Source organism: Spea bombifrons, chromosome 2 (assembly GCF_027358695.1).
Source record: "Spea bombifrons isolate aSpeBom1 chromosome 2, aSpeBom1.2.pri, whole genome shotgun sequence".
NCBI lineage: Eukaryota > Metazoa > Chordata > Amphibia > Anura > Pelobatidae > Spea > Spea bombifrons.
In genome coordinates, this window is record NC_071088.1 from 39,545,083 (window position 1) to 39,602,500 (window position 57,418).

Genomic DNA, 57,418 nt, shown 5'->3' on the forward strand with positions numbered 1-57,418 from the left:
GACGCAAAAAGGGTTAAGTGACAGTTAGGTGATAGCACACCAACATAAAAAGTAGACATTGTTGATTAGTATATTTCCCCAGTTTTTATGTATAACACAATACATGTACATCCATGTGAATCTGTAAAACAAAAGTTACTTACAAAAAGTAGAATCAAATACAGACGGTTAAATACCAGAGCAATAGAGACCCAGAAGTATCTGTTCCTATACATATTATAGAGGATTGTGGGATACAGAAGCACCCATATAAGGTATGAATGTTTCTGATTATAGGGGTATATTACACAGCTATATGTACCTACTGATTACGTTTAACAAGCAAATAAATGAGAATATTAAACTTACAAAAATTACAAAATAAATTCACTTCTTCGTGGTACACAAAGAAACATTCACTACAATCACTCTTTGCAGATCATTATTTTAATAATGAATTTAATGAGCTATTATTTTTAGGTTTTTTTAAAGAAAATGTAACAGTATTATTTTAAATAACAGCTGTGTTTTATTGCTCAAACATTATCCAATGCTTCATTCAACTATGTGACACAATCACTGAAAACTCATGTAAAATATGGCTGCCGAACCCCTTTGTTTGTATATTTGATTTTGGATCTGCCGTGCCATATCTCATTTAGTTTAAGTGCGGCTAGTGAAGGGCAATAGTTAAAAATAATTAATTATCTCCTAATAATTGCACTCTAATTGACTGTTCTGTGTGTCATTTACCCTAGAGCTTAATTAGATAATTTTTAAGGAGCGCTAGGGGAATTCTGTTGACCGGTTTGTCATACAGATGCAGTCTTTTCTTCAACATGCCAGTACTTGCAAGTCTACAAAATTAATTGAGTGTTTTGACTAACATTTTTCTGAAATTGTTAATGATGTGCACCGTGAATTATAGAGAAATAAATTGGTATGGAAAGATGTGTCTTCCATCACTCATTTTATGCTTGAGTGTATAATTTTTTAAATACCTTTTTTTAATTAAATATTTTTATAGTTATATATTTTTATTTAATATTTTAAAATGTAATAATGTAGTTTAAGCCTCTAAATTGAAATTAATATTTTGTATTTCTCTATTTATGTTAAGTTTTATATTTTGTTCAACTTTAATTCCTGATTTGTAGGAGGATTTTGAAAACTCAATAAGAAAATAAGGAAAATATTCTTGAAAAAAACATGAAAATCTATGTAATCCTGATATTTAAATATTATATTATTAATACCAGTTACTAAACTCCCTGAAACAGGGATCTATGTGTTTATTAATGACAATGTACCTTGATAAACACAAACATTCCTCTAACATCATACACTAACACACACACATTTACAGTATTACATACCCCCCCCCCCGGGGGACTCTTATAATCGAGCAAATACGGTAATTAATCTTTCCTTATAACTAAAGTGTTCCATTCCTTTTATTAATTTTGTAGCCCGCCTCTGCACTTTTTCCAGTGCTATGATATCCTTCTTTAGAATAGGTGCCCAAAATTGCACAGCATATTCAAGGTGTGGTCTTACCAATGATTTATAAAGGGGCAAAATCATATTTTTATAGCAACTGCTGACTGACATTGCACATTGTTTCCTAGTTTCTTGTCTATAACAATTCCCAAATCCTTCTCATTTGTTGTTATCCCTAATTCACTACCATTTAGGGTGTAAGTTGCTTGTGCATTCCTTACCCGAAGTGCATAACTTTGCATTTATCTACATTAAATTCCATCTGCCATTTGTCAGCCCAGTCCCCCAGTCTATCTAAATCCCTCAGCAGCAAAGTAAGATCCTGCTCACATTGTATTACTTTATAGAGTTTAGAGCCATCTGCAAACACGGAAACATGACTTTCAATGCCTATTGCAAAGTAATTTATAAATATATTGAATAAAATTGGTCCCAGGACAGAACCCTGAGGAACACCACTTACCACTTTTGTCCAGCTTGAATATTTACCATTTATAACAGCTCTCTGTGCTCTCTCACTAAGCCAATGTTCAACCCAAGAACACGAATTTGCATCTAGGCCAATTTCTTTCAGTTTGAATACTAACCTATTGTGTGGAACCGTGCCAAACGCCTTGGCAAAATCCAAGTAGATTACATCCACTGCAACGCCCTGATCTACACTTCTACTTACTTCTTCGTAGAATGCAATTAAATTAGTTTAACATGACCATAACTGGGAACTCTTCGAGTTTGACCTGGAGATTGCCGGGTGAAGCACCGCTTCTCCGGTTCTCCGAGTCAAGACCCGAATCCTCTGGGTCGCGGGGTTTTGACACGTTCCGCTCCCCTCCCATTTTCCCTTTAAATGGGGGTGTTTCCCGCTACGTCAGCGGGAACGCCCCTGACGTCAGCGGGAACACCCCCAACGTCAGTGGGAACTCCCACTGATGTCAGCTGGACCTCCCACTGACGTCAGGGGTTAGTCCTGGACGCGTCCCGCAAAGGAAATACTCCGAGTAGCCGGAACTCAGAAGTTCGCAGGTATGGACATGACCTATGTTTCATATAACCATGCTGATTTTTGCTAATAAGAAGTTAAGCTTACAGGTCTATAATTTCCAGGCAAAGAGTTTGAACCCTTTTTTAAATAAAGGAACCACATCTGCCTTCCTCCAATCCTATGGTACAATTCCTGAAAGAAAAGAATCCCAGAAGATTAGAAACAGAGGTTCACTTATTTCCGCACTTAGCTCCTTAAGCTCTCGGTTGAATACCGTCAGGCCCCGGAGCTTTGTTGACATTAACTTTCTTTAGTTGCTGCAGCACCTTGTCCTGAGTCATCCAATCAATTTGTCTACACTTTTTTGGCATTTCCATTGCCATAGGTTCCTCCTTATTATCTACTGAGGAAAAATAGTTATTTAAAGTTTCTGCTTTTTCCTGGTTCTCGTTAACTAACACTCCCATCTCCATTTTTAGTGTACCAACACTTATTTTTTTTAATTTATGTACTTAAAGAATTTTTGGGGGTCGGTTTTGCTCTCTCATTTTCTAGTTTAGCCCATCTAATCACCTTTTTGCACGCCTTATTGGTTTCCTTATATCTTATATAAGATGCCTCTGATTTGTCTGATTTGAATGCTTTAAAAGCCCTTTTCTTATTTTTAATTTCTTGGTTTACTTCCCCACTAAGCCACATTGGTTTCAATCTGATTCTTTTATATTTATTACCCAATGGTACGTACTGAGAAGCGTACATTTCTAATATTTGTTTGAAGATACTCTATTTTTCCTCAGTGTTTTTGCCAGTCAATATGTTGTAAAGCTGCCCTTATCTTCTTGAAATTGGCCTTTTAAAAAGTATATGTTTTCGTATTCCCCATGGGCAATTTCTTTTTTGAGTCTATTTCAAAAGAGACCATATTGTGATCACTATTACCCAAGTGCTCCCCCACTTGAATGTTAGACACAAGATCAACATTGTTTGTTATCACCAGATCCAAACAAGTATCCTTTCTAGTTGGTGCTTGTACCAGTTGTGACATGAAGGTGTCATTTAACAGGTTCAAAAACCTGGATCCCCTTGCAGAAATACTACTCCCTCTATCCCAATTTATGTCCGGGTAATTAAAATCTCCAATAATTAATGTGTTACCCAGATGTGCAGCTTTCTCCATTTTCTCTAACAGCTGTTCTTCCTCATCAGTATTAACATTAGGTGGTTTATAACATATCCCAACCACAATTGATTTTCTTTTTTTGTGCCCAAAGCTGATAGCTATCCATACATTTTCTTTGTCACATTCAAGTTGACTTTAGCTCGTTGTTAACATACAAGCATGCTCAATCACCCTTCCTGCTTTTTCTATCCTTCCTAAATAACTGCCCAGTCATGCGTCTCATCCCACCATGTTTCCGTTATGCCTATTATGTCATATTGCTTAGTGTATGCTATTGCCTCTAGTTCCCCCATTTTATTATTTAGGCTCTATGCATTAGTAAGCATACATTTAATATTATCATGAGTCTCTTGTATATTATGTGAATTTTTATTATAACATACCTCCTCTTATAACATACCTCCCCATCTCCGTCCCCCTTATTTTGATCTAAAGCCCCTCTCCTTTCTGTGCTATTTACCCTATCTAGCCATCCCGTCGCCCAGCACAGCAGACCTCTTCCGTTTAGGTGCAATCCATCACAGCTATAAAAATTGTACCCAATCAGTCCAGTGCTCCAAAAAAGCCAAAACCCTCCTTCCTACACCATGACTTCAGCCATGAATTAACCTCCCTAATCTCCCACTGCCTTTCTACTGTTGCGCATGGCACAGTTAAAATGTCTGAGAATACTACCTTGGAGGTCCTTTTCTTCAGTTTACCTCCTAATTCCCTGAAATCATTCTTTAGGACCTTCCATTTTCCACCGACTTGCAATCACAATTTTAAAAACCACAGGTATGGGAAATGAATCTTTAATAGCCACTTGGGTAATATCTGTTATCTTTATGATTTAAGAAGGAGCCAAACACTCATGTGATAAGTGGCTTAATTTGGTCTTTAGCCTTAAATATTGCCTTAAATCAGTGATATTTTCTAAATCAATGCCAACATTTCACAATTTCTGCCAGGGTATGCAAAGTTTTTAGCACAACTGTAAGATCGAGCAGCTCACAGGGAAGCATTTGTCTATGTGAAACCAATCCCCCCACCTGTAACCCAGGAGATGAAAACACGAATAATGAACAGGTGGCAGCCGAAAGGCTGACTCGATATCAGTCTAGGCCATAAGAGCTCCTTTACCGAAGATATTAACCCAACTAACCCAAAAAACATATATGATACCCGGCATAGTTCAATGTCATCGTTCACCGATCCGCTTTTCGCAAAAGACAGGCAGGGAATAAGGCGAAACTTCCCTGGTTCCTTGTTGGGAACCACCCCTAGGTGAGATACCCTAAGATTGGGGAGAGGACAAGAGAAAGGACCCACCATATGCCCAAGAGCCACTTCCTTCTGCGGTTTGTGAATAACACCTGAACGACTGGCAAGGGAAGATTTTACATTTTTGCAGTGAAACATTTCTTAAAAGGGATCTTGAAACCCTCTTCCAAGGTGGCCTAAGTCAAATTGGTGGCCATCTTATACTTTTACAGCCTCAACCAAGGTTGCATCCTGTTTACGGATACTGACGTCTTCTGACTTAACTTTTTTATTTTTAGGTAAGCGGGGAGCAGTGCACACTGTGTAGATATCCCCTTTGTGGTCTTATATGACCCCAAGGAATACTGCTAGCACGGATGAATCCCTGTGATTCCACAGATGACATCACCAATGGGGTTCATTTTTACAGCAATCAGAAGGTTCCCCCATAAGTTTCACCAAACCCACACATGCTGCCCGATTGCGCAACTTCCGACCTGTCAGCGAGGTATTGTTACTGACACCACAAGTCTCTGGTTTCCTTTCAGAAGTTCTAAGTAACTGTTTGGGGTCACACATTTTGGCCCAACTGGCAGAGAGGAAATATCTCTTATTGTATTGTATTTACTTGTATGAGCTCTAATGTCAATGGTGGGGTGAATGCATGTGAGGAGGACTTAGCTCTTCTCTGTCTGTCTAAGCTTTCACTGCATTAAGTCTCAAGTCCTCAAGTTGAGTTGGGCTGATTAATGAACAATAAAAGAAAATACCACAAGGTGGCAGGAGTGAATACAGGATTGTTTACTACATTCACAGCTACAGTAAATAACTCCTGAGGGCTCAATATTTTTTTACTTAAATATAAGGCAAAGTTGCTGAATAAATTGTTTTGGCTTTCTGGACACTGTCCATACTAGATGCAACTGTGTATTTTTCCCTTTAAGTCACTTAAATTTGATAGTGACAAATGCAGACATCAGTCTGAAATAGAAAATATCAAAATAGCACTGTATGATGAAAAATATCTGCCCTTTTTGAATTAGCGTAACCTAACTCACATTTCACTTTCCAATTTATGTTATGTAACTGTAAATGATCACATACAACATGGTGGTGAAACAGACGTTTTATTGATAACAAGCCTCTCTATCATACTGTTTTAAAAACGTATTATGAGAGACGCTACATTTTAGGACATTGCGTGGAAGGAAATGCTCTGCTAGTCCACTGAGCTACAAGAGGAGGAAACTAAAGGCTGAGATGACATCTGTTGTGACCACCAATGCACCTTAATCACTGTGTAAAATACCATAGGAAACCACAAGATATTTATCAGAAAGACCCTTATATCCAACATCTGGCCATATTTTGGAATTGTCTACCTGAAATCGTACCAAACAAATGCAGCAGCATGCTAAATTGTAATCGCTGATGTCAACTGACACATTCTACATGTATGCTCTTTTCTGTACACCTTTGGTGGTTGAAGAGTAACAGCCTGCTCCAAAGTGCAAACTTTTGCTTGATGTGTAACTTGGGGTTTGTTGCAATGATTACTACTGGACTCATTGCAGAGTATGAGCACGCTAAAGCAATTCTGACATCATTCATATCAGGTTTAACATTGGACAGAGTCAGGGTGTACATCCACATGGAATTATCGAAGCCAAACAACAGCACATACAATGTAACAAGCAAGATGACTGCTCGAGATGCCTTGTACTCGACTGATTTCCCATGAGCTTTGTCTGAGCTTCGCATGCCTCTTATTGATTTTTCATGATGAAGCAAAGTGTACACAATATAACTGCTAGCCATAGCCATCATCCCGACAAACAGAAAATCCCTGGAAGCAAAAACAATTCCGTTTGTAATGTAATTGATATAGTTTAAATAATCAGTGTCACAGTAGACCAAGTGCAGAGTATATGGCGAGGTTGTAGCGTTCTTTTTCGAATGAACATACATAAGGCTGGTACGGTAGAGTACTAGATTGACTAACAAAATAATCAGAATTATTTTCCATATATTATGGGTCACCTTTTGCTTCAGAGAGGCCCATAACTTGACTTTAGGAGCAATGAGAATGCATTGGTGACAGCTTAACAGACTGGTTGTACAAATGGACATGGCTCTGCTTACTCTGTATGTATACACAAAGACTTTACATTTGGTATCGTCCAATAAATTTTCCACTCCTATGGCATGGAGGTACTGAGGAATGACTCTTGAGATGACAATAAGGAGATTCACTAAAGATAAAACCATGAGAATGATGTTTGCTGGTAGCAGTTTCTTCTCCATTACTCGAACAACAGCAAATTTTAGCAAAATGTACATATTTCCAGGGATCCCGATCAACACCAGTAGAAAGAAGCCAACAGCTTTGACTAAAAGTCGGACATCCATCGGTGGGTGTTCAATGAAAAATCTGCAAGGAAATTAATATATTCACTGAATCAGATTAAATATTCCACTGCTTTGGAAATAAATGACACAAAGGCAAATAATATAAAAGACCTTCTTGTAGTGTATATATATATATATATATATATATATGTGTGTGTGTGTGTGTGTGTGTGTGTGTGTAGATATATATATGTATACATTCCTGGGAACTTTGTAAATGGGGTGTCATGTATACAGTATGATTCCAGATCTGCGCCTTCACCCTAAAACTCTAAGACTGGGGTAAAAGCCCAGAGACCCAGAGTCACCCAGAGTCAAACCCTAAATGTTCTCACGTATGTATAAATAATACAACTTTAAATTACTGTCAAGGCAAAACTGGAAAAGAATTCTAGTGCCATATGTTTTGAGTTTGAGCAATAATCCTTGTTAATGAATCCACTATTGGTTTTATATATATGACCTGTCATCTTTATTGGGTTGTATTTTGGATGAAATGATGTAACTAGCTGTCATCCAAGTATAAGGGTAACTGTTAGCTCTCCAGCTTTGGCTAAGTTACATTTCTTTTTACCTTTCTACAGGGGCAGCGTTCTGTCTGCTTCTATAGGTTTATTACATTGTAATGCATCCAGGGTATGCATCAGACTTTTGTGAAGTATATGTAATTCATTCATTAAATAGTCAAAACTAGCATTTGATTCCAACTCTTGTCCAGTGCACATATTTTACTTCATCTGGTTGATTTCAATTTACTATTATCAAAATATTCAATCTATTCAAAGTCAAATGTATAATTTCAGGTGATCCCAAATAATGGATTTTATCTCCAACTAATGGAATATTATCATAATGGTAAATATTTAGAACAACCTAATAATATCTATCTATATCTTACCAACTCAGTCAATCACCCCGATGATTGAAGATGTTGTACGGCTTAAAGGGTTTGTCTGTATTTATATTATTTCTTCTGACACAATTCCACAAAGGATTAATTAAACTTGCACAAATGAGATCATCACCAGGGTAGCATAATTGACCTTTCTTGTGATGCGAGACAAACGATTTCCCGTTTTGATGTTTATTTATGGTTTATAAAACATTGTATGATTTTTTTCTTTGGGATCTTATATTAAATCTCTCTCTTGCTTAGTAAAAATACTAAGGATAATGTGTGAATTAACAAAGGTGCAATTGCTGCATATGTCTGCACTGCACATCATAAATACAGTACTTCTTGTATATTGTAGTACTTCTTGTGCTGGGTGATGTGGGAGCCCACGTGTTAGGAGACGGCCCTCCATAGTATGAATGGAGTGGTTGGGGAGATCAAAGATCTCCTCTGTAACTGACCCATGGAGCAGCAGCACACTGGGGACCAAAGAGAGCGATGTGCTCCCCAGTCATTGTAGCCATGGGACTGCCACATCCCTAGTTGGCCTAGGTCAGAGATAGTGTGTGCATACATATGTATGGGGGGGGGGCAATAAGAGCCACTCGACTTTGCATGCTTCCACAGCTAAATTGAAGCAGCCTTCCCCTGATCAATATAAGATTCAACAATATAGAGGTCTAGAGACTTGTACACATGATATCAAATCTTAGGCATTAAATATACTATTTGACATTTAAAGAATTACGTTATTTATTTACAATCCAGAAGTATTTGATTTTGTGTTTGTAAAACACGCTTGTTTACATGCTATTAATGACTTTTCCATTTTTCATATGTGCTGTTTAAATATAATTTTCTTCTCTGTCATTTAACACATTCATACAAGTGTTATGGTATTTTTAAAGGGACAGTTACATTTATCTTTGGATATCACATGCGTATACATAACTGCATTATAGTATTAAAAATACATAGAAAAGGGAAAACAAATAATAAACATCTCCTGACTTTTGTGATACCACCACCAATGTAAAAGTTTGTTGTAAATTGTTATTTATTGACTGTGTTGCACCTGGGCCTTGAGAACTTTTGTTCATGAACTAACACAGTGCGAACAAAAGTGGAAGGTGTATATATTTTTGTAAATATTATATTATATCTTTTCATGTCACAATATTGAAAAAATTACACTTGGCTACGATACGATCTAAAGTAGTAAATGTACAGCCTGTAGAACAGTGTAAATTTGCTGCTCCCTTAAAAATAACTCAACACACAGCCATTAATCTCTAAACCTTCCAACAAAAGTGAGTACACCCCTAAGTGGAAATGTCCAGATTGGACCCAAAGTGTCAATATTTTGTGTGGCCACCATTATTTTTCAGCACTGCCTTAACCCTCTTGGGCATGGAGTTCACCAGGGCTTGGCCACTGGCATCCTCCTCCACTCCTCCATGACTACATCAAGGAGCTGTTGAATGTTAGAGACCTTGCGCTCCCCCCACCTTCCATTTGAGGATGCCCCACAGATGCTTAATAGGGTTTTGGTCTGGAGACATGCTTGGCCAGTCCATCACCTTTACCCTCAGCTTCTTTAGCAAGGCAGTGGTCGTCTTGGAGGTGTGTTTGGGGTCATTATGTTGGAATACTGCCCTGTGGCCCAGTCTCCGAAAGGAGTGGATCATGCTCTGCTTCAGTACATGTTGGCATTCATGGTTCCCTCAATGAACTATAGCTCCCCAGTGCTGGCAGCACTCATGCAGTCCCAGACCATGACACTCCCACCACCATGCTTGACTGTAGGCAATACACACTTGTCTTTATACTCCTCATCTGGTTGCACCTGCGGGGAACTCTGATCTCTGACAGCCGGGGAAGGTCTGCGTGATGGACGCAGACAACTCCCGCTGCTAGCCAGGCCTCCTTCCTGCTGCAGCGGAAGTTGTCTACATGAATTGCGTAGACATCTACACGCTGCCCCAGCTACACACCGGGGACTCAGAAGTACCGGTAAGTGTTTAGGCAGGAGGATCCAGGTCCCCTGCAGCTGCGGGGGATCTGGATCTTAGTCGTCTCATAGTCAGACCTATTTGAGGTCTGATTATAAGACGACCCCGATTATAAGACGAGGGGTATTTTTTAGAGCATTTGCTCTGAAAAAAACCTCATCTTATAATCGAGCAAATACGGTAATTTATGTGTCCTCGTGATTTCCATTAGCCTTATCTCTAACATACCCGCTGCTACATCTTAACTCCAATGTGTCTCCTTTCATTAAATAGGAGTTTTGATTTTGCAACTAATTAGTTTTGGTCACATAGTGCTTCCGTCATTTCGGCCCCTCCCACTTAATTGTGAGGAAGGGTATTTAAATCCCCTGTGCTGGGATTCAGAAACTACTGTGTGGGGACTTGTTCCTCGATAAGGCGCCCTGTTTCTCTGCTAATTTGTGAGTGTTCTTAATCTTGTTTTAACCAATAAATCGTTTTTTACGGAGAGCACTATACACTTTTGTTTTTGATTTCAGGTTACCGCCTGCTCCTAGATAGTAATCAATATTAATCTAGTCAGTCAGTTCTATATCAGCAGGTAATATTGTATGGCATTTGTATACACAATTACTTTGCCACAAACTTTATTGCCACACATTTCTGAACATTGTATCTGGAAACCGCTCTGGACTTGTAACACTTGATGTTACTTGCATACATATTTATATCCATGGCTTTTTATATTTGACTATATTAATTCCTTACACGTTAAAGCACTGTTTGATTGCTTCTGCCTGCTGACAATGTCAGTTGCACTATATCTGTGCAATAATTCACGTAGAAGGTTATTGTTTCACTGTTTTTGAAGTGAGTTTGATTACTTCTGTCTAAACTCCATTTTTTATTTTCACAAAACAAAATCATTTTTTTTTTACATTTTTTTATATATTTTTTGATAAAAATATTTGCCACACTGACCATAGATTAGGGGGAAGACTGTGAGAGGCAGTGCAGTCTTCCCTCCTTCTGACCCTATCGTGACATTGAGAGGTCCTCTGCCCCGTAATCATCCCCAGAGTTCCTTTGTCCTATCATTCACTAAGCCACACCTCTCTTTTACTTATTCCCATCTTTGCATATACAGATCAATTGGAATTCACATAAAAACTCAGCAATAAAAGGTATAGATAAAAACCAACATTAAAAAAACATCCAAAAAGTTCCAAATAAATATTTACTTATGACAAGGTGTTTTATGTCCTTGGAAATGTGAGTGCATTACCTATTTGTACTACACTATTCTCTGTCCAAAATATTTGGAAGAGTGGTATAGATTATTAAGTGTTGGAGGAACGCTTATTTGGTTGCTGCTGCCTAATTAGGGAAAGTATTATTTACTTATTTACACCAGTGTTTTTCTCGTGTTTTTGCTTATCATAAACAGATTTAAAAAAAAGAACAGGTGTGAAATAAAAAGAAATCTTTTATTTAAGCACTAACGTCATTACAGAAAAACAACAAGATTTTAATGATTTGGTAAAACTGAAGGAGAATTCGGGATTGACCTGTAGTTTTTCGGGTGGATACATTCCTGGATGATGAGCGGACTGAAGATCAGACCTGAAACAGATTTAAAATTATTATTTGTTTGGCAAAATGTCAGCAGAAAAAAATGTTACTAAGTTTCAATTACTTTTTTGTTAAATAGAAGACAGCCAAATGTATAAAATCATAAGGTTGTCTGACTTTGTTAGTGTCTCCACAATGGATCATCACAACCAGATGTTGCTGTAATGGACTTTATGGTGGGTAACAACAAAGATTGCATAAACCATTATATATTTACCTAATAATTCTGGGTCGATCTTAATTCAATGTTCAATTTTCAGAGCCTTTGATGCAACAGAAGAATATGTTGGACAATCGCTGCATTACAGTCTTCCTCTTCTTCTGGTCTTTGTGCTCGATACATCCATCTTTTTTTCTTTGACACCATCGTTTTGTACAGCATTTTTTATCCCTTTTCTAAATAGAACATTCATGTTAGATTATTTTATTCAGAAAACTTTGCATATTGAATAAAATAATGCAAGCCAACTGTTTTATAGAGACAAAGTTAGCTGTATACTTTGTATTCATGAATAAAGACAATATTAAGTAGACTTGCGCATTCGTCTTCAGGCGAACATGGAAACGAACACGAAGAGTGCGTTTTCGTGTTCGTTCCGAAGACACGCCGAAGAGAAGACGGCGGCGATAAAACGTAGGCGAAGACGAAGACACACACCACGAAGATCTTCGTGATTGTCTTTGTCTTCGTCTACCATTCTTCCCCCCCTCTTCTAACTTACCTTGTCTTCAATGCTTCGCGGCAGTTCCCAGAAGTTCGCCGTCACGGGTTACAGGGCAGTGCGAATGAGCCTATTGGTCGCCTACAGGGACCTCCTCTGGCATCAACCAATTGGTTGATGCCAGAGGAAGACCCTGCAGGTGACCAATAGGCTCACTCGCACGGTCTTTGTAACCCCTGACAGCGAACCTATGGATTTCCGCTCCCGTTAACCCCTTCGATGCTGCGTTATCTAACACAGCATCGATGGGGTTAACGGGAGCGGAAATCCATAGGTTAAAGGGCCGTGCAAGCGACCAATAGGCTCACTTGCACGGCCCCTTAACCCTTTAAAAAAGTTAACCCCTAACTAATTGAACAGGGAGGGAGACCAGTGGCATCGGCAGTGCCGATGCCACTGGTTTCCCTCCCTGTTCAATTAGTTAAATGTCCGTACGAGCGACTTTATTGGTCGCTCGTACGGACATTTAACCCGGCACAGACTAACTAATTGAACAGGGAGGGAGACCAGTGGCATCGGTCTCCCTGTCTCCCTCCCTGTTCAATTAGTTAAAGACCAGTGGCATCGGCAGGGCAAGTTGCAGCATTGGGGTTTTAAAACCCCAATGCTGCAACTTACCCTGCCGATGCCACTGGTCTCCCTCCCTGTTCAATTAGTTAAATGTCCGTACGAGCGACTTTATTGTTCGCTCGTACGGACATTTAATTAATTGAACAGGGAGGGAGACCAGTGGGATGTGCCAGGTAAGTTGTAGCATTGGGGTTTTAAACAGAGTCGCTCGTGCAGACTTTTAAAACCCCAATGCTGCAACTTACCCGGCACATCCCACTGGTCTCCCTGTTCTATCAGTTAAATGTCCGTACGAACGACTTTATTGGTCGCTCGTACGGACATTTAACTGATAGAACAGGGAGACCAGTGGGATGTGCTGGGTTAGTTACAGCATCAGGAGCCTAAAAGTCTGTACGAGCGACCAACAGAGTCGCTCGTACAGACTTTTAAAATCCCAATGCTGCAACTTACCCGGCAGATCCCACTGGTCTCCCTGTTCTATCAGTTAATAAATGATAGAACAGGGAGACCAGCGGGATCTGCCGAACAATTACGGCACCAGGAGTATAACAGTCTGTACGAGTGACCCTATTGGTCGCCAGCAGGGGGCTCGTCTGCCATCAACCAATGGCAGACGAGCCCCCTGCTGACGACCAATAGAGTTGCTCATACGGACATTTAAACTCCTGGCGCCAGAGCGGCTTTAACCCCCTTTTAACCCCTTAACCGGGGAAAACGAAGAAAACCCAAACATGAAGAATGTCCGCGAATATTCGCCCGAAGAGAAGACAGGACCAGGCGAATATTCGCCGAATACGAAGGTTTTTTTTTGCCGAAGACGAGCACGAAGACGAACACGAAGAGCCCCCTGGTGCCCAAGTCTAATATTAAGCTAACACACTGCTAAACATACCAGTTCATAACGCCTTATTCTTTCACGGACCATCACAAGGTCTCTTTCTTTCAACAGGGCTTTATTTTGTTTATCGTCAGCATCTCTTACTGTTGTTTTTATTTGCATTTTAACTTTATTTATCCTTAATTGAAGCTCTTTAATTTGGTCCTGATGTTCTGAGGTCCCTAAAGTGAACAAAAATCGACAATGTTACACCAAAAATATATCCCTGACATACATCTGAAAAAAAAAAAGAAAAAAAGACTAGTTAATGTTTTTGTCCTTACCTTCTTTTTCATTTTCTTCCAAAACCTCCATTTCTTTGATGCACTTCTCATTTTCTAAAGTTAAATTAGCAATCTCCTGGTCTTTTTCCTGCAAAGCCTTAAACAGAATGGATTACAATGTAAAATAAACCAATATTAACCAAACCAGACCACGACAAACCTTGTAAACTGCAGAAACAGCAGTCCCTTTTTATAAATAAGAACACTGGCTATGTTTAGCTGCTTCAAGAAGAAGCAATTATTTGAATTTATACTAATCACAATGCTATGTTGCACAATGTTATTTCATATCTACAAAAGTGGTTTAATATGAAATCAAAAGCAAAAAAAATCATAGTTAAGGATGAATCATAACGGTTTAGTTATTTTACATAATCGGTTGAATTAGAGGATGAGATCAGATGGATATTTTATAGAGTGTAGATATAAGTGTAAATATTGTATTGTTTGACAACACACTTTTTTGAATCAAGCATTGCACATTGGGAAACTAATAATCCATTTCCATAATGATTTCTATATTTTCTTAAATGTTATAAATACTTTTGACTTTGTATGTGTCATTTGGACATTGAACTCTGCTACACAATACTAAATTATTACGAAATAAAACAACTAAGGAGTTTTTGCCAAGAATCACAGCTGAACCTGTGAAAGTACCTGTTGGAGAGGCAGCACATTGGTCCGGTCTCTAGCCATCTCAAGTTTTTCTCTAAGATCTTTAACCATATGGCTATATTTCTCAATTTGTTCGTGTTTGGTTTCCATCACCATCTGCAATAAAGTTAGAGTTATTCAAAAATAGTTGTCAACAGCATGGATAAAGCACTTAAAGCACAGAGGGCTTTATATCTTCCATTCCTCCGTTTTCAAATATATGGCTGTTCTAACTGGATCGCCCCATTTCTCCTTTTCAGTTATTTGCCTTCTTGGCCTGTCAGCCTGCATAAAACCAATTCAAAAATTACTTTATGATCACCAAGTTAATTGATAAGCTTTATGTTTGCCCCACAATATTATTTTCTGAATATTCTAGATCAATTGACAAAGTAATAGAGAAGTGAAGCAATATAAACAATTTTAACTCCTTCATGACAAAGCCTGTACATGCACGGGGTCACAATGCAATGCAAAAAATTATATATATATATATATATATATATATATATATATAAAGTCCAAAAATAATTACCGGCACTCCAGGGACTTTGCAAATGACCACACAAACAACTTCGGTTTTTAAGTCAACGTTTCAGTCTTGTTTATTACAGACTTTCATCAGGACATGATGTCCTGATGAAAGTCTGTAATAAACAAGACTGAAACGTTGACTTAAAAACCGAAGTTGTTTGTGTGGTCATTTGCAAAGTCCCTGGAGTGCCGGTAATTATTTTTGGACTTTATATTATTTACTGCTGCAGTTATTTGGCACCGGGCAGAAATTTGGCATTTGGAGTGCAATTGTTAATTTAGGACTTTATATATATATATATACACACACATACATACATATATATACACATATATATTTACATACATACACACACATATATATATATATAAAAAATGAGAAAGAAGAAAAGAAGCAACATTTTCTGGATTCTGAGGTTTTGATAGCAGTTTGGCAGTGATACTTTGCCATGTGTTTGCTATGTGTTCCTCGAATTCCTTAACACTAAAGACACAACAAACAGACTATATCACACAACTAGGCTATCTTTGTACATCGTTCAAGTTCTTACATTTTCCTATGTTTAACATTAAAAAGCACAAAAGCAACAGTTAAAAAAAACCACCTTAACTTCGCAATCCTCATTTCTCCTCCTCAGTGTGTCCGATCTCATATTACAGTCCAGTAGAAAAAGCTGCATGCTTTCGCTTTCCTCTGTAATCTTCTCCATTTCTGCCATAGTTTCCTGATACAAATTGGTCATTTCCCTATTCTGCCGTTCTAGCTCAACATTGGCATTCCTTAGGTTCTGTGATGTTAAATACATTTTTGTTATGAGTTAAGAAATGACATCAATGTCAAAATACGGTAAAAAAATTATAAATGCTAGGATGGACTGGTGATGGTAAAGCTGCCCTGGCACCTGAAGGATATCGGCCGTCTGATTCGGTTAAGTGTGACCAGTGGTTGGATATCTGTGGCTGTTCATTACATTTTTAAACTTGTGGGACGATAGATTCCCATTTTTTACTCGTGGTGATGAGGAAAAGCAGAAGTAATATGTTTATTGTTACAATTTGTAGAAATGCAATTATGACCATCTCACCTGCATTTCTTCCTTATATGATGCAAGCTCCTTCTCCTTTTCAGAAATGGCAAGTGTAAATGACTCCGTCTGTGAGGACATCTGTGCTTTGCAGTCTATGGTGTCTTGCAGCAGTTTTTTGCTCTTTTTTAAAGAAATAATATTGTGATCATTATATAACATTTTGCATCAATCCCATATGAGCTCTTCTAGGTTATATATTAGAAAGTATCTCTTGGAGACGCTCTATACTTCTTTCTTAAGATTCAAAAGTCAAAAGTAGTAGCAGAATAAATGTTATCTTTCTCTCTTTTAAGTCATAAACAGGGTTAACAGAATGAAATCCAATTCCACCTCCTTATCCCACTTCTACTTGTCACTTCCTATTTAACTTTCCCGCAACCTAATGCAGATGCTTGGAAATTGTGTTCACAACACTAGGAACAAATCAAGCCTTCTTACCTCTCCTTTACCTATTCCTGGTTGATTGGACCAGAAGCAACACCGTCACCCATTAAAAGTATGGTCTCTCTGTCTAGTTTGCCTTTTTCATACAATTTACTTTGCCTCATTAATAAATGACTACAAGCCTTTTTGAAAGGCTAACATCACACTTCTTGAGTATAAAGAGATATTACAATGATTAATAAATATGAATAAATATGTAAACTTAGCCAATCAACTAAGAGAGACTGAGAAATCAGACAGTGTTATGCCATTACCTCTGTCTGGATCTTCAATGTCTCCTTATCCATTTCTTTATTTTCACGTGAAAGCTGGAATTATAACAATTAATGAAATGATTATAACGTAATACATTCACAGACAGCATTACAGCAAATACAAACATGTTTCGTGACAAAGTAGGGTTCGATATACATTAGAAAATATTGCTATTGTTAGATGTGTTTACGCTTTTTTTCTCAAAATTGGAGGGAATTGAAAATTCGGATTGCTAAAATTCATTTATCCATAACAGTAGCAACATTCTTCAAGTATACATCCAACAGAAATTACATTCTTGTGCCATAAAGACTAACGCTCTGCTTCCGTAACACTACAGTGTAATTCTTTAGACTGCATAGGAAAGCCTTGTCCTAGTATTCAGATGAGAGAAGATTTGAATTTGTTGTCTGTGCAAGAAGGTAAAATGGCTTTAACCGACCACTGCAGTTTATTACATTTTAACCATTTAACCCCTTGACGACAATTGACGTGCCAGGCACGTCACGGAAATACATCCCCTTAATGACAATTGATGTGCCTGGCACATTATGGGGTTAAATGAGGGTAGAAAGCAATCAGCTATTGCTTTCTTCATTCCGTTGGTGTTGTTGTAATGCTTTGACATTGAGGCATCCATCAACACAAAGAAAAAATGCAGTGGCCCCGTATGATCGTTCTAGGAGCCGTCATATTCAACATAATGTATGTCTTTCAATTATGGCAGTAGCTAAAAAAAAGCGGTCAACCATCGCCTCCTAAGCTTAGTTAGTGTTGCTGAAGTGCTTCTATATAGAGGCATTCAGAGACACAAAAAAAGGCAGGGGCCCCCTCCTTTTAAACATATAAGAGTTCCAGAGGGTCTCTCCAAACAATGCAGGTCATGAAGCCCAGCTCACTAATCAATTTGCGATCAGTGAGATCAATCCAAAAAATAGAAAATGTAAAAAATTGGGTGGTATCACTCTACTCAGGAGATGTTTATGGACACATATCGGGGTGTTGTTTGACAGTGACATATACCAGGAGCTATATCCCGTATTTGCTCGATTATAAGACGAGGTTTTTTCAGAGCAAATGCTCTGAAAAATACCCCTCGTCTTCTAATCGGGGTCGTCTTCTAATCAGACCTCAAATAGAGGTCTGATTAGGAGACTAAGATCCAGATCCCCCGCACCGCTGCAGGGGACCTGGATCCTCCTGTCTCACCCCCCCCCCATCATACACACACTTACCGGTGCTTCCTGCTGTATTGCCGGGGCAGCGGGTTGACTTCTACGCGTCTAGACAACGTCCGCTGCAGCCGGAAGGAGGTGTGGCTAGCAGCGGGGGTTGTCTGCGTCCGTCGCGTAGACCTTCCCCGACTGTCAGAGATCAGAGTTCTCTGATCTCTGACAGCCGGGGAAAGTATACGCGATGGACGCATACAAACCCCCGCTGCCAACTCCACCTCCTTCCGGCTGCAGCGGAAGGCGACGTCAACCCGCTGCCCCAGCTGGAAGCACCGGTAAGAGAGGGGAGAGAGGGGTGAGAGAGAGAGTGTGTGTGTGTGTGTGTGTGAGTTAAATGGGGGTATAGGGTGTGTGTGTGTGTGTGTGTGTGTGTGTGTTAAATGGGGGCATAGGGCATTTCTGGAGTGGCGTTAAGGGGCCATTTAATAGAGCACTCTGCCTCCTGAAATGCCTTATACCTCCCTATATGCAACTCTGCCCCATAATATGCATTTTAACCCCCTAAATGCCAGAATGGGATATAGGGGTATAAGGCATTTCTGGAGGCAGAGTGGCACATAGAGGGTCAAAAGGCATACCATGGGGCACAGTGGCATATAGAGGGTTAAAAGGCATATCATGGGCCACAGTGCCATATTGGAGTGGCAAGCCTGGGGGCAGATGTGCGTAACTGGGGGACAGGTTGGAAAATACAAGAAATAAAAACAAAAAAAATATTTTTCTCAATCATAGCTTTTATTAAAATAAATAGTTTACATGAATTAACATTTACTGGTAAAACTTTTTTCCTTTGGGGTCGTCTTATATTCAGGCTTTTTCTTTTTTCCTAAGTTAATATTCAGATTTTGGGGGGTCGTCTTATAATCAGGGTCGTCTTATAATCGAGCAAATATGGTATTCATATCTGAAGCACAATGTGTGTGGGAAAAAAAAACACAAAAAAAGTACTACCACAAAGTTTGAAGAAGGCTGGTGGCAGAATCAGTGCATGGGAAGAGTTAAAATACTAGCATTTGAAATACTCGGGGGTTGTCTAGTTTTTAAAAATATATAGTTTGATGGAGGGTGAATTGTACTGACCAGCTTTAAAGGTATCCCAAACATAGCTGATGGGGCACAATGACCAGTTTTGAAAAAAAGGTTTTTAAAGTGTAATATGCTACTTGTACTTATTGCCCTATAACTTGCAAAAACGCATGAAAGCATTTAGTATTTTTAAACTCAGACAAATAGTAGACTTTATTTAGCAGGTTTTTTCATTAGCTTTTGTAGATGAGTAAATCTTAGCAAATAAAAATTGTATTATTTTATTTATTATTTATTTTAGTATTATTACCATTATTCTATTTAAAAAAAAATATGGTGAATTAGATTATATGATTGAAATAATGGTATCTGAAGAAAGCCCTTCTTGTCCTGAAAATAATATATAAAAAAAACGAACACCGCATTAAAGTTAAAACAGCCAGAAGGGTACAAAAAAGATCCATCTCCAGACTCTATAGTTTATACTCTACAAGAATTTTCCCATTCAGGTCAAACCCCGTGAATTATCACTTATGTTGAAGGTACAATATCATAATAAATAACATGTGGAAGAGAATATTCCAGAATGAGAAATTTACATAGTCATTGAGTTCTTTCATCTTCTCCACCTTTTGTCGTACAATCCTAACATCTTCTTCCCTCTGTGATAACAATTCCTCCAGGCGACGTTTTTCTGCAAGCAGTAAACCGGAGTCTCTGCTTCCAGCGTCGTCAGATTCTTCCTATATTAAGGAATACAATTGTATTATTCAAATGACTAATAATTCCAGCATTACAAGTTAAGCTTCTCAACAATAAAAATACACAGTCAATGGAAACAGAGAAAAAAAAGTAGAGATTCATCTAAATTGACCTTAATCTAATTAACCATGAATAATATATTCTAATGCTATTTGCTTAAACATCCTGCCTAATATATAGCTTGAAGTGACATGTTTTACATATTTGCATTGTTAGCAGAGATTACCATGATGAAATGTCAATAAAAAAAAGTACACATGATCTGCAACCCCTAACATATCTGAATATAAATTAGTAGGATTTGTTAAGGTAACATAGGATTTACCAAACTTCAATTAAAGACAGAGCGGCCATCAGACAGCCTTTCATCCTCACATCTCCCTCCCATGCCTGAATCTGAATGTATGTAAATGTATGTAAATGTATGTAAATGTATGTAAATGACCCGTTATACCTGTTTGTGGGATGGACTTGTAACACCTCGGTTTTTGTATACAGATGTTCACAATATAATATCTTTAAAAATGTAATGTACTCACTTCCTGGGATTTGGATGCCTTTTCAGACATGATGCAATAGTGCTTGTGATGGTAATCAATATATATATGAAGCAAAATGTCCGGGTGGTGCTTTCTACTACTCTGAAGCTCAGAGTTCTGACACCAACAGGATCAATAAGATAAGCAATCGCTTTAGTCGCTTGTTCTGTCAGGTAATCACATGATTATACATTTTCAGAATCTAATAGCAGGTCCAGGACACCTTATCTGACTTCACATTATCTTAGGATTTTGACTGAAAAACCAAATATATGTCTCTGTCCAGTTATTACATCCCTTCCATTGCATAAACAGCAGAAAAAGTTTATAATCTGTAAAGAGGTTGCAAATTTATAACTGCAAGTGCCTATTAGAAGGCTATCCGTGATAGCCGATTCAGCTTCTACAGGCTTGGCTTTAAAATATAAAACATGTGAATATTACTGCATTGACTGAAACTCCACTTATCTGTTACTTAATTTCTACTTCCTGTCTTGCTGGTGCTCCCTACAGTACTTTATTACTTAATATAGTTTTGGAGATTGCCATTGCTGTGTCTTTTAAGCCAAACTTATTTAGAACAAAAGTATTTATGCTTTATTTTTAATTGCGATATTATTCCTAACTGGTATCAGGAACTTATTGAGCTGATACTTTACAACAAGTTTGTTTTCTGGATATTTTCTTAAAAAATAAATAAAACGATAGCACCTAAAATATAAGCCATACACAGTAACAAAAGGGTTGAAATAAACTTTGCACAGTAAATGTGGAAATGTGTTCACCTCACTCTTCAGAACATATACAGTATAAAACATGTAACCATAGAATCGTATGAGCATCAAGAGAGAGAAGCGTACATCTATTAGAACCAAACGCTTGAAAAAATAGCTAGAGTCTCAAGTGATAAAATGAACCTGCCAGTACCATAGGAATGTTAAAACATAACTAAAAAATACTAAATCCTAATAATATAAATATAGAATGATGAATGCACATTTCTTATTCTTCTCTACATGGAAAAAATACCACGCAAAGAGTATGTACATGTTATGTCCTGTCTACACTGTGTACAGCGCTATGGAATTTGAAGCCACTATAAAAAAAAAGCAATAAATGATAATAATATTATAATATTATAATATAATATAATAATAATAAAAATATTAGAATTGTTTTAAGGCTTTGAAGTTGCATGCACAGTAGGTCCTTTAAAAGTGTGAAGGCTTTAAGTAATAGGTCAGCAGTAGATTTATAATCATACCTGATGAATTCCCCTAGGTGGAAGCTGGAAAAAGATGCTGGAAGGAGAAATTGTCAAAAGCCATTTGACCCGTTCAATGGAATGCAGCAGACTAGAGGGAAAGTTTCCAAGAGTACAAGTGAAATCCATTGACCAGCAAATACACATGCTAACATATCCTATGATTCGAGTAAGATATTTGTATTTATTTCACTATGTAGGGTTACATTCACGATGACGAATTTGGTGGATCTCAAAATTGCAAAAATAATGTGTAGGGTAAAAGCCAAACGTGTAGCCAGTTCTAGGAAGCGCAGCTTGATGTGCTATCACTTTAAAACTGAGCAGGCGCTGCGATGTCACCGGTATTATGACTTCACTGCAGTCCGGTTACAAGCTGTTGGAAACGCAATTTTCTCACTTGCTGTTCAGTGCAAATCTGCTGTGAGTTTCTTCTGATATTTTAGGGGGGAAATGTGTTATTTGTGGGCGATATGGTGACAGTTCAGGGCCTACTATGTGTTACTAGGTGTAAGATTGCTATATGAAGTTGGCATTCACTTTTTTCTATATCATTTTGATGAATGTGGAAATAGACAACCTGTAAATATCTGTTACTGAATGGATTAACTCATTTTCTTATCTCTTTTTCAGATATCTGAGCTGCTTGGATTGAAAATGGTACGTGTTAAAGTGTTAGTAATAATGAATTAATAATGTTTAATGCAAGATTAGCCACCAACATTTGACACAAATATACCTGACTTATTATAAGGCAGCCTTTCAAATAAACAAACATACATTCTAGACAATTCCTACACGGTGCATCCGGATGAATGTTACATGCTGGCAGAATGTATTTCTTAAAGACTGACGTGTACCATGTAAATCACATACATGTCCAGTTTGAAAGGCCTATCTGGTAACTCAAGATAGGTACATGAACATGCAGCTCCATTTATATTTTGAATTAGCACTAAGACATGCATTGTTAAAATGTTGGCATTCAAAAATAACACAAATTTAAAAAGTAAAAGAAAATACTAATGTAATAAAGCAATTGAAGGAACTATCTTCATGTTTGATTTGTTTTATTTCAGGAGAGTGTATTAAATTACATTACAAAGAAAAGAACAATTATTGTAAGTCATTTTTTTGTCATTTAGTATTTATTTTATTTATGGGTAGTAATATTAATTTTGTTGGTTGTTTGGCTGATGGTTACTACGTCTAATGCCCTGGAGCGAGGGAAATGTTAGACATATAATCATTTATTGTGCATAATAAACACATACAGTCCATATCCGCTCTCCATATTTCACACCAGTTTTTGGGCATTGCGAAGAATTTAATAAAACGAATTGGTTATGTTAGTTGGGGCTGGGAATATCGGGTCCCTAGAAATCTACAGCTACTTCAGATCATTGCTAAAAATGACCAAAATCAATGTAAACTCCTGGGAAGGTGTGTACAGCCAAGAAATTATCTCCAGATCATTCAATTAGGCCTCTATAACCAGTTTATATCAATTCTTACCAACAGGTTCAACAAACAACATTCTTTACAAATGAGGTATGAATATATTTTATGTATTTCTACTTGCAACAGTAAGTCTTTTCTCTAGTACGTTGATGTGTTTATTCCAAATACAGTTTCTGCAAAGCGTCGTCATAATATTGCCCATAATCTAATGCTTTACAGTTACACACATATTATGCACTAACTAAAATCTCTTATTGACAGATGGAGAGAATTCAGGAAAAAATGAGTAAGTATTATATCAACACCCATCATGTGACCCACATAAATTTTCTCTTAAATATGTAAAAAAATAAATAAAAAACAAACAATAAAAAGGCATAAAGTTTGTTTCCATAGGTTATTAGTGGACTTTACATTTTAGCAACGTCTTTGTCCTGATGCCTTGGGAATTAGAAGACTCATGAAGTTTGATATACAACTAACTATGTTAGATATGCTGCTTTATTCTGTATTGTTAATCACATTATATCTGTTTTGCATCCACAGATGGAGGATATGAGGACAGTGTGTAAGTTTCTTCTGAAATTAGTTTTTTTATTATTATTGAATCAGTTATTTTACAGATTATAGTCTGGTTGGATTCTGCTATCATTTAGGATATGAATTTCAGTGTTTGGCTAAAAAGAAACATACAGGGCAGCACTACATAAACCTACTGAGCCATCCTGATCACTGACTCCATTTACTCTAGGGTTGTTTTATCATAGCATAACTTCTAGATCCATGAGTATGTTGTATCTTGACTTTCACGATAATGAAATTCTTTTTACTTGTTTACATTTACAGTGAGGAAGAATTGGACATATACTTTTACAATAACGCTAAAGCGAATCGGCTGGCATTGGTAAGCAGTCACTCATTTACTGGTCAGTTTTTACAGAATAGAGAATGCAGCCAGCAGATAAACCTAACACGACCCAGCTTAACTCAACAACACCTACATTTGACTTATTTGAGCATATTACCTACGCTCACACTAAATTTAAACAAAAGTTCCTGATCTGATGAGAACTTCCAAAGTTAGTAAGCTAAAAATCAAAGACTGTAGCAGTTGTGCAAAATAACACAGACTCCACAGTGTAAATGGGCCAGATGAGGAGATCAGAGATCTCCTTTGTAACCACCCCATTGTAGCAGAAGCACACGAAGGGACCAGAGAGGGTTATCAGCTTCCCAGTGTCCCCATTATACGTTTATATTAAATTAAACTGCACACATATCATTAGACCTGATGAATTCCCACAGGCCAAGAGACCGACAAAGGTGATTAAACAGATGATAACTGGATACATGTGTAGCCCATGAAGCTAGTTGCTCATATTTTTTCTTATTTTCTAGGAGAATGAATTGAAGGAATTGTCTGTGATCGGTATGTATGCACACATTTATAACATACAGGCTAAAGTTTTGACTTTACCTAGCCAATGATATAGAAAGCATCACAAGGGGAGCTGGTTATTAATGGAAGCGAAAGAGCACTCCATGTAACACAATCATGTTTCTCATTTCTATATCTTTTGCCATATTTAGAGAGAGATGTATATGAATGGAGAAAGATCAATTTGAACAAAGGGTGAGTACAGATCCATTTAATAAAAACACACAAGCGATTTATCAACATTATATATATATATATATATATATATATATATATATATATATATAACACATTTTAAATGCACCTTTTTCATCTAGCATGACCAAGGACAAGGACGAGGAAGAAGTAAAGAGTAACGAGTAAGTAGAACTTAAAGAATGGAAACTGAGGTTTGAGGAGGAAAACATAATAACAGGAACGTGAATAGCACCTAAATGGGAAGGGAGGCATTAAATAGAGGCTGGGGAGAAAGCTTAGAGGAAACAAGGTAAATAAGTATATAGGAATGGGGAAAAAGAGAAAGGATAAGTGATATCGAGACAGTAACACAGTAAAGTATGGATAGTAAAGGACATTGGTAAAACAAACACAGCTGGAGAGAGTAATGAGACCGAAGCAGCAGGAAATATATAGAGAAGACGGTGTTAGGCATTGAGAAGCAGTTAGACCTGAGAATAGAAACATGGAATAGAAATGTTTATGGTGGAAGAATCTATAAAAACAACTCATGCTTCTGTTTTCATTCTTCCTACAGGTTTTCCTGGATGAGGTAAATTGGTTTACATGTATTCTAATACATTCTTACACAAATGCTAATTAAAATCCTACTGATGTCTTTTTCTGTGACCTGCGATTTGAGTAAACGGGAGGGCTCAACACCAAGCATGATAGGGCTTTCAATACACCTTAAATCATGTTTTCATCATTTTCCATTATCGCACAACCAAATACAACTTTTAAAGCACATTTTTAACAGTAGGGCCCCTAGGCAGACCAATTCTAGATCACGAAGTGTTTTTATAGAAAACTTATCATTGAACCTCATACTTACACAAACCAACGCATTTTCTGCCGACAGATACACCAGAACACTAACCCTTGAGGTGTGTTTTGTACATTAAGTATTGGGACCCCTGACCATTAAACTAACAGGGACTTTGATGACATAGGATTCTTAATACATTGACTCTGCTTTCCACAAGACTGGGGTGTTTCTGTGGGAATTATTGCCCATTCATCCAGTAGAGCATTTCGTCAGGCACTGATGTTGGACGAGGCCTGGCTCGTTCTCTGGATTCTCTGGTCCAGTTCATCCCCAAAGTGTTTTGGTATGCTATGTCCTCTTCAGCATATGATATGCTTCCAACTTTGTGGAAACAGTTTGAGGAAGACCCTTTTCTATTCCAGCATGACTGTCCCTAGTGCACAATGCAAGTTCCATAAAAACAAGGTTGTATGAGTTTGGTGTGAAACTTCACTGTCCCATACAGAGCCCTGACCATCTCAACCCCATCAAACACCTCATCCCACATCTCATGCCTGACCTCACAAATGCTCTACTGGATGAATAAGCAAATATTCCCACAGAAACACTCCATATTCTTATGAAAAACCTTCTCAGGAGAGTGGAAACTGTTTTAGATGCAAAGGGGGGGGGGCAAATACATGTTACTATCTACGTATTCAGAATGAAATGTCATAAAGTCCCAGTGGGTGTAATGGTCAGGTGTCCCAATACTTCTGTCCATATAGTGTAGTTGATCCATAAGATGGTTTATTTAAGTGTTCATCACTTACCTTCTTTCACCGTTATAAAGTAAAATCTACCTTTGTTTTGTTTCTATTACAGTTTCTTCCGCACCTGCTTTTGGTGGAAATAGTAATCAAATTATGTGACTCCACCACGTTCCTGTCCCCATGTGTGCGGGAGGTCAACGATCAAGACTCTTAGAGGGCCCAATGTCTCCCTTGCCCTGTCCAACACATCTAATTTACACTATGTTGGACCTTACTTGTTTAATAAAGGATTAGACTTTTAACTTGATTGATTTATTAGGAGAGCAGACTCACGTGTGTCCAGTTGGGGCTTGATAGTTTTGCAGTTTCATATAGGGATACCCTCTGCTCTGGATCCTGCTCTACACCATCTACATTGAGCCACTCACCTTTAGTGCAAACAATGAAACTATTCAGACTTTTTCATAGATCACTTTAATGGTTCATTGTTCAACTTGGTGCAGGGTAACAGCCGAATATTTCAAATTGGCCATATAAAACTATATGTAAAACTAGGGAACTTTACCAAGGACCTATTGACATTATTCATTCATCCTTTTTCTGTTCAATGTCCACCAAACTTGGTGGTAAAGAAAGAAAAAAAACAGGCAGGGACTGAATTTCCACCAAGAAGGAATGTTTAGACAAGTAACACATTAAAGTATGAAAAATGGACTGTGGTACATTCCTATTTATATCAAAAGTATGTTTATATCTCTTCATAAGTCACCCACCTTAGTAAGCTAAAATATTTTACATGAATCTTAAAGTCATGTATTAATAGTAATAATGCAAAGTGCCGTAGCTTTTCCCATCCTACATATTGTCCTAAAGCGACACCTTTCCTCGACGGAAAGGAATGGAAACTCTTCTAAGACAGTAAACTGCTGGATGACGATTACAGTTTGAATAAAAAGGTGTCGAGTTTGATAGACGGTGGCAGGGAGTTGCAGAGACTACGTACGACACGGCAGAATCCTGAATTAGGAAGAAGACGTCCTAAAGGTGAAAAGAGAAATAATTTCTTAGGAAATCGAATGGCAGATAGGAACGTGTTTGGAGGTAAAAGAAGAGCTACAAGGGGTCTAATACTAAGTAAATGTAGGTAGGAGACAGTGGCTTAACCAGAGGTTCAGTCTTGGAAATGTTGAGTTTCAGCTGGTGGGATGCGATCCCAGGTGCAACTTCAGGGTGTAAATTAGCAGGGCTAAGAAGAAAGGGTGAGAAGTCAGGAGAAGAATGGTACAGTGACCAAAAGTTGGCAGCACAGTCATGTTATATGCACTTTAATTTTGTTGGTGGTACAATACAAATGCATGCAAAGGGATTCTGAACAATCTGAAACGAAACAGTATTCTTTAAAGAGACACTCCAGCCATCTTATGCACTTTAATGCATATAATAAGTGCATGGTCCCTTTAAAATATCAAATGCATGTCAAATGCATCTCCTGCACTTTACTACCACTGACTGGCTCCTTAAGCAGTCAATCAGTGACAGTACACCTATTTAACCATACCAGTACACCTAGGTTGTCCCACTTGTCAACGTCACTCTGATCCTTATGACTGCCCATTTTCCTGCTTTTAACATATCAACTTTGAGGATGAAATGATCACTCGCTGCCTAATGTATCCCACCCACTGACAGGTGCCACGATAACAAGATCATCAGTGTTATTCACTACACCTGTCAGCGGTCATAATTTTATGGCAGATCGGTGAATATTGTCAGTGCTTTTTAGCCAAATAACCTCTTACAGGATTACTACTCACGTCATGCATTGTCCAACACACCTCCTCCTTATAAACTTCAGAAACTGGCCCTTTTGGGCTTACTCCAAAGACACTCCAATAAATTAACTGATGTCAGGATAGTGTAGAAATATTTAATTAAGATTTATATATGGTACAGTTCTTTGACAGCTGGAATCCATATATGCAGAATTGTACATCATAAACCGAAAAACATTAGACTCTAGCTTGTGCATTTTTGGATAGAAGCTTCAGGTCACTGATACACTTGGTGATGCTCTCCTTTTGCTGCAAGAAAGAACAAAAAAAAGTATATATTAAAACATGTCCTTCAGTAAAAAAACTACGCTACTGACAATAATGTGCCAAATCAGTCCTTGAACATGGGATACACTGTATATCTTTCAGAGAATATCAAATAAGATTTGGCCACTGCAGAGGCTGGAGTGTTCTACTTGTATACTGCTGTTTTGGTGGATCTCAGAGAAGCATATTAACCCCTTAAGGACAATGGGCGGTCCCTAAACCCATTGAAAACAACGCATTTTGACCCCATTAGCACATGTCATTAAGGTCCAACTGATAGAGACAGCTATAGCCACAGATCTAGTATAGTTACTGTGAGCTGGAAAAGGCCTCCCTTTAACAATTAAATGCACTACAAGGTTTAAAAGATTAAGTTAGGTGCAAAATACCCTTTGAAGTGCATTAACCAATGTGATATAAAATTAGCAATGTGTTCATGCATTATAAAAGTGTTTACCTGCTGGGGAGTAATGCTCTGTACCACATTCTTCTCAATCCAGTTGATCATATGATCCTGTTCCTTGCGACGTTGCAGGTGCTGCAGGGCCACCTGGTAGTCTAGACGCTTCTTGACGTCATTGTAGACATTCAACAACCGCTCTCTATAGTTAGCTTCCAGAATCATGTTCACGTGGTTCTAGGGGGGAAAAATTTGAATGAATGAAGCACAAACACTTTGCATTTTTACTCTTATAAAAATAGTGGGGATGAGTCTCTTTGCCAAAGGGCATACCCTTTTGGCATCGAAAAGGTAGTGTCTGCCCTCAACCCTCCACTGTTCTTTCTTCTCTTCCTCAATTGCCTGTTCCAGGTTCTTTAAGGCAATGTCCTTAACTTCCTGAGCCTTGGCAATTTTCTCCTAGAACGCATAAAAATCATTGATTAAAAAAAGAAAGCAGAACGGAGGCAATAAAACAACAAAGTAAACCAAAAACAGGATATTATTTCAGAACTAGAATTAACCTTTTTTGTGAGATGCAGTACAACTAACTCAACCCAGATATTATGAATTGTACTACTACACTATAAACTCAATTACAGGACCAGTGAATTCATCCTGGTATCGGGATAATCTGAAGAGGACTAGATTTTGTTCGGTTGAATTTTTGCCCACTCTGACAGTAATGCACAATGACCCCTAAAAGACAGGACCTACATTTTTTGAGGCTTTAAAGAGGACAGCCTTATTGTCACATTAATGCTGACTATATTGTAACTACAATTGTCTGAAATACATAAAGATACAATATGGCATTACAAGACTCAAGTTCTCGGTGAAACAACTAAAAAAACATCTTTGATATAAATTTTAATCACGAGGGACCCTGTGGTGCTTTGTGGAGATATTTCAGGACAGAACGCAGGAGACAAAAGAGAAAAGTAAGTTTACGTTGTTTAGCTGGTCAGCAAATTCTGCCACTTGAGGTCCAAATTTCTTGATGCTGTAGACAATGACTATTCCAATACAGGCTGCTGCAAAGCTTTCATGATTTATGACATAGATTTCCTTGGACAGAAGATAAACAAGAAGTCCGGAACCCAACATGTAGGGACCTAAACACAAAACACATAACTGTTAAGAGGATTACCCCAGTTGTCTTGAAAGTGAAGGGATGTTTTTATAAAATATTTATCAACATTCACATGGTAAGCCGTGACATGGCAATGCACAACAAAGTATAGAAAACAGGGCTCTGTGACGGCAAACATGCATGAATCATTACAGTAGGGCAGGGGTGTCCAACCTGCGGCCCTCCAGCTGTTGCAGGACTACATCTCCCATAATGCTCTTTCAGCTAAAGGTCTGGCTGAGGAGGATGGGAGATGCAGTCCTGCTGCAGCTGGACGCCCCTGCAGTAGGGCAAGATTAAAGATGCCGCGGGCCACACACCAGTTCTGAATGCACATCATTCCTTTACACGAAGACAGTCCTGAAACCAATGTCTTAAGGCAGTCAATATCACACAGCTAATGACCTAACATATGCTTCCCAACCAGAGCCTAAGCAGCAAAACATATGCATTTCAAAGTGACTAAATGATCCTCCACTAGCAGCAAATACAACATTAAACATATTTACCTGTGACTCCAGTCTTGGGGTACAGGAACTGGAAGAATTCTTCAGGGATCAGGCCATAGCGAACCTTCCCTGCTTTCTCAGGAAGGGGAGGAACAGGAGCGAGGGCAGGCTTCCCAGTGTGAAAAGACCTACTTGTGTTCAAAAGGCTGAAGGCAACAAAAACAAAAGAATACACAAATTATACAACCTACTGTTTTAACCTACACATTGAAATAAATTGAAATAAGGATTCGATGAACATTTTCACTTTAACGTGGCTTTCATAGCCAAAAGCATCTTAGAAATTTAAACCAGGGGCAGTGTTGTAAATCCAGAACCTTGAAAACCTCCTATTAGCAAAGATGGCCATGGATCCCATGGAGAAAACCCACACGAGGTCACGACCAATACTGTGTACCATTGAGACTGCACACCTTATCCTGTCTTAGCGCCCACATTCAACAATAAGTTGTCCCACCAAATCCTACCAATAAGTGTGAACCACATTACTTAGTATTGTCTACTTGAACTATTACTTACCCAACACTGAGGGGTGCAGAGTTCCTCAGAGCAGAGGCTACAAACAAAGAAGACTTCATTAGTCCATCCAGCCAGCATCAGAATCCCTCATACCTGTGTCCACCCTTTCCTCACCCAAGAAGACACATAAAAGCCTATTCCCTTCTCTTATCTTCAGGCTCGACTATTGCAGCGCCCTTCTGGTTGGTAATTATCCGTCCGGTCTCAACTCTCTCTCCTCTGCAATCTATCCAGAAGGCTGCTGCTGAGCTTATCGTACACATTAATCTACTGCAACATCACCCCCTCTTCCCCCCCATTTCTACACCCCATTCCCTCTAGATTGTAAGCGGACCTCTTTAAATTGTGTTTATTTTTTCAAATGATAGGCTCAGTGGTATATTTACTTAGTCGCCTCTGTGGTTGGATCTCTGGTACACAACAAGGTGTTGTAGCCCTTTAAGAAAGAGCGCTCCATATGATGTCATATCCTAGTGCGCAGAGCACCTTTTAATAAAGTCTATGGAGGCTGTGCTCCGCCAGCATAAATAGATTGGCTGGGGAGATCAAAGTGTTAAAACATTGTGTCTTTAAACCTCACAATATCATATACGTCTCACTGTACACAAGGGCATAAAGATCGTAACACGGGGCAGAGGGTGGGGAACTCACTCGCAAGAGTTTCTTGAAGCATCTACAGAGATGTTTTGTGTGAATCACTATCAGGGATTTATACAGAGACCTTGTCCTGCAGAGCCACCTTTGCAGCACTAGTGAAAAGGGCGAGTTTACCAAGGTCAGATGAGATATTGCCGACTATAGACGTGATCCAAGGGAAAGGGCACAAACTGGCATGCTCAAAAAAAAAAACCAAACATGATTTAGCACAACAAATAGTGCTTATTAAACTGTCCAAGTGACTTCAGCCAGAACTAGCTTTGTACTAAATACCACCAACTCTTAAAGTGAATAATCAGTCAAAATATATCACAGGCTATACCTACAAGAAAGTTTAAAGAACACAACTAAGAGGAAGTCCTGGAAGCTGAAGAGCTATTGGGCCTGCCCAGTCTGCTTAGCTTTACCACCTGTTGAAAAACCCCATACATTATTTGACCTTTGTGTTAAAGCCAGGACAGCCTTATGTTTATTCCACTTAAATATGTAAACCCCATTTTCTGGACAACAACTTCACTTCTCCGCTACGTTCTAAAGTAATCAAATTTACATTATAACTAAGCAACTGATTTCAAGAGTTTCCCTTTTAAAAATGACAATATATATATATATATATATATATATATTATATCCCGTATTCTTTCACTCACACTCAAGTATAATAAGATAGACTAGGTCACCTCTGTGGCTGCTATAAGGTCCAACGTGCACAAGTAAAAAACAAAAAAGTTTTAGAAGCTTTGTATCTAAGATGGGGGCGTATTTACTAAAGAGAGCATTGACAGGAGAGTTGTGGCTTAAACCTCATGCTGTACTATCCATTACGAAGGGCCAACACCTGCAGGCTCGGCTGTCAAGATAGGCTGTGCTGGCCTTGCATACTGTATAATTCAGCAGAGGAAACAATGAAGTCTCATTGATTTAAACTATGCCACATACAGGGCTAGGCCCCCTCTGCAGCAGAAGGATACCGGGGCTGGACGCTCATAATATAAAAAGGAGTTTAAACCACAACTCTCCTGTCAACTCTTCTTCTAGTGAAGAAAATAAGTAGGCCCCGTATGACCTTACCGTGCCAGTCCCAGCTCCGCCATGCCCTATGAATTCAGGTAGTGTAAGAAGCGCTACATGAATTGCTGGGCCGTATAAATAAAAGATTATACAGAAAGTGACATGACCCCCTCAGCTCACGCCCGATCCACGCGTGCTGTACGGATCTTAAACAGCATGCACGTTATCGCAATGATCGCCTAAACACGAAAGCTATGCGCTAAAAACCCGTTCATCGAACAACCAAAAAGAGCAGCTACGGATACCGTAAACGCATAATGTCTAAATGCGGGGTTCCATGGTTTTCCTTACGGAGCCCTACCGGTAACAGAGGCCTCACCGCACAGCCTGAAGCTGCATCGCTTCTCTTGTTAAATACTCACCCGAAGCGAGAGCTACTCTGGACAACATGATGTTGCTTGGGGTGGCAATACACAAATGGGACCGGCGCTGGAAAAAAAAGCGAGGCGAGCTCTACCGGTCACCCTGTGCCCTCAGTGTCCCTGACACAGCTAAGAAAGCAAGATGGCGCTGGCTCCGCCTCCTCCGGGTCAGTCGACGTCACCGAGTCTTTGACAACCATGTCAATTTAGGGCAAAAGTGGGACGGTACGGTAAAAGTAACGCCATGGCTTCAATACCAGTAACTGTAGTCGGTATTACGTACTTACTTGACAAATAATTTAATACGTGAAACAAAAACGCGACACACACTCAACTGAAATATATATATATATAGTAACACATTTTTTTTATTAAATACTTTAGTTTCAACTAATATTTTTAAAACTAATTCAACATGCAATTCTCACACGCAACCAACGGCTTGCTAACATTATAGCAGTTTTGTTGACATTTGGTTCAAATAATCATGCTATTCAGCTTTTCACCCTATCCGATATAGCAGAGATTGACATGTCTGTTCCGCCCCCTCACAAAGTTCAAGGGCAACGCTAAGCGACCATTGACGCATCGGCGTGTAGGCGGGGCTTGCTGGCGCAGTGGTTGGCGGGAAGGAAACAAGAAAAAAACCGGAGTCGCTTCGGAGTTGCACGTGCTGGAACGATGAAGAAAGAAAGTCCCTGGGGGAGCCCAATGAGGGCCCCAGCATGCATGGACGTACAGCTGGAAGCTGCCCGCTACCGGAAAGGTGACGGATGCGGGAGACAGTAGTAGGAGAAAGCGGGCGTCAGTGGGCCTAATTGGAGGGGATAGTGGGATTCTAGGTGAGTTGGATGACAGCGGGAGGAGTCAGCGGTACATCGTAAGAGAAACATCTGGCAGGTGGGGGCCGCATGGTGCTCAACCAGTTTTTGCGAGGTCTGTTAGGGTACAGGAGGTACATGTGATGGATAGTGCTGCAGTACCTTGTAGTAACGTAGCAGAAACTACTTGGAAAGCTAATATATTAAGATATGTTTTTTCTTTTTAAACTCTCAATCATCAGATGGAGTCTTGCTTTTGGCTGCTTCCAGTCTCAATGGACGTACTTGGGGTGGATCCATTTGGGTGTTCAAGGATCCCCTTGGTGCCCCTAACGAGAGCCTCTGTACGGCTGGCGTGCAGACTGAAGCCGGGGTGACAGACGTGGCTTGGGTGTTGGAGAAAGGCATCCTCGTGGCTTCGGATTCAGGTACCTGTGGCTGGCGTTCCCGAAAGGATCCGTAACGCTGTACCGCTGTTATGAACATCTGCAATTTGTTTTTATATGCCTTTTGCCATAGCTGCCAAAACACCTGACGTTGCTCTGGTTCGTGTAAATCTGTTTATGTGGAACTGAAATCAACAACTTGAATACGAGGCAATGATTTGAGCAAAATATGAACATGAACTGTAAATGCACAACACCTTAAAGTTACGTCATATGCTTTGATAGCTGTGATGTCCCCTTAAATGTATATGGTCCCCTTTCTTATGCATTTTACCCTTACCCTGCCATGTATACGTGTGTGTGTGTGTGTGTGTGTGTGTGTGTGTGTGTGTGTGTATATATCTCATATGCCATTTACTATGTTGGTGTGTCTGTCCCTGCAGGTGCTGTGGAGCTTTGGGAACTATTGGAGAATGAATCTCTCTTAGTCAGTAAATCTACCAAGTATGAACATGACGACATCGTAACAACCTTGAGTGTTTTTGCTGATGGGGCGCAGGCAGTAAGTGGAAGCAGAGATTGCAGGTTGGTTTACTAAAAAGGAAGGTCTGCTGATCTGCGAATTCTGGTGGATTTGGAGCTTGGGCTCTTAAATGATGTGTTTTTGTGCTCTGTTTTCAGTGTCAAAGTCTGGGACCTTGAACAAAAGATGCTCCTAAAATCCTACAAAGGTGAGATTAGATCACAAAGGTTTGTGTACTTAAAGTTCAATTATTTTTTTTCAAATATAGACGATGCATTATGTGTATCTATCTATCAGTCTAATCATAAATAGGCGAAACTGACCAGTTAGCTCCACTTTCTCAAAATTGATACTACGCTAAGGATGGAAGTGATTGTACCATTACGTGGACGGCTCTTTCTCTGTACCCCTTAAACATTAATTTTACCCTAGAATCTACTGAGGAACAGCAATTTAATATATTTGAACTCCCTGTTTCCCATTAATTATAGGGGGATTTTCCTCCTTTTAACATGTTATATTGCTTGCATGTTTCTTCTTTACTTTAATGTGTATTTCTGTGTTTTTAGCGCATTCTGACCATGTCACGTGCGTGTCTGCTTGCCCTGGCAAAGAAGCAATCTTTTTATCTTCTGGTGAGGTAAGTACATTTGGCCTATACCAACCAAAATAAATGGTTAGAAAAGGGTGTTGCTTAACCCCTTCAGTCCTGGGGTATTCCATATCCAAAGGACCAACATTTTTGTTTTGGCTATTTTACCAAATGTTTGTTTAAAGCACGATTCCCCTTTTCCATATATGATGAACTTGCACAAATACATAATTTTGTTCAGGAGAAGTAGGACTCTGGTCGTCCTCTAGCCTGACCCTCCAATGAGAGGAGCAGATATCACTGGAAACTTGCTATATTCTCCCCAAAATAACCCTGTGTAAGCTTCTGCCAAAATAGCGGAGCTTCCCATGAGTCCTCTTCTGTGACTGGGCAAAGGAAGTCACCTGAAGCTCTATTTTACCATGATACCCTCGTGTGAATGTCTCCCAAAATGGCAAGCATCTGGTAATGTCCTCTGATTGGATGACACCGGAATTGCTGCCATTTTGCCCTAAGATAACATCATGTGAATTTCTGCCAAAATGGCGGAGCTTCTGGTGACGTCCTTTCCTCCCTTTGAAGGATCGGGGAGACGATGTTGGAGTGGTCTCCACCATTTTTCCTCTTTATAACCTTGTGTGAGCTTCTACCACTGTGCTCTACGTTAACCTTGTGTGAGCTTCCACCAAAATGGTGGAGTGTCTGGTGCTGTCCTCTCCCCAATTGATGGATCGGGGGGGGGTCACTAGAAGCACCAACGTTTTTGCACAAGTTCGCTGAAATCTTATGTCCGTGATCTGCAGACGTAGAAAAAAAAAGGATAACCAGAAGCTGCGAGCCACGGGAGTGGTCAGCAGAGATTAGGAGACATTTAAAGAGTGAGAGTAAGTCTAGGTGTCAAACAACAACTTTCGTTCCTGAAATTAATTTTTGATGGGTCAAAAACACACCAAAAAAACTTGTGTGAATCGTTTTTGACCCATTTGCATGTCTATTTTCAAATGTATTTTTGTTTTGTTGCCCTGTTCCCAGTGCAGTATGGCTCGAGATCCCTTTTTGGTTTATATTTAAATATTATTTTTTTTTTTTTTTGTGCCGGTTATGACGTGATCTGCAAGCAGATCTCCAATAGCCCTTTGCAGGTTACAATAATTGCAATCGGCCAGCAGGGGGAGCAATGTGAACTCCCAGTAGGTGTGAGCAGTTTAATGATGAGCACCGTTGCCTGAGCAATGCTGGCTTCTGCCAGTCTGATCTCCTGTGTAGCAGCATGGAATTTTCCCTGCCACTGCAACAAAGTCAGGACGTCCTAATGGGCTTCTTGCCACAGGACGTACGGGTGTGTTCTTAGGGTGGACTCAACCGGTTAAGCCTGTGTTTTCCTCTTTGTTAAAGTTTTTTTTTTTTTAACCTGCTTTGGAAACCTCCACATATACTTCAATATATTACATGCAAATGCAGCGTGTCAATAAGCTGTATATTTTGTATTTTTATTAAAGGATGGCTGCGTCTTACTCTGGGATACAAGAAACCCCAAACCTGCCACTCGGATCAGTGAGTACCATTGCTAGTTGTTTCTTTTATCGGAGGGGCCAGTCAGGGCTTGCTTTTTTGGAGGGGCCACGTTTGTGGTTTTAAACATTTAAATGGATAATTTAATGTCTCTGACAACATCATTAAAGACGCATGTATTTCAAAATACTCTTGGTACTTGGTATGCGTTTTCAAAATTGTAAATCCACCACACGGCTATTATATGCATTACAGTGCATATGATGACTGGGAGTGCTCCTTTACTGAACAGATTCATTAAAATCCCTTATATCAGTTGGCACATCTAGTCTGTCCATTTTAATTGGTTCTTGGTCTTAGGTTCGGGGTAGCTTTATGCCAATCCCATGCGAGTTTAAATTTCTTATATATATTAACCTCTGCTACTTTTGCTGTGAGTCCATACCTCTTTTCTACCACCGATTCAGTAAGGTAACGCTTCCTTACTTTAAATCTAAGCATCTAACCCTCTACTACAAAGTGGACTGCCTGATTGTGTGATTTTGAAATAATTGTATTTTCTGTTGGTGACCACTCCCCCCCCTTTCTTGTTTTCAAATGACTTACAACAAATATAACAGGTTATACATTTTTATCTATTACAGATCTTTCCTCGAAGCACATTCCTACCTCTCTGACATGGCATCCAGACAAGGATGATACATTTGCTTGTGGTACATTGTATTTGATTTCATTTCTGTGCTTGCCAAATGTTTGGGGTTTTTTTTTTGTTTGTTTTGTTGCTGGTGGGGCTATATACAAATTGTGTATACTAAGAAAGCAGCATTTTCGCTTTTCAGGCAGATATTGATTGTTCCTCCACTTTAGTGTAGGGGATGAATGGTTCTGTTATTCAGATGTTTAGGACAGGAAGTTTAATCTTTATACAATTTCCAAAACCTTAATTAAACCTAATTCCATGCATTGATATATAATATATCAATGTTTAGATTTTTTTTTTTTTTTGTCCCTTTTAAACCTCTTATTAATTACAGGTGATGAAAGTGGAAACGTTTTCACTGTAAATCTGAAGAGTTCAGACTCTACCCAGGGGCTGGCTGTGCATTCCCAGACCGTCACCGGACTATCATATTCGAAGCACAGGTGAAAACCATCCTCTTGTTTGTGGATTTGTAGTAAATAGGGATGCCAGGGCTCTGGGTGAGACATGTATGATATAATGTCAGTGTAAATGTATATTTAGAGAACTTCAAGTATGAGCAACACATATTTTTTTTATTTTTTTTTTTCCCTTTGGCTTGCTTGTTGAATTCTTTTATTTTGTTCCATTGCAGTACTCCTTTCCTGGCCTCTGTGAGTGAAGATTGTTCTGTAGCAGTACTTGACTCGGACTCAAAAGAAGTGTAAGTGTTTATGTATATTAATTAGATTTTTGTTTTTGTTTGTTATAAAAACTTTCCAAGTACTTACCCCTCCCCTTATTTGTTGTGTGACTTGCTAACGCAAACTTTCGCTTTGTTCACAGCTTCAGGAACCAATCGCATGAAGATTTTGTGACTGGTGTAGCTTGGTCACCTCTTGATCACTCCAGCTTCACTACCATTGGTTGGGATCACAAAGTTCTTCATCACAGCCTTAAAGAGTGCAAGTCATAGGCTTTTTCTGGAAAGACACACCGGGTTTATACCAACCACTAGACAGGAGGTGCAACCATGGCTTGTCGTACATCTTACTAAAGCTCTACATTAGGTTTAATGGCTTAAAATGCCTAAAATGCCTGAAGTCGACTTCAGTGTTGGCAGGCTACTTTCACTGAATTCTGCATGCCACATTGGCAGCACAGAGTTTGAGTTTCTTTTGGAGAACTTTTGTATAAACCTGCCAGCACCATTCTGGATTTCTGTTCTGTACCAGTAGTGCTAATCATTTGTTTAGGGTGACTCTTAAGCAGTGTTTAATTGTGGCACGTAATAAATACCCTAGGCGTTAATAAAGTGAATTGACAGAAATAGGAAATATAAGTTAGTTTTTCATACATTATGGTTTACATTTTGTAACGGTGAAATACAAAAAAAAAAATCTCATGTTATCCTTGCGTAATTGATCACTGTGTCCTCATGTTACAGTTGATACTTTAACACCTTCATGACAAAGCTAGTACGGGGAACGGGCTCCAAATGCAATGTATTTGTGACAATGCCTGTACGCGTATGGGCTGTTTTAAAATAGCTGTGCTTGCGATGTTTTGGGGGGGGGGGTGATCCAAACAAATTACTCCTACCAAATTTAACAAACGCTGGTGGTGGAATTAGTGCATGAAAAGAGTTAAAATATGACCATTTGAAATACCCTGGGGTGTCTAATTTTCCAAAGTATGTGGTTTGATGTCCCAAGTAGCACACAGGGGCAAGATGACCAGATAAAAAGATAAAAAAAAAAAAAAAGGATTTTGAAATGGCAATATGCTACCGTGTTTCCCCGATAGTAAGACACCCCCGATTGTAAGACGTATCGGGAGTTTCAGAGGGGTCGGCTAATATAAGCCGTACCCCGAAAGTAAGACATATGTCTTACTTTCGGGGAAACACGGGGGATTTGCCGGGTCCGCCACTCTAAGGGGCTGGGAAGTCCCCACCAAGGCCGGCCTTACGTGTCTGCGGCCGCACAGGATTTAAATTAAAACATCGGGGGTTTTTTTTAACTTTATTTAACATCCTCCATGTTAAATAAAGTTAAAAAAAACTTTATTTAACATGGAGGATGTTAAATAAAGTTTTTTTAACTTTATTTAACATGGAGGATGTTAAATAAAGTTGAAAAAAACCCCCGATGTTTTTATTTAAACCCTGTGCGGCCGCAGACCCCTAAGGCCGGCCCCTTAGAGCAGGGCCGACCTTTGGGGTGTGCGACCGCACAGGGCGCCACACTCCAGGGGGTGCCAACCTGCGGCACCCGGCACCCCTCCAGAGACGGACAGTAATGTCCGCCGCTGGAGGAGCAGGCTCGCAAGGGAGCGGTATCGGAGGTCTTTAACAGACCTCCGGCTCCCTTGAGTGATTTTAAGCCGGGTTCAACCCGGCTTAAAATCACTCAAGGGAGCCGGAGGTCTGTTAATGACCTCCGATACCGCTCCCTTGTGATCTGCGCGGCAACAGCTGTTGTGCGCCGTGGTATCTTGTCAGATCCCGGCGCACAACACTGAAGCCGCGCCCACCGCTGTCCGTGCCCTCTGACCCGGAAGGAGACAAGAACTGAAGAAGAGGAGCGAAGAGGAGGAAAAGAAGCTGAAAGAAGAAAGGAAAGGTAGGAAAGCATTAAGTGAGAGTGGATTGGTGTATATGTGTGTGTGGATTGGTGTATATGTGTGTGTGGATTGGTGTATATGTGTGTGTGGATTGGTGTATATGTGTGTGGATTGGTATATGTGTGTGGATTTGTGTATACGTGTGGATTGGTGTATATGTGTGTGGATTGGTATACGTGTGGATTGGTAAGTGTGTGGGAGTGATGGGTGTTATGCTGTACCATTTCCAATGTCTTTTTCATGATCTAATTATGCTCTAAAAGTACATCATAACTCCCATCACTCTCAATTTTTTCCCAATATAAGACATACCCCGAAAGTAAGACATAGTGGGGCTTTTAGGGCTAAAAAGAAAGTAAGACACTGTCTTACTTTCGGGGAAACACGGTAGTTCTATAATTTGTAAAAAAAAATAAAAAAAAAATCTCAATTAATTAGATATAATGTAATAAGCCCTTGTCCTGAAGAAAGAAAAAAAAAAGCAACTTATTTGTGAGGCTACGCTTAATGATGCATAAGAAAATCACAGCAACACTGCAAAAATGTTAAACAGCCAGAGTGTGCTACAAAATCCCCAAAATGTAGCTTCCTATTAACCAGTCATACATATGTTAGACTGCCTAAGGCACAGAGCCTCATATTTCTTTACTCATGTCAAGAACTTTTGAGTGACAGTTCTCAGACTGGTTTATATTTTCTCTAGAATCCTATTTGTAGGCCATATATCGGAATGCATGTCTAGACTGGATAGTCTGATCCCTTCAGATTTGCAGTGAAAATGCTTGTTTTCGTTATGTATGATAAAAAAAGAATGCATTTTAATGTGAGTGGTTTCCTGCTTCTAATTTGCAACTTTTAAGTAGCTGATTAGTGGTGATTGAGACCATGGAGGTGGCAGGTAGCTGCAGCTTTGTCTTAAGGTAGGGCCTTCCTTTAAAATCATAGCAATACAAAGAACGTTATTATTCGTGATGTAAAAAACTCATACTGAAATAGAGAAAAAAAAAAAAACACTTTCTTTTTTTTTTTTACACTCTTAAATACTGAAGAAATACTGCAAGTGCCACATCTGAACAATGACCCAATTTATGTTCAACATCTCCTTTTACAGTCATACCCCACATAAATAGCGGGCAACATCCTTGATTTACATATTATCCTATATTATGGATTTTTCTCTCTCTCTGTGTGTGTGTATGTGTATGTTATACCGTATTGGCCCCCACTTTAAGTCTTTAAAGTTGGGGTGCGGCCTATATTCTGGGTCTAGCAGTCCCGGGCGCCGGGCAGGCAGCGGGGTCAGGATACAGATCCCCCGCAGCGGTGCAGGGGACCTGTATCCTACTGTCTGATACGCTCAGACAGCCTCCCCTGCCAGCACTTCCCACGGGGGGAGTGCCGGCACGGGAGGTTGTCTAAGCGCATCGCGTGGACATTCACCGGCAGCGGCAATGCGCCGCTGCCGGTGAACGTCCGCACGATGCATTTTACATCCCCCCCCCCCCCGACTTACCAGAGCAGACTCCCGGGTGTCTTGCAGGGCCTGCGGAAGACATCTACGCAATACGCGTATACAACTTCCGGTGCCGGCACTTCCGCTGAGTGCTGGCACCGGGAGTTGGATACACGATGTGCATAGATGTCCCCCTCCGGCCCCGCAAGACACCCGGGAGTCTGCTCTGGTAAGTCGGGGGGGGGACAGAGTGGCAGCATATCTCGGGGGGGAGGACAGAGTGGCAGCATATCTCGGGGGGGGGGACAGAGTGGCAGCATGTTTACGGGGGCGGCCTATATCCGAGCCAATACGGTATATATATATATATATATAATAGTTTTTGTTTTTTTCTTAAAGTGGAAGGGCTGAGAGGCACTTAAAAATAAAACACATATGTATATATACATTTTATGTTTTAACACTGTTCCCAGTTCAGTATGGCTCGAGATGCCTTATGCCATTGATCCCAATCATTTTTTTAAAAATTATATTTGATCCCTCCCCCTCAGTGTTTTTTTTTTTTATTATATATTATTCTTTAAGGATGAGAAACTATTTTTCTCCCTCTCCTCTTCCTCCTGATCTGTTTGTACTTATAACAAAGAAGGGCTCCATAGCCCTGCATTGCAGAATGTAATAATTACAATTAGCCAAAATGGGAGAGTCTAGAAAGACCCTGCAGAGGCTTTCCTGTCCTTAAGTGAGCTGCTGGTGGGTGGCCGCAGTGGTGCCTGCTGAAAAGGAATGCCTGATTTCATGAGCGAGGTCCACATGGTGCTTTTCTATGAAGTCGGGACGTACAGTCGTATAAAAAAATAATTCTATGGTTTTACATATGGTTAAGGATGTGAGTGACTTTGACATGGGCCAAATCGTGATGGCTAGACAACTTGGTTCTCGGTTCCCGGTCTGCAGTGGTCAGTACCTATCAAAAGTAGTCCAAGGAAGGAAAAGCGGTGAACCGGGAGCAGGGTCATGGGTGGCCAAGGCTCATTAAGGCACATGGTGGGGGTGAAGGCTGGCCTGTGTGGTCAAATCCAACAGATGATCTACAGTCGCTCAATTTGCTGATAAAGTTAATGCTGGTTCTTTTATAAAGGTGTCAGAACACACAGTGCATCGCATATGCACAGACACACAAATAGTAGGGTCTGAGTCCTTACTGTACTGCAAGCTACAGTATTTTCAAGTAAAAAAAAAATTGTATGATTTCCAAAAGGTGCATTCTCAATATCCAGTTTATGACTCATGCCCTTAATTACTGTTTTTACTTTTTCTTGAATTTGGCAAGTTTGTACAGAATTTTGCCATCCACATTATTCCAGTTCTCATCACGGTGTGGTTTTACCTTTTTAAAAGTTCCCAACAAGGGGTGGATTCAGAGCCTGCACAGCCAGACACTCGCACCAACACAACTAGACACTCCACATTAGCACACATGTGCACACACACTAACATAATCAGATAAACTAACACAACCAGACACACACATGCTAACATCGTCAAAGACAAATGTTCACACACTAAAATGCAAAAAACATACCCATGTTCACGAAAATACCAACACACACACACTATGTGTGTGTCTTGTGTCTAAGTGTGACTCCCCCCAAGGTCACACTCTGGATCCACCTGTGGCTCGGCAAGACCTTGCCTTCCCACCACAGGACCTCAGCAAGGCAAATGAAAGATGAGAAGACAGAAGAGATAAAGAGAAAAGGGAGAGATTACGTAATGAGAGGTGGAGAAGGAGTTAATGAGAAATGGGAGACATGAGATACAGAAAAAGAGGAGAGCTAATAAGTAAGTGGATCACAGAAAAGGAGGAGAGATAAGAGAAAGGGAAGAGGTAGGAACCAGAGACAAAGAGGCGAGAGATAGGGAAAGGGTGAGGTAAAGAGATAGAGGAGAGATTATGAGAAGTAGGGGACAGTAGGGAGAGTAATAAAGACGAGAGATAAGAAGGAGTGATAAAAAGAGATGAGAGGAGATCTGGGTGCTGGCGCCAGTCCTATGTGTGCATCTTGGTGCTGGGCAGTTCTGTGGATGCAATTTTGGTGTTTGGGGCCTTTCCTATGTGTGCAATATGGGTGCCAGGGTTGTAATCTATGCCTGCATGGTGGAGGGTCATGTGTATGATGTGCTTAAATGCCCCTGCCCCAAGGGCAGTATACAAGTGGCAGGAAAATACATTTTTGCCTAGTGACAAAACTCCTTGCACCATCCATGGTAACTGGACCCTACCTCCTGGAAGTTAGGGAAATAAAGAGGTAATAAGCTGTGCTTTGTCACTTTAGGTCTGCCTAGTGGCCTAGATTTGGTTTCAGAAAATCTCTTCAATGTGCACTGTATTACCCAGACTGCTTCTTTAGAAATTTTCAACGTTTTACTGATTTCTGTAGAGCATTTTGTCGTTAAATTGCTTCGCTAAGCTGTTTTGAAATTATTACAAAAGGTATTTCAACAGAAGTCCAATAACAGGAGCACTTGTGGGAGCCCTGGTAGAATTCTAGGAGTACAAGACTAATAGAATTCCAAAATAAGAAGTATCAATGAATCAAAATGTTTGAATGCTTTTCAATAAATTATCACATAAAATAAGTGGGTCATGATTTACACCACTATAATGCATTCTTGGCATTGCATCTTCGGCTTGTGTGCACCCGCTCACTCATAGAAACCCATTTCATGAAGCTCTGTGTGTTGTCTACTGCTTTGTGGCTGAGTGGTTGTTACTCCTAGACATGTCCGCTTTACAATAATAGCACTTACTAGGACGGGGCAGATCAAACAGGGCAGAAATGTTACAAACTTGTGGCAAAGGTGGCATCCTATGACACTAAGTCACTGTCACTATTTGACCCATTCTACTGCCAATGTTTGTGTATAGAGATGGCTGCCTATGTGCTTGATTTTTTACACAATGAGTGTGGCTGAAACGGTGTTACATTACAATGTTGAAAAGATAAGAGTGATATTTGGAAGTTCCTGTAACAATTTATTCACTACTGTATTCAACTGCCATGAACCAACTGTAGCAAATCTCTCCTGTTTTACATCCACAAGGGGACAGTAGTTCACAATTTGCAGCTAGAATGCATGTGTATCCATATCGTCTTCGGTGATTTCATGTATCTGCCTTTCATGTGATACTTTCTATTTTTTTGAGGTCTGAAGAAAAGTTGCCTTGATTATAAGACAAGGTGTTTTTTTTTTCAGATCATTCTTTCTGAAAATAAATTTGTCTTATAATCGAGCAAAAACTAATTTGGTTATGCAAATCATGGGACATAATTCACCTTTCTAAATGAGGTTTTACTGAATAATTATACTTTAGGAAATGCAGACCAAAGTGAGTTTTCGCTAGTATGTCTAGTGTGTATTTAAATTCATGATATATAATTTCTTATCTCCGTTAGCAGAATTAAATAATCAGTCCTGTTGCTATTTTCTATGGATCGCTAGCATTAGACTTAGAGGTGTTGGAGCCCGCATGGTAACAGTAAAAGGCAGGGGCCTTGACCTGTGCAGGATGGTCCCTCACTCAGGGGTGTAACTAGAAACCACAGGGTCCAGATGTGAAAGTTGCCCCAGAGCCTCCCAGCTTTGCAATGCAACATGTCCCACACTGCCACCCTTGACCCCAAACAGCTTATCAGTGCCACCCTAACTCTCAAACCCTTCTGCCATCTTTGTCCTTCAACAGCTGGTCTGCACCATCATTCCCCCAAGCAGCTTCTGTGCCTTCTTTGCCTCTTGCAACATACATTCTGGCACACATATGTGAACACACTTACACAAATTTACACATGCTAACACAATACACTTACTCATACTCACTAACACACATGTACACATTCATTCTAATACATACACTAGACGGTTGGAAGGGCCCTTCCTGAACAATTTTGAATGTGCATAGGGAGACAAGATAAAGTGGTTGCAGGCCCAGGCCCTTTACACATCAAGAGGGTGGTTAACAGACGATAGCATATTTTGCTGTGAATCCCAACATGCTCAAGGTAGAAGAACTGCAGATCTGATCTGTTTTGTATGGTAGCATCAACAACTACATCCACATCATACGCTAGCCTTAAAATAAAAATAGTAAACTAAAAAGAAGGCTCAAATCCAAGCTCTGCCAGAGTGGCAGATTGTGTATGGTCGCATAACAGGTTATACTGATAAATTCAATACTTTGTATAACCAGTATCATGTTTGCTCCATACTTGATCTTCGCTCTCCACAGGAATACCTACCCAGTCTAAAAATGTGTAACGAACTGATAGATCCTGTTCAAAAGGTAGGCAAGTTAACGTAAGCTTCTTATTTCTTAAGAACATAAGCTGACAATCCTTTGGATTTGTCCTTACAGCGTAGCAAGGGACAGGGCTACGTAAAAGTATATAAACCCCAAATAAGATATTGAGGTATGAACTCAGCTTTGTTTTTTTTCAGTTAAAACAAGTCATACTATTGTATGCGAGGAGCTGCAAAATTTTTATGTAATATAACAAACAAGAGCTTTCATGTGTGATTTTTTTCCAGTAAATGAAATATATATTATACATAAGATACCACAGTCAAAACTAGGAGGGAACTAATAAGTTCCACCACTAAATCATGCCACTGAAAAAACTAAATAAATATGTATAAATAAGATGCCAAAATACCAGAGTATTGCAGTGTGCAATGATACCTTTAATTTGATTAACATTATACTTAAAAGACATGTATTGCTTCAGACCTGAGAAAGACAGGGAAAATCTTGAAAGCTTTCCTTTATAGTTAACAAATAAGTACAGAGACAGAGCGACACGCTCTCGTGCTGCCTGGCTGTTGTGAGTGGAGCTGTAGCTGAATCCTTTTGCGCCCGTGGCATTTTATTGACACTGCCCTTACACATACCTGCCCATAAACACACATATACACATACACTGCCCTTACACACGACTGTCCACAGATACACTGCTTTAACAAACACCTGTCATACACACATAAACATACACCTGCCCATACACACACACATATATATATATACAGTATCTCACAAAGGTGAGTACACCCCTCACATTTTTGTAAATATTTTATTACATCTTTTCATGTGACAACACTGCAGAAATGACACCCTGCTACATTGTAAAGTAGTGAGTGTACAGCCTGTATAACAGTAAATTTGCTATCCCCTCAAAATGACTCAACACACAACCATTAATGTCTAACACCTTGGCAACAAAAGTGAGTAAGTGGAAATGTAAAAATGGGCCCAAAGTGTCAATATTTTGTGTGGACACCATTATTTTCCAGCACTGCCTTAACCCGCTCGGGCATGGCGTTTCAAAGGTTGCCACTGGAGTCCTCTTTAACTCCTCCATGACAACATCACAGAGCTGGTGGATGTTAGAGACTTTGCGCCCCCCCCACCTTCCGTCTTAGGATGCCCCACAGATGCTCAGTAGGGTTTAGGTCTGGAGACATGCTTGGCCAGTCCATCACCTTTACCCTCAACTTCGTTAGCAAGGCAGTGGTCGTCTTGGAGGTATGTTTGGGGTCGTTATCATGTTGGAATACTGCCCTGCGGCCCAGTCTCTGAAGGGTAGGGGATCATGCTCTGCTTCAGTATGTCACAGTACATGTTGGCATTCATGGTTTCCTCGATGAACTGTAGCTCCCCAGTGCTGGCAGCACTCATGCAGGCCCAGACCATGACACTCCCACCGCCATGCTTGACTGTAGGCAACTAACCTGGTTGCTGCCACACACGCTTGACACCATCTGAACCAAATAAGTTTATCTTGGTGTCATCAGGCCACAGGACATAGTTCCTTAGTCTGGTTGTCTTCAGCAAACTGTTAGCGGGCTTTCTTGTGCATCATCTTTAGAAGAGGCTTCCTTCAGGGAACACTGACAGGCTTACCCCTTCAACCTCTGCAGCAATGCTGGCAGCACTCATACGTCTATTTCCTAAAGACAACCTCTGGATATAATGCTGAGCACGTGCACTCAACTTTTTTGTTCGACCATGGCGAGGCCTGGAACCCGTCCTGTGAAACCGCTGTATGGTCTTGCCCACTGTGCTGTGGCTCAGTTTAGGGTCTTGACAATTTTTTTATAGCCTAGGCCAGCTTTTTGTAGCAACAATTCTTTTTTTCAGATCCTCAGGAATTTCTTTGCCATGAGGTGCAATGTTGAACTTCCAGTGACCAGTATGAGAGAGTGTGAGAGCGATAACACCAAATTTAACGCACCTGCTTCCCATTCACACCTGAGACCTTGTTACACTAACGAGTCACATGACACCGGGAAGGGGAAATGGCTAATTGGGCCCAATTCGGACATTTCCACTTAGGGGTGTACTCACTTTTGTTGGGTTGTTTGGGGGCTAAATGGCCACATTTGGTTGGTGCAGATTTGTCAACAATCCCCTATACTGCCCCCATGTGTTATTTGGGACAGCTATAATGCCGGTCAGTTCAATTAACCACATCAAATCATACATTTAAAAAAAATAGACAACCCAGGGTATTTCAAATGCTAGTATTTTAACTATTGCCACCAATTCTAAAATCAGTCTTCGTCAAAGTTTGTGGTAGTATTTTCTGTGTGTTTTTTTCACACACAATGTACTTTAGGTGTAAATTTACAGCTCCTGGTATGTGTCACTGGCAAACACCTCAATATGTGCTTATGTCCAGCCAATTCAATTTGCCCCATCAAAATGTAGAAACCTCAGGGTATTTCAGTCACTAATTCTACCACCATCCTTTGTCAAACTTTGTAGTTGTAATTTGTTTGTCACTCACATGCAGTGGCGTCGCTACAGGGGGGCAAGGGGGGGCAATTGCCCCCCCTAGGTTAATCCTTGCCCCCCCTGTTGCCCCCCTGCCGAATTTGGAATAAAGTCGCAATGCGACTTTAAATCCCGTCTTTTTTTTTTTTTTTTTAATGTGGAGGAGAGAGATGGTGCGGCTCGCATAAGATCGGCAGCCAGGGCAACCGATCTTACTTGGGCCGCACCTCGAGCCCTGCTACTTACCTGTGGGAGGGTCTTCTGTACTGCATAGAGGAAGCGGAAGCTAGCAGAGAACGCAGAGGGAGGCCGCGCCCCCCTGCTGAAGTCTGTGAGTGGCATCGAGGAGCTGCAGTGCAGGTAAGGGGATGGGGAGGGTGTTTGAATGAGTATGGGTGATTGAAGGAATGAATCTGTGAATGAATGAGTATATGAATGAATGATTGTGTGTGTGTGTGTGTGTGATAGCATGGATGTGTAAGTGCTGGAACCTAGGCATGATGGGACTGTGATTGCTGTTAGCAATCACACAACTATCATGCCAAGTCAGCCAGTACATGCTGAAACCTTGTGTATTGATGCTGCCAGCAGTATGGGGTCTGCACATCACTTACAGCCACCCTGTACCAGCATGTACTGGCTGACTTGGCATTATAGGAGTGTGATTGCTAACAGCAATCACAGTCCCATCATGCCTAGGTTCCAGCATTTACTGGTTGGATGTGTAAGTGCTGGAACCTAGGCATGATGGGACTTTGATTGCTGTTAGCAAGCACACTCCTATCATGCCAAGTCAGCCAGTACATGCTGAAACCTAGCTAGCTGCCCCCCTTGTGTATTGATGCTGCCAGCAGTATGGGGTCTGCACATCACTTACAGCCACCCTGTACCAGCATGTACTGGCTGACTTGGCATGATAGGAGTGTGATTGCTAACAGCAATCACAGTCCCATCATGCCTAGGTTCCAGCATTTACTGGTTGGATGTGTAAGTGCTGGAACCTAGGCATGATGGGACTTTGATTGCTGTTAGCAAGCACACTCCTATCATGCCAAGTCAGCCAGTACATGCTGAAACCTAGCTAGCTGTCCCCCTTGTGTATTGATGCTGCCAGCAGTATGGGGTCTGCACATCACTTACAGCCACCCTGTACCAGCATGTACTGGCTGACTTGGCATGATAGGAGTGTGATTGCTAACAGCAATCACAGTCCCATCATGCCTAGGTTCCAGCATTTACTGGTTGGATGTGTAAGTGCTGGAACCTAGGCATGATGGGACTTTGATTGCTGTTAGCAAGCACACTCCTATCATGCCAAGTCAGCGAGTACATGCTGAAACCTAGCTAGCTGCTCCCTTGTGTATTGATGCTGCCACCAGTATGGGGTCTACACATCACTTACAGCCACCCTGTACCATCATGTACTGGCTGACCTGGCATGATAGGAGTGTGATTGCTAACAGCAATCACAGCAATCACAGTCCCATCTTGCCTAGGTACCAGCATTTACTGGTTGCCTGGGTATGATAGGAGTGTGATTGCTGTGTGGGCAGTGTGGACGCAACCTGTGATCTATGCCTGTAATTTAGGGGGTTTTAAATATACCTTTTAATGACGTGTTTTTATGTGAATTCCAGTTGATCTATACCTGCAAAGCTGGGTTTTTGCGTTATTCTGTAGAGCCATATCTATATATTTCCATACATTATTTATGTACCTGCAAATACAGTGTTTGTATGTCTTATTCAGTTGATTAATACCTGCAATACTGTTTCCATGTATTTATTTGATCTATACCTGCAATGCTACGTTTCATATACTATTGTATACCTGCAAATACAGGATTTGTATGTCTGATTCTGCTTATTTGATATATACCTTCAGTGCTGAGATCACAAGTGAATATCAGTTGATCTATACATGTAAAGCTTGGTTTGTGTTTTAATGTGTTGATCTATACCTGCTATCGGCAACTGGGGCTAATATTAATATAAATATGGGCAGCAGGGGCATCAATACACAAGGGGCAAAAACACTAAGGGGGGTATAAACGACAATGCAGTGTGAAAAATCCATCCTGATGTAGACGTCTGTGACGTAGATTGTGTCCTACTGTTTGTGTGTTTTTGGTTATCAGTGTAGCACAGCCTGTCCTCGGGTGTGTGTGTATAGGTGTTGGTGTGGCAGAGCCTGTCCTGGTGTGTGTTTGGGTGTTGGTGTGGCAGAGCCTGTCCTAGGGTGTGTGTTTGGGTGTCAGTGTGTCAGAGCCTGTCCTGGTGTGTGTGTGTTTGGATGTGGGTGTGGCAGAGCCTGTCCTGATGCGTGTGGGTGTCTGTGTGGCCCTCCTGAAGTTGTAGTGACTTCAGGGGACAAAACGTTCAAGGCCCTGAAATCATTTAGTGGAAAAGTTATTTATTGTGTTATAATATTTATTTCAAGGATTAGTCGCACTCAATTGTGGCTTCAGGCTTCCCATGTTGAATGATCAAGTATTATTTTAGCCCAATAACAAAAGTATAATTCCATAGCACATTACTTTTGGAAATTATGAATGCCCCCCCAGTTCGACTGTGGTATCTTGTGTGCCCCCCTATATATTGTTTCTAGAGTCGCCACTGCTCACATGGTACTTAAAGTATGAATGTACAGCTCATTGTTTGTGTCACTGGCAAACAACATACCAATATGTTTTCAGCAACATCTCTTGAGTACAATGATCCACCCATGCATATGTTTATTGCATTGTTTGGGGGCTAAATGGCCACATCATGGCGATGTGTTTTTTAAAAAAATCTGGTCAATCTGTGCCCATGTCCTATATGGGAGATCTTTGAACCTGGCCAATTCAATTTACCATCAGTGCCTGATTACCCGTCAGTCCATATATTTTTGAAAACTACACACCCCATGGGTATGTCAAATATTATTATTTAAACTCTTTACATGTCAGGATTTTTGGGAAGAAAAAGCTCTAATTTTAGGTCTTGCTCAAAAAAGTATATTTTTTATATCTATCTGTCTATCTATATTGTTTGGGCTTTTTTTAATTACTTTTGTTCAAACTGGATGGTTATCGTATTTTTTTTTTATTGACTTGCATGGTTGAATAAACTTGTTTATTTTTTAGTGGGTGACGCCATCTTGCGAGAGGCAACATGTCTCTGGCTATGGAGCTTGTGGTCACCCTCCAGAGCTTCAATATTGAGGCATTACAGCAACAGCATTTTGCCTATCCGTGTCCTTCTGAGCACCGTAATATGACATGACATCCTGCTACTCTGTCTTAAAGGTGCACAGCAACCTTTTAACAGCTCCTATAGAATAGTGTGCCTGGTTGGCAAAGTTCTTTTTAGTGCTAATAGGCTGTTTGGGGAGGTCAGTGATCTCCTTTTTAATTAACCAGCCCATTGATATGTGGTGCTACAGGGAGCCTGACATCTCTGTTGGGTGACCCTATTATGTTATGACAATGCTACTCCCTGGACCTGCCACCCTAGGCCACAATACAACACTGATTGTTTGTTTGATATTGTTTACACAGACCTACATTCATCTTCTATTTTTCCAATAAGGCAGATTTTAGAACCAGTTGATATGTGAGAACACACTGTGTACACTACATCACGCTTTACTTAACTATGCTTGCAGCCAAAACCTATATATTTGTAGGGAATTACAAAAATAATAATTTTAGGCATGATGTTTGCTCATCACATGCTGATTTGTCTCTATAGGGCTAAGGCAAAGTTGAGCCTGCTGTTTGGACTTTTACATTGGTGCCAATCCAAATAACAGCAAATCTATAAAATTGCCTTGTACAGCAGAGAGGTGGGGACTGGTTACAGTGTGAATTCCCCTTTTCATCAACCGCATATTATATTTTAGAGGGTGTTCTGGGATTTATTTATCATTTCTAATGCCTTCAAAACTTTACTACAAAAGCTCCAGAATTAAAGGTACATCAGTTATTTTGAAAATGTCTTGAGGACAGAGGTTCCCCTAGAGTAAGGACTATCAAAGAGGTACAGCAGCAGCAATAGTAGTAGGGCCCTGGGCCTGGGCAGACAGACACTGGCAGATGATAGGCACATGCAGGACTGAACTTCCCCAACATTATAGAATTTTTTTAAAAAAGGCCCCCCAGAGTAAATGTGGACAAAAAAATGCAGAAGTACTAGAACTGTAGTAGTACTGACAGATGATACGCACATGCATCCCCCGCAGAGCAGGACTGATTTTCCCCAATCCTATATAAATTTAAAAAAAGTCTCACCTGGAGTATGGATGGTCAAAGAGGTGTAACAGCAGCAGTAGTAGGACACTGTGCCTGGGCAGGCAGGCACTGGCAGACCAAGCTGCTTGAAGCAGAACAGAATTTAACAAAAGTAACAAAAGTGAGAAGGAGACACAGCAGCACCACTATATACTGAACGAGGCACTGCAGGTGGTGCACCGAGGTGGTGCAGCGTAACTTCCATCATTGTATACTGACCCAGACATTGAAGGTGGTGCAGCGTAACTCCCATGACTATATACTAAGCCAGGCACTGATGGTGGTACAGTTTAGCTCATATCATTATATACCAAGGCAGACACAGACAGTGGTACAGCATGACTTCTATCATTGTATAGTGAGACAGACACAGACAGTGGTACACCATAACTACCATTACTATATGCTGAGCCTGACTATTGGCTGGCTGGGCATCATGGGGTCTTATGCATGTTCTCTCACACCCTCACTCAATCTTCCTCACTCTGTTACCTACTCTTCCACTACTAATGTCTCCCTACCTTCTCCGACGACCGCTTCCAAGTCTTAAAAGGTCAGAACCTTCAAACAATCCTCTTCCCCGATTGGCTCAATGGAGGAGAGGCTCCAACCTTTTGTGCACCACGTGGACATCCTCTCCCTGTTCCTCCAATTGGGGGGAGGGATGCATAGAGGGTTCACCCTTTTCAGGACCTGCTTTCAGCACTTTCTCACAGCTGTGTCTGGGGTATGTGCTTTAGTCATCTCACCCTTCCTACGGAAGGAAGAAGACTGGATGGACTGCACCTAAATGATGAGGGGGCTGCAGTGTTAGAGGAGAGGATGGCTAGAGGGATAGATGAGTTTTTAAACTAGGTTCTGGGGGAGTGCAAAGAGATTTGGAGAAGCAGTTAAAGTAGATAGGATGGGGGACTAGCTTTGGGAAAAGGGGGCAGTGATGGAGTTAGCATACACTATGAGGAGGTATATAAAATTAAAATGAAACCTGTGGTCACAAAATGTTTGTCAATGGAAGAACCAAAAGTGAGAAGTAATCTTAAATGCCTTTTAGCAAAATCAAGAAGCTTGACAAACAAAATGGGTGAGCTGGAGATATTGTGAGTGAGGAACAGTATGATTTAATCTGTATTACAGAAACATGGTGGGATCATAGAACTGACTGGTCAGTAAATGTACTTACTAATTAGAAGGGAGAGAGTAAATAGAAAAGGGGATTGTTTTGTTTATACGTGAATTCTAAATTAAAGCTCCATATTAAGCAAGGTGTGCGTGATGATTCTGGTAGTAATGTGGAGACACTATGGTGGAGATTTGCAGATACTCACAGATAAATATAAAAAGGGTCACACATTACATGTACGTATATGCTACAAGCTGCTAGCAATTAGCATTGATGGGGAGGACGAGCTTTTATTACAAATTGAAAAGGCTGCAAATCTGGGTGAAATTTGAATCATGGGAGATTTTAATTACCCAGATATAAATTGGAATTCTGGAAGAACTAGTTCCACTAAGGGCAGCAAGTTTCGTAACCTGCTAAATTACAAATTTATGTCACAATTAGTAGAGGCCCCCAACCAGTATGGATGCCTGTCTGGATCTGGTTATAAAAATAACTAACAATAAGGAGTGAGTCTTAAACATCCAAGTAAGCATAAAATATGTGGGAAGTAGTGACCATAGCCTGGTTTCATTTAAGATTACTTCTAAAAAGCAGATTGGTAACTACTCCATCAGAACATTTAATTTTAGAATAATTTGTATTCAATAGATAGGAAAGATTGTTTTCTGGGCAGAACACAAAAGACAAGTCGGATACTTTTAAGCACACATTACAAAATTATACACATAAATGTATACTTTGGGAAACAAATGCAAACCACACAAATAAAAACCAATGTGGCTAACCAATAATGTAAGACAGGAAATTTTACCTACAAAAAGGCAATTAAAATGGCTGACCTGGAATTCACTGATAAGAGATGTGGAGCTATGAAATGCAATGAATGCCTTCAAAAAGGGTCTGGATATGTTTTAAGAGAAGCACACCCAGTTCTAATTGCCGGGTGTACACTTCCTTCCCTTATATCTATATATATATATATATACATTCATTAACTTTGTAGCCCTTGCCCATGCAAATGCCATCTTTAGTTTCTTTGTAATTACCGGGTCCTGAGTCCTGCACTGGTCAAGCATCCCGTCTACTTACTGTATATATGATGGAATTCCAATTCTGAGTGGAACAATGCCGCTCTGATTACCAACTTTCATGGATGGCGAGAATGAACGCCTTAAAGATTAACTCACTTACAGAGACCTTCAGTAAGCCACCGATGTGGCCACTTGGTTTACCTGCCCACCAGGCCAGGAGAAGCCCTAGGATGGGGTCCCAAAGAGGTACCGTCCTTGGAAGATATGGTTTAGGTGGACATACTGAATAAACATTGATAACTATAGAAATAAGCTGCCCATGTACACTAATGACTGTGTGTCCCTGGATTTGACAACATTCCCCTACTCTGTCATTAGACCCAGTATGCAGGGCACATTAAAGATAGGTTTCCTGAGGCACCTATATTTGCTAACGCCAACCCTCATAATGAATCAGGAACTCAGGGAGACTGTTCTTATTTTAGATGCATGGAGATAGAATAAATCAGGGGTAAAGATTGTTTTCTGATAGGAAAGGGCTAAGAGGATAGACGAATAAAACCAATGATGAAAAGGACTAAAGGTGTGTATGTAACAAAATACTTTAACACAGATTCATTTATTACATAGAACATTATCAATAGAGGTAAATGCCACTGGCATGGTTCAGTTGTATACATTAGCAAAGGTTCATTAATATACAAGTTGCTTGTGAGTTGATGCTAGTAAATATAATTGTAAAATTCGAAATGTATATTTTGTTGTAAACGAAACACGGAAACCTTAATAAAAAGATTTTTTTTAAAAATTGAAATTTAAGTTATAACTTGAATTTCTTTAACTAATGTCCCATTAGTGCAGCTGTTTTGCATTATTGCTCTTTAAAGATTGCTCTTATTTTCTTTTTTTTAAATCTATAGTTTAATGTAATGTATAGAGGAAATCCTTCATTTCAGACTCACTGTGAGATGAGGATATAAGACAGTGGCTTGATTTATGGATGTCAACGCTTAATTGTTTTATTTTAATTCAACATATAATATATTCCTAAAATCTGTGACATGTTTGCTCTTGCAAATGTTTTTATAAAACATGTTGCAACTATGGGCTCTCCCTGTCTATTAACACACACCCTGTGTAGTCATCAAACATGAGTATCTGTATGCATGCACATAAAAAAATGTGAAATGAGTAAATGAGCCATAAGGGACAATTTGCTTCATCAAAAAGCATATTATAAACAAGGCGAGGCAACTTGCAAATGTATAGGAGTTAAAATATACGCTGCAATAAAATTGATCTCATCATTCATTTATCATGTGTCCTTTATGCACAATGTATGCAGTGCATGTATTTATGAGATCTCATATTTAATTGTTGGTGTCTAAAATAGATGAGACGTTCCTAGGCGTTAAACCTATTAGGTGGGATTGGCTAGGCTGTCTTAACTGTAGGCACTTATAGAAAATGCATTATGCAGCAATCATGGCTTAGTCATATAGCGTAGCTGGTGAAAGAGAATTCTGGGCACCACATAGGTTTAGGCATTCGGCAGTCCTGCAATTTATTTGGGCTGAGCCTTTTATACGAGGCAAAACCCTGTGTAACAAGGTCGATCGATGAGGATATATATATAATATTTTTTTATGAAAAAAATCAAACAAAATGGGTGCCTTCAAAAATTTATATATATTTTTAGAAAAGTACAACATATAGGACTATAAATTATAGAATGTAACAATTTTACAGTTTCTTCATCCAAGGAAAAATCTGATTGCCTTTTGGAGTCAGGAAGGAGCTTTTTGACCCAGAGGCAAAATTTGAAAATAGCTTTTTCATTGCCTTATTCTGGATCAGAAGCAGGAAGGATAGGTAAAGGGCTTTAACTTCATGGACTTTGGTCTTCCTTCTTTCAACCTAAAGTACTATGTTACTATGTATGGATCATGTTGGCTCATCATTCATTTTTTTCAAATGGCCAATCATCGCAGCAAAAAGCAAACCGTTCATGGTTTCCTGTTTTGGTGGCCACTAGATAAATCAGGACTGTAGATAAAACACACCTGGTTTTTTTTAC

General features: G+C 39.9%; 3 protein-coding genes and 2 long non-coding RNA genes across 5 annotated transcripts; 1 reads left to right on the forward strand and 4 right to left on the reverse strand.

Moving 5' to 3' along the window:
• Positions 1-6,101: 6,101 nt before the first annotated feature.
• On the reverse strand, positions 6,102-7,292 carry LOC128475120 (olfactory receptor class A-like protein 1). Its single transcript, XM_053457598.1, has one exon. The coding sequence runs from the start codon at positions 7,290-7,292 to the stop codon at positions 6,318-6,320; it is 975 nt and encodes a 324-aa protein (XP_053313573.1). The 3' UTR covers positions 6,102-6,317.
• A 4,399-nt stretch (positions 7,293-11,691) lies between these two features.
• Positions 11,692-14,160, reverse strand: LOC128475135 (uncharacterized). The gene is made up of 3 exons (XR_008346445.1): positions 13,998-14,160; positions 12,028-12,206; positions 11,692-11,801 (listed from the first exon to the last, which is right to left on the reverse strand). It is a non-coding gene; the product is annotated as an uncharacterized LOC128475135 (long non-coding RNA).
• A 3,108-nt stretch (positions 14,161-17,268) lies between these two features.
• LOC128475136 (uncharacterized) lies at positions 17,269-20,862 on the reverse strand. Its single transcript, XR_008346446.1, has 3 exons — positions 20,804-20,862; positions 20,102-20,245; positions 17,269-17,297 (listed from the first exon to the last, which is right to left on the reverse strand). It is a non-coding gene; the product is annotated as an uncharacterized LOC128475136 (long non-coding RNA).
• A 7,754-nt stretch (positions 20,863-28,616) lies between these two features.
• ATP5PB (ATP synthase peripheral stalk-membrane subunit b) lies at positions 28,617-33,652 on the reverse strand. The gene is made up of 7 exons (XM_053457605.1): positions 33,492-33,652; positions 31,402-31,438; positions 30,883-31,028; positions 30,193-30,356; positions 29,536-29,661; positions 29,260-29,439; positions 28,617-28,784 (listed from the first exon to the last, which is right to left on the reverse strand). Exons 1-7 carry the CDS (start codon positions 33,517-33,519, stop codon positions 28,713-28,715), a joined length of 753 nt encoding a protein of 250 aa, XP_053313580.1. The 5' UTR covers positions 33,520-33,652; the 3' UTR covers positions 28,617-28,712.
• Positions 33,653-34,101: 449 nt separating this feature from the next.
• WDR77 (WD repeat domain 77) lies at positions 34,102-39,334 on the forward strand. The gene is made up of 10 exons (XM_053457599.1): positions 34,102-34,257; positions 34,555-34,740; positions 35,142-35,283; positions 35,380-35,429; positions 35,791-35,861; positions 37,313-37,367; positions 37,970-38,038; positions 38,360-38,468; positions 38,660-38,728; positions 38,851-39,334. Exons 1-10 carry the CDS (start codon positions 34,173-34,175, stop codon positions 38,978-38,980), a joined length of 966 nt encoding a protein of 321 aa, XP_053313574.1. The 5' UTR covers positions 34,102-34,172; the 3' UTR covers positions 38,981-39,334.
• The last annotated feature ends 18,084 nt before the right edge of the window (positions 39,335-57,418 follow it).

What these genes read in the sequence shown, in the direction of transcription:
- LOC128475120 (XM_053457598.1), bottom strand. Translation starts at nt 7,292, where the DNA reads ATGGATGTCCGACTTTTAGTCAAAGCTGTTGGCTTCTTTCTACTGGTG.
- ATP5PB (XM_053457605.1), bottom strand. Translation starts at nt 33,519, where the DNA reads ATGTTGTCCAGAGTAGCTCTCGCTTCGG. An exon ending in CCCCAAGACTGGAGTCACAG is followed by an intron (nt 30,357 to 30,882) that starts GTAAATATGTTT and finishes TTTTGTGTTTAG; the next exon opens with GTCCCTACATGTTGGGTTCC. An exon ending in AGAGCATTACTCCCCAGCAG is followed by an intron (nt 28,785 to 29,259) that starts GTAAACACTTTT and finishes TCTTTCTTGCAG; the next exon opens with CAAAAGGAGAGCATCACCAA.
- WDR77 (XM_053457599.1), top strand. Translation starts at nt 34,173, where the DNA reads ATGAAGAAAGAAAGTCCCTGGGGGAGCCCAATGAGGGCCCCAGCATGC. An exon ending in AGTGGAAGCAGAGATTGCAG is followed by an intron (nt 35,284 to 35,379) that starts GTTGGTTTACTA and finishes CTCTGTTTTCAG; the next exon opens with TGTCAAAGTCTGGGACCTTG. An exon ending in CAAACCTGCCACTCGGATCA is followed by an intron (nt 37,368 to 37,969) that starts GTGAGTACCATT and finishes TATCTATTACAG; the next exon opens with ATCTTTCCTCGAAGCACATT.